This window comes from Leptidea sinapis, chromosome 5 (genome assembly GCF_905404315.1).
Source record: "Leptidea sinapis chromosome 5, ilLepSina1.1, whole genome shotgun sequence".
Lineage (NCBI taxonomy): Eukaryota > Metazoa > Arthropoda > Insecta > Lepidoptera > Pieridae > Leptidea > Leptidea sinapis.
In genome coordinates this window covers 1214008-1286096 of record NC_066269.1, presented here as the reverse complement: position 1 = coordinate 1286096, position 72089 = coordinate 1214008, and the positions used below count along the sequence as shown (strand labels likewise).

Below are 72089 nucleotides of genomic sequence, written 5' to 3'. Positions count from 1 at the left end.
TTGAGGCGCAAAACATCAATCGGCTGATTACAATCTTCACAGAGCTGAAGATGACGCTGCGACAGCGTGATTTCGGTTTGCCTGAACACATTCGATGTCGCCTGTTAGAACATATTTATGCTCACGAAAACGAAGCAATATAGATATTAGGTCAGTTTACATAACTGGGCAGACCATAAGAATATCATTGATTGATTTCCCTGTAAGAGTTTTAGACGTAGTTTAACACCACCCTAAGTTTAGTGGTTTCAGATTTCTCACGGATTACAGCATGATGTGGCATAAAGTATCCAAACTTTGGTCGATTGATTTTAGTTAGATGCCCTAAATCAGCATATTCATTGATAAATTCTTTATACTTTGCCTTTAGACTTGGTTGTTTAATAAATTTTCTTTCTAGGCTTTCCAAGCATTTTTTAAAGGCATGTGAACCGAAAATCTGCCATTTGGCAGACGACAAACATTCTTTTTAAAATCATCTTCACTAAGCTGCTCTGCAACAGAATATGTTTTTGTTTGTGGTAAGTCATCAATGTTCCAAAACCTTTCTAAGGAATCCTTTATTTCCTGAGAAAAAATGCTCACTTGTTGCTAAGGGACCACCTACAAGCCATCCGAGCTTAGACTCTTGAAGCACCGGTTTATTCGAACCGAGTTTAATTATATTCGAACCGACTATCTCCCAATATACATCCGCACCCAACAGTATGTCTATATCAGACGGTAAGAAATATTTAGGGTCAGCTAAGTGAATATTGTTAGGTATATTTACTAATTCAGAGTTAATCACTGAGTTCGGTAAAATACCAGTTATATGTGGCACTACCAAACATTTGAAATTTATCTCAAAAGACAAAACTCTTGATTTAACTTTGATTTCACATTTTTTATAAATCCTACAGCCCACATTATTAATTTCATAAACGTTAACCGAACTAGAATCATCAATAGACAACCCTAGCTTTTTTCTTTAAATTTTCTGACTGTCCATATCTAGAAGAGCGCGGGCTTGGTAAATATTGTCATTTACAATTAATTCTACTACAGCTGTACACAGTAACACTTGGCCGGCTGATGAAGACAACGTTAGAGACATGGGTAGTGAATACGAAGTCGTGGGTTGAAGTTCTGCATGCGATAGGGTTGGTTTATGAATTAGTGTATTATGTTTCTTTTTGCAAGTGAGACACAGTCCTTTGAGCTGGCATTAATATGCATTGTGACCACTGCGCAGACAATTTATACATAATTTTAATTTAGTAACTTCCTTGTAACGATCATCGATACTCATATTTTTAAACTTAGAGCATGCATGAAAAGGATCTTCATCGTTACACACAATACAACCTCTTTTTTTTCCTTTTTATCGTGTGAGCACGTCAGCACGACTACGCAGGAATTAATAAAATTCACTCAACGAAGGTAACTCGTTTAGGATACCCTTGTCCTCCTCCCATTTTCTACTCGTGTGTATGTCCAATTTTAATAGACGCACCCCATTGATCAATAGGCTGGCCAAACGATTCAAGAGCACGTAAATGCTTAGACACATGATCGATAAGAAACCGCAACGCTTGAAATGATTCCGTTCGCAATGGTTCAATACTGAACAGCGCCTTTAAATGATTGTTCATTAAAATATTTTTGTTTCCAAATCTTTCACATAAAAGATCCCATGCACTCTTATAATTTTTAGCACTAAATTCTATAAACTTTATCACAACAGATGCGCTCCCTTCTAAAGATGAACGCAAGTAATGAAATTTATTTATCGGGGGAATTCCTTTATTGCTATGTATAACCTATTCAAATGTGTCTCTAAATTCCATCCAAAACAAATAATTTCCATCAAAAGTCGGTAACTTTATGAAAGATAGCTTAAGCAATAGCTAACAATCTCAACCAAAAAAGTTAAAAGAAGGTGAGATTGTTAGCTATTGCTGGTTGAGATTGTTAGCTATTGCTGGGTGAGATTGTTAGCTATTGTTGGATGACATTGTTAGCTATTGCTGGTTGAGATTGTTAGCTATTGCTGGTTGAGATTATTAGATGTCGCTGGGTGAGATTTTTAGCTATTGCTGGTTGAGATTGTTAGCTATAGCTGGGTGAGATGGTTAGCTATTGCTGGTTGATATTGTTAGCAATTGCTGGGTGAGATTGTTAGCTATAGCTGGTTGAGATGTAAGCTATTTCTGGTTGACATTGTTAGCTATAGCTGGATGACATTGTTACCTATTCCTGGTTGAAATTTCTACCTATAGCTGGTTGAGATGCAAGCTATTTCTGGTTGACATTGATAGCTATTGCTGGGTGAGATTATTAGCTATTGCTGGATGAAATTGTTAGCTATTGCTGGGTGAGATTATTAGCTATTGCTGGATGAAATTGTTAGCTATTGCTGGTTGAGATTGTTAGGTATTGCTGGGTGAGATTGTTAGCTATTGCTGGTTGAGATTATTAGATGTCCCTGGGTGAGATTTTTAGCTATTGCTGGTTGAGATTGTTAGCTATAGCTGGGTGAGATTGTTAGCTATTGCTGGTTGAGATTATTAGATGTCCCTGGGTGAGATTTTTAGCTATTGCTGGTTGAGATTGTTAGCTATAGCTGGGTGAGATTGTTAGCTATTGCTGGTTGATATTGTTAGCAATTGCTGGGTGAGATTGTTAGCTATTGCTGGATGATTTTGTTAGCTATTGCTGGTTGAGATTGTTAGCTATTGCTGGTTGAGATAATAAGCTATTTCTGGTTGACATTGTTAGCTATTGCTGGGTGAGATTGTTAGCTATTGCTGAGTGAGATTGTTAGCTATTGCTGGTTGAGATTGTTAAATATTGCTGGATAAGATTGTTAGCTATTGCTGGATGATATTGTTAGCTATTGCTGGTTGAGATTGTTAGCTATTGCTGGTTGAAATTATTAGCTATTGCCAGGTGAGATTTTTAGCTATTGCTGAATGACATTGTAAACTATTTTTGGTTGAGATTGTTAGCTATTGCTGGTTGAGATAATTAGCTATTCTGGATGATATTTTTAGCTATGTTGAGATTATAAGCTATTTCTGGTTGACATTGTTAGCTATTTCTGGGTGAGATTGTTAGCTATTGCTGAATGAAATTGTTAGCTATTGCTGGTTGAGATTATTAGGTATTGCTGGGTGAGATTGTTAGCTATTGCTGGATGACGTTGTTAGCTATTGCTGCGTGAGATTGAAAGCGATTGCTGGATGACAGTGTTAGCTATTGCTGGGTGAGATTGTTAGCTATAGCTGGTTGAGATGTAAGCTGTTTCTGGTTGACATTGTTAGCTATTGCTGGATGACATTGTTAGGTATTGCTGGTTGAGGTTTTTACCTATAGCTGGATGAGATGTAAGGTATTTCTAGTTGACATTGTTAGATATTGCTGGGTGAGATTGTTAGCTATAGCTGGATGAAATTGTTAGCTATTGATGGTTGAGATTGTTAGCTATAGCTGGTAAACAACTAGATGAAAAAGAATGGCAATTACTAAAATCAGACCCTGGTTCCCTACCCTTTGATTTTACTTGGGCGATTATCTAAAAGATCTTCACAAGTAGATATTAAACTTAAACATTGATTCTCAATCATATCTCTTTGTTTTATTTGTTCCACTGAATCAGTATGTAATAAATCAATTTAATCTTGTTTAACTTCATAATCATTAAGTAATGTCTGACATTTGTTTAATTTGATTTCTATTTCTTTATATTTTAGCTACTGGAGATATTTCTTTTAAACTTTGTAAGCTAAATAGGTAAGTCGAAAAATTTGTTAATCTTCCTTTAATTATTCCTCTTTGTTTTATTATTTTAGATAAATCAAGCTTTCCTTGACTATCGGCTTTAGATTCAGTCATTTTGTTATACAAATTATCATAAATATTTCAAATATAAATAGACAATGTACGAATTTATTAAAGATTTGTAAGGCCAAACTATGTAAATAAAGTAGAACGATTAATGCAGCGTACTCAAGCCTGAAGAGTACAAGGTGATAAACAGATCACTTCAAATCCTGTCGCCGGTACGCCGCTCCGACGGTTAGATGCTCCGTGATGTTTTGTTATGCCGGAGTCTAAAGTTCAACGGCAACGGGTATTCGCACACAGCGCCTTGCAGCACAGCGGATTATACAGGAACACCAAACAACTCGATCTTTCGAACGCTGGAATAAGATGAAAAAATGTTTTAAATAGTGTTGAACAAAATTATTTTAAAAAAGGGTCAATTATGACCTTGTTATGCAAGAAACTAGATATAAATATAAGCTATAATTATTAAGCAAAGACTAAATTAGGCAAAAATTAAATGATTTGCTAAATAAAAGGGAAATATAGAAATAGTGTGATGTATAAGAAGCGTATCAAATAAACCGCTAACTGGCAGCGACACAGTAAATTAATTTATACGAAAACTGGCAGAATTATTATAAAATCAAATACAATATAGGCAATAGGTAGATAGCTGATATTATGCTTATCGCTTGCATGCAATTTAAAGCTTTAACAATTATAGCCTCAATATAAGCTTGATTAGATATGTAAATTATTTAATATCTAACGCTTGAGTATTATTTAAAATCGCTAAATTAAATGAGTAACATAACGGCTACTGCACACAAACTAAATGCGATATATGAGTGGAACAAAGGAATGCTTTGGAACAGCTTTAGGTATGGAACAGGCTTACTTTCCTAGGATTAGACCTCTGGATCTCCTCAGTGTCCATCAGGCTCCAATAGCAGCAATCTCAAATTATCCAACATCAAAACGTAGATCTAATTCACATTAAAGGTTCCAACGTTATGTTCGTAGTTTTAATCACGTGGCACTTTTTATGTCGCCGGCAGCGTAATTCTTATCAATATCTTTTAGAGCACTCTGTCCTGTCACGGTCACCACTTTTGTTTATAATTAAAACAAAACTTAAACTTAAACTTCAAGATTTATATAAATAAGATTATTAGGTACAGATTTAAATATATAATGTTAGATAAGGACGTCTCTCATTAGGGCCGGGCGATGGCAGTCTCTCTCGTGTGTCGGCGCAGCCTAAAAACTGGTCGCTCCCCCTCTCCCGCTCCGTCTCCTCCACTCAGCTGTTACAGGCGTTAACAGAGACAGAGCCAAATAACTATTTACCAAATAAAACATGTAAATGAAGGATTGAAAGTGGAAGTGAACAATATTAACATTTACTTTGGAGGATCCAATATTTACATTTGAGTGAAAAAGACCCAATCATAACCTAAAAGTGATTCATCAAAAATCTCAAATCGTTAATCGCTTGGCGAAACATACGTTAGGCCACGTTCAGATGACAAGCGCTCAGCGAGCGTTGAACGCGCGTTGAATTTTTGTAAAGTGCTCACGTATACTACGTTAAACGCGTACTACGTTTGTCAGGCGTTAAATGCGTGCCGCCCTGTTTCAGTTTGAGTTCTACATTTGTCGGACATGGACGTATAAACAATTTTTCTTTCCTTCATTGTCATGCCCTTTACAGAATATAAGGACGAGTTCTTTCCCAGCCCGTCTTCTTCAATTCTTATCTGAATAATCGCTTCTTGTCATGTCCCAAATCACAGGACGTTTCTCTATTTCATCAATTAATAATTCCTATAAAAGCTTTGGTTTCCATTTCGGACGAACTAGATGAACCTTAAAATATGTATATCCACGTCGAAAGCGGGCGCCACTTTTACTCTAACGAGGCGCGCGCTCAACTGAACGGAAACATAGAAAACCAATGATTTCAAAGCGCGCGTTACAACAATGGAGCGCTAGCGCAGCGTTCATCGCGCGTTTAGCATGTGTACGGCCTGAATAAAATGTATGTAGTTGTAAGCGCGCGTTATCAAAACGCGCGTTGAGCGCTTGTCATCTGAACATGGCCTAAGTATCCATCCCTACCCTGAGACAATACCAGCCGTGTTCTGTATATCAATGCCATCTACCTGGGAGCATGTGTACTACATCACATAGTTCATACATCTTATCAAACCCAACATGAAGTTACGGAAAGTGAATATAGAAAGCGCAAAAAATTAAAATTAAGTAACATTCTATTCCATCATCACGAGAGGACGCTAATAGTACAATAAAAATATCCTAACAACCATGGAAGAAGTTTTAAATGCGCTATGTAAAATCCAGAGTGAACTGGACTTACAAAAAATTACAATCATAAAAACCGGAGAAAAAATAACAGAAAAAATATAAACAACAATCTTTGGCAAGGCAAAATATGAAAACTTTGTTGTTTTCATATTTTGCCTTGCCAAAGTTGAAACACCAACAAAAACTAGTTTATTTCCTGGAAAAAGAGACACGGAAAAATAATATCCGCATCGATGTCACTGAAACCTCATACCAAAAATCGGCAAATATCATAATCAAGTTTGTAAAAAATATTTCTTTTTAAACCTAGACCATATTCAAGAAGTCAAGAGAATCGGCAGAAACAGAAATAAGTCTAGACCTATAATCGCTTCATTCACCACAATAATACACTTGGCACCAAAATAAAAATATTTAAACAGAGAAGAGAGGCACTAAGAGAAACCAAATATTACATAACGGAAGATTATCCAAAGCAAATTTTAGAGAAAAGAGCTACAAGCACAGGCTAATCTCGAGAGAAACAAGGGCAATTTATAGTGACAATTGAAAATAACAAGCTTGTCATACAAAATAAAAACAAAGACACGGGCAGCAAAAAGAGAATGCTTACATCTTCTCCTGGAACACCTCCAGACGACGAGAAAAAATACAGGCCAATAAGAAAAATAAACACTAGACACAAATAAGAAGAACTTATAGTAACTCTGACGGAATTGTGAAACCAAGCATGCTTAACTTCGTACTAAATAAAAATCAAAACAAAATGCCGAGCTCTCAGTGAATCAATGCCAGCAACTTGTAGCAACTACCGCCCCCTTCCAGCACAGTGAATATTAAAATAACAGCACAAAAACTAAACCATATGACCACCCGGCTGGTCACCGCGGAAAATCAAGACGAAAACCCTGTAAAGAACACATTCTAGACTAATTTTTTATCCTAAGAACAAAATGAAAGATAAGCTCTCATTATTAAACCTTAAACTTCAAGGACTGGCCATATTCAAATATACGCACCGACTGAAGCAGCTAATGCGGAGGTACCAACAATTTCTATTGGATTATCAACAAGGCCATTTTGATCAAGCTTATAAAACTGTCTCATAATGGGGGATTAAAATGCTAAAACCAGACAACCAAGAAAAGATGAAGTTCTTATAATGAAAGAAAACGTTTATGGCAAGTGAAACCAGAGAGGCTCTGGCCTAATCCTCTGCCTCGGCCTCTGGGCTAATTGATTTTGAACTGGAACACAAATTAGCTTTTTCAAATAATTTCTTTCACAAATAAACCAAGCAAAATTAAAAAAGAAATTGATTATAATATATTGTCAAATCATCCTAACCTCGTCCAAAATATAGAAGTCTGAGGAATTCGAACAAAAGAGTACATAGATATAATTAGAAATATACATAAAAGTAGCATAGCAAAACTAAAATTAGGGTCTGCTGGCACCATGTTTCCAATTGAAAGAGGAGTTAAACAAGGAGAGCCTTTGTCGCCAAAATAATATAAATCGAGTTAGTAATAAATAGGCTAAATTGGGAAATAACAGGGCTCAACATTAATGGTAAATATTTAAGCCACCTCCGCTTCGCAGATGTCTTGGTGCTTCTCTCAGAATCTAGTATACAACTACAAACAATGCGCGATTCGCTTAATGCAGCCAGAAAACAGGTAGGACTGGAAATTTATCTTTCTAAAACAATGGTTGTGACAAACAATATAAACAGAAGAACAGTGAAACTTTGAAATATTCAGAAAAATATATCCATCTTGGAAAACAAATTGGATTCGATAGAAAGGAAAACAAGGCTGAAGAAGAAAAAAGAGCACAAATTACATGGAATGAGTACTGGTCTTTCATAGAAATATTTAAAGGACATCTGTCAATAAAATTAAAACAAAAGTCATGACATCATACCTGCTACCATGCCTGACCTACGCATTACAAACTTGGAAGTACACATCAAAATTAAAAACAAAGTTACTACATGCCAACGCGGTATGGAACGAAGTATGCTGAATATTGCGTCATGCTCGTGAACGGGCGTTACTTGCGGTGGCAGGATGATCCTGTAGCCGGAAACTCTGCTTCATGGTTTTAAAATTAAAATTATATTTTTTATAATTGCTAATAAAAGAGTCGCTTCATAACTTTATTTATTTACGGTGTGTGTGGATTGATGCATCTACTGTACCATGGCCTACTAATATTGTTGATACAGTAGTAGTCGGCCGTGACTGTACTCAATAACTCTTGTTTTACGTGTTAATTTACTTTTTTTTGAGTATTTGTAGTTTGAGTATTATTGCTGCATCACTTAACATATATTGTGAATGAAATGATTTGTGAGTGATTGTCACAATGAGTTTCTTGCCACTTCTTCTTATTAAAGCTCAACCCTCAAAGGCGGTGGATAAAAAAAGAACAGTAATTTCCTTGACCTGCATGAATAAAGTGATTTTGATTTGATTACCCTTAACGATTGAATTTTGATTACTGTTAGTAAAAATATTATCTAATATATAAAATTCTCGTGTCATGGTGTTAAACATTGAACTCCTCCGAAACGGCTTGACCGATTCTCATGAAATTTCGAGTGCATATTGGGTAGGTCTGAGAATCGGACAACATCTATTTTTCATCCCCCTTTATATTAAGTTATTATATATATCCTCTCCTTTATAATAACTTAATATATAAATATATATATTAACACGCCGATATTTATGAATGGTGTAGGTAATTTGGCTTAGCGATGAATTCATCTTTCGTCACGTTTTATTCTCATAACAAAAGACAAATGAACAACAAATTGATCCTATAATGGTTCTATTTGTCCACAAGAAATACGGAATACCAGAATAAGTTGTGTCAACTTAAATATAAAACAATGCTTTTCACTATGTTTACAATAATATGATTTTATTACATTATAACTATCATTTCGGGGAAGTGTACCAAGAATACTGGCAGCATTACCGCGTTGGATAGCTAGGCTGATCCGATAGCCGAAATAGCTGCCAGCCCTTGAGTTTCCAGTAGCCAGCCCTATAGAGGCGCGTAGATAGTCCTTTGTACATTCTCCAACATCACGGGCCAAGTGCCTCGACATCAAACGGCACAAAGATGTAAGTAAGTCTCCGACCGATATATCATTGCGACGTTTATATACTAACGACTACTGTAATACAGGAGTTAGATTTAAATGATAACACATATTGTATAATTTATGATTTTAATTATATCATTGTAGATATGCCATTAAAACGCCTACTTATTACTATTTATTATTACAAGATAGTAAACAATATATAAATGTCAGATATTTTTTTTAGTACCAATCAGACAAAATGATTCGTGCCACTGTTTTGCTTTGTGTCTTGGGATTCGTAGTAGCTTCCCCACCATTGGTGAAGAGCCGTGAAGAAATACAGGCTTTTAGAAGTTATTTAGAAAGCACTAAATCTAGTAAGTTTATAGTTATTATCTTAATTATGGCTTATATTATCTAAAATAATTTATTCGATTTCACAAAAACTTTCAATAAAATTTGGAATAGTTGATTGTTGATACCTTAACAACACTCCTTTATAAATCTGTAGGCTCTCTGTATGTCCTTTTATAATCAAAATGGCTTAACTGATCTTGAGGTAATTTTGCGTGTTGTAAGAATATATAATATTATGTTGGAATCAATTGAGTGTACGTTGAATTCTCGGTAAGTTAGTTGCGATAGACTTTCCGTTTCTGAATATGATAATTGCTTAAGGTGGTTTTCTTCTTTACCTCATAGTTGCTTAGGGTGTTTGTTGTGTAAAAGTCTTGTCATGGATCTTATAGTAAAGCTTAGAGGAAAGAGCACTATATTCACGTTTTGCGACGGTGGTTTTACATTTTATTAGCACATACTTGGGTGCGACGTCGTGCAATAAGTCGCAAAGAAGGATAGGGCGGTGTGCTTTCTTAAAATGCTCCGGAGAATGAAGAATTAATTATTGATCGTTAGAACTTGACACAATTGTAATAGTGCATACACACCGTAATATGTTTTAACATAACTATAAAATAATAAATGGTTATGTGTGTTATTTGTTAGGTTGATACGCTTCACGTTGACAATCAAATCAAGATTGATTGTATATGCCCTAGCTATGCAATCAATCATAAAACTTCATGCAAAATTTTGCATACACGTTGTCAGTGGTACTTGATGTCAGTGGTACGGTAAAGGAAATAGAGCATATTTTGTCCCGAAAGAGCAGTTCCTGAGGAAAAGTAATGCACCTTTGATGGCGATGAAGTCAAAGAGCGTTAGTCCTCACCAATATCGAAGATGATTAAGGTAATATTACCTATGAAAACCATTTCCTTCCTATTGCTCAGACATTGTAAGGAGTCATTTTTGTTCTAAATAAAAGGTAGTAAATGTATTTTTTATAAAGTGTATTAGCAATATATTTCCCAATAAATTGAAGAGGAGAGAAATTGAGGAGTTGTTTGACCGGTTCGGCTACGGAATTCCACCTTCGGACGACACGCCACAAATTAGAATATCATTCCCACCATCTGGTTATGTGGCGTTCATCCACATTGCGTTTTCTAATTTCCTGTTAATTTTTTGAATATGTGTATGACATAATACGTTGGACGCTTGTTGTACTTTTTATTATTGGAAATCACATGTTGTAACAAAAAAATCATTAATTGACGTCGGAATATTTAGTTTAAACCTTCGGATAATGTTACTACTCCAAATAACATATCTTATATTTCCAAAAATTTAGAAACGAAATTTTCGGGTGGTTGTCTTCATTTTTTAATCATCAATTATTATTAATTAGTAATTATTATAACCTTTAAATATAACTCGTAAGCCCTGGTCACCTGCCCTCGCTTTATGTTATGAGCAAGGTCACTGGCATGTATTAACGCCTTAACATCAGGTAAAACAAGTAGGGGATATAAAACGCAAGGGGATTCCTTTGGATGTTGTTAATTATGATCTTCTTCTTCTTTGTCCTCGCCTTAACCTGTTACGCGAGATCGGCTTTTGTTAACATGCGGCGCCATGTAGATCGCGTTTTTGCGTGTTCGTCACTGAGTTTCATGTCCCTTTGGACATTCATCATCCAGGTAGTTTGGGATCTTCCTCTACCCCTCTTTCTTGCAGCCATGGAAAGGCACTTTTTACTACATAATCATTATAATATATACAAATAATATTATAGTATTTTACGGTACTTTTAACTGATAATGATACAAATAAGGTATACTAAGAACTACATAATATAATTGTCTATGTTTTAGGTGGCAATGTCGCCAAATTCTTGGTACGCAATAATGTATCTCCGCGCGCCAATATCGAGGAAAACAGCGGCAAGTTCCAAGGTGACATAGTCCTAGATGATACCCTGATCGAAGAGATGGTCCTGAACTACGCAACTGGACGTAACGCTTACATCTGGCCTGACACTAAATGGCCCGAAAATACTGTGGTCTATCAATTCGGAGAGGGAGAATTTGGTAAGCTTTGTGGTTTTGGTGCTAAATCAATTTTAGCTGGTAGACTTTTGCCATATTTTTTATTAAAAATAAAGAGAGATATCGTTAAATATAAAAGATCAAAAATATTCAATTAACTTGCTCTTTTAACGAACCTATTAAGAGCTGACTTGTCGAAAGTCGAAAGTTTCGAAGAGTTTTAACTCAAATCTTAGTATTGCGTCGAAAATAGAGCATCTTTTAAACTAATTGCATCTTTATAGCCTATCGAATTTAGCAATAAGCTTTTACCACGCATTAATATTACATAAGTGACACTTCTTAATCGCGAACGGATTAATATCACGTTTCTATTTAAGATTTATTTGGCTTTGTATAATCGATAAACGTAATACTACAGCTTAGTGTTAATATTCTGACAAAACTCAATGACGCTTGATAAATATTAAGACACAAACGCACCAAAATTATCTTTTATTGTTTCTCGTTAAAAGATATTCTGATCTGCCTTATTAATAAACGCAATGTTAAGTTACTCCAAGTATAAAATTACTTCTGTCATGTAATTCTGTAGTGCCTGTATGGAGCAAGTCATTGATGGCATATTATGCAATACCTTACCATTTTGATAAATAGTAAAAATAGAAGGGATTGAATTGAATTTTTATTTTCAACATTATATCAAACTATTATAATACAAATATCAAAAAAAGTATTTAACGTCAAACAATCTTCCTATGCAAGGATCTTACCCGCGAGATCGAATTAGAAATGAAGGGATCCGATGGAGAATCAAAGTCACCGGCATAGCCTGGATGATTGCAAAACTGAAGTGGCAGTGGGCATGGCACGAGCTAGAAAGACAGATAGCCGTTGCACAAGTAAAATCCTCGAATGGCGGCCGAGTACTGAAAGACGCAGTGTTGACGCAGGCCCCTCACAAGATGGACCGATGATCTGGTCAAGATCACTGGAATATACTGGACGAGGGCAGCGCAAAACCGATCGTCGTGGACATTTTTGGGTGAGAACTTTACCTGGAGTAAGCGTCATTCCACTGAAAACATACCGAGGAAAACCTTACTCACACCTCCGAAGATATATAAAATAAACTCCGGCAACAAAATGGTAAGAAAAAAGAAACCTGGGATATTATAAAAGAAATATGCCAATTAAGCCCGCAAAAAACCTCGGCTAATGAATTATTAAGCTTGGCTTCCAATCCACTGGAATCCCTAGAAGGAGTTAACGATTTCTTCACTATTGTAGGAAGTTCATTGGCTAAAGAAATATTAAATTCCACCAATAAAACCGAAGAACAGTTAATATCCCAACAGGGAACACCCACATAAAGGGAATTCGATAATGTTAAACCCCACAGATCCAATAGAAATTAAAGGTATTCTGGGGAACCTAAAAATTCGCTGCGCACTCGCATGGCAAGAGTATGGCGATGATGGCTTACCTAAGGTATTGGAAAAGGTGGTTAATTCAAGACTAATACGCTACCTTGAACAACATAACCTGATAGCAAGTAACCAATATGGTTTTAGGGCTAAAAAATCTACGGAAGATGCTGTGATCTCCTTTTCCAATACTGTCACCAAGCACATGGACCAAAGAAACAAATGCCTGGGAGTATTTCTTGACCTCAAGAAAGCGTTTGATACCGTGTCCACACCTCTCCTACTCCGAAAAATGGAAGGAATACGAGGTAAGGTATACGAGGAATCGCACTTGACTGGTTTAATAATTACCTATTAGGAAGGACGCAAAAAGTAAAAATAGCAGAATATTTTAGCAAGAACCTAAATGTGACACACGGCATTCCACAAGGTAGCACGTTGGGACCGACGCTTTTTTTAGCATACGCTAATGAAATTTGCAACATAAGACTAGATAATGCCCAACTTTTTGCCTTTGCCGATGACACTGCCATAATATTTCATGGGAGAACGTGGAATGAGATCCGCACAACAGCTGAAATTGGACTTAGTAGGATCACAAAATAATTGGAATAGAATCTACTCACCATAAATGCTCAAAAAACCAAGTACATTTGCTTTAGCATAACGCGAGTCACCCAGCCCCCTTCTAATTTCAAACTTAAGTTACACACGTTTCCCTGTAACAAATTAGAAGTCACTCCTAATGACTGCTCCTGTGAAGTACTCGGTAAAGAAGTAACCATGAAGTACTTGGGAGTTGTCATCGACGAAAACCTAAAGTGGCACCCCCACATCACAGCACTTGCTAATAGAGTCAGGAGGCTAATCCCCGTATTTAGAAACCTCCGTGACGTTGCTGACACCAAATTGATAATACAGGTTTATAAAGCACTATGTCAATCCCTACTGATCTTTTGCATATCTGCGTGGGGTGGAGCAGCCTCCTCACACCTTATTGAGGTAGAAAGAGCGCAAAGAGCTATCATAAAGGTGATGCTCGGTAAACCTCGTAGATTCTCTACTGAGGAACTATACAAAATCACTGAACTTCGTACGGTACGTCAGCTGTATATAGACATCACGTTACACGTTATCATCGGATGCACCGATTTCCACCACTGGACAGTACTCCCCGACGTCGACCTGTAATACACATTCCCCGAACAAAAAGTTCATTTGCACAACGCCAATATAACTATTTGGGACGATATCTTTTCAAAAATATTAATACAAAACTTAAAATTATGCATTGTAATATATATGAACTTAGACATAAACTCAAGAACATGTTAAGAAACCTAAATTACGAAGCTACTGAAAATCTTATTCGATAACCACTACTTAAACCAGGTATAGCATTTGATAAATAAAAAGCTAAACACATACTCACACACACACATACACACACACATACACACACAAACACACAACACACGCCCTAAATTATATATAAAATAGTTTCTGTGTTCATAATTTGTTGCATAACTTCCATTGTTAGACCTTAAAATATGTTGATGTCTATTATTTGACATTTTACATTGCACAACAGGGAAGAGACTGACCCCATGTCACGGGCTGTCCTAGTTTGGGGATCGAGGGTAATTTTAAGCAAAATTGTATTTTTTTTTGCAACAAATAAAGATATATTATTATTATTATTATTATTATTATTATTATTATTATTATTATTATTATTATTATTATTATTATTATTATTATTATTATTATTATTATTATTATTATTATTATTATTGTTATTATTGTTATTATTATTATTATTATTATTATTATTATTATTATTATTATTATTATTATTATTATTATTATTATTATTATTATTATTATTATTATTATTATTATTATTATTATTATTATTATTATTATTATTATTATTATTATTATTATTATTATTATTATTATTATTATTATTATTATTATTATTATTATTATTATTATTATTATTATTATTATTATTATTATTATTATTATTATTATTATTATTATTATTATTATTATTATTATTATTATTATTATTATTATTATTATTATTATTATTATTATTATTATTATTATTATTATTATTATTATTATTATTATTATTATTATTATTATTATTATTATTATTATTATTATTATTATTATTATTATTATTATTATTATTATTATTATTATTATTATTATTATTATTATTATTATTATTATTATTATTATTATTATTATTATTATTATTATTATTATTATTATTATTATTATTATTATTATTATTATTATTATTATTATTATTATTATTATTATTATTATTATTATTATTATTATTATTATTATTATTATTATTATTATTATTATTATTATTATTATTATTATTATTATTATTATTATTATTATTATTATTATTATTATTATTATTATTATTATTATTATTGTTATTGTTATTGTTATTGTTATTGTTATTATTATTATTATTATTATTATTATTATTATTATTATTATTATTATTATTATTATTATTATTATTATTATTATTATTATTATTATTATTATTATTATTATTATTATTATTATTATTATTATTATTATTATTATTATTCAAAGGCTGTGTGTAAAGTAATTATAAGCGTAATCTAAAACCTAAATTCAATTTTTAAATTCAAAGTTCAAATCAAATATGTGAAAAATGGTTTTCCACTAGACATTTTCAGAAAAAAGAGTAAAGACAAAAACAAATACCTTTCAAAAAATTTAAAAGATCACCGGATTGGTATTATTGCTTCTCTTACCTCTTGATATTACATTTATATAACTAATTGATCACTGCTTTAATGCAATAATTCCGTGATTATTTAAATAGATTATTGCAATTTTAGGTCCATTACAGCAAGCAGCGATTCTGGAAGGTATAGAGGCCATAGAGAACAATACTTGTGTTAAATTTCGATACAGGAATCCAGAAGACACCGTCTTTGTAAACCTAACGGTAATTCTACAATGGCTTTTGGATTTATTTTTTATTAGGCTTTGTTGATATATAAACAATTGAATGTAATGTAAAGCGATTATTCAGAGTCCTGCATTTAAAAATGATGCATTTGGAGATTTTATTTAAGAATTTCAAAAAACATGGCATCTAACATGGTCATAGTCCTATCCCGAACCTTTTAAGAAGTTTTGCGTATTTTCTCTCAGAAAATGGACTAAGTAACCACGGTTATGGTTATAATTATTCCTACCTAAGGAGTAAAGTCCTCAATAAGTGATCGATGATAAGGTATATTGTTGTCTTTTTTTATGAAAATAAGGGATGAGACGAGCATGACGCTCAGCTGAAGATAATTGATACGCCTTGCCCATTACAATGCACTACCGGTCAGGATTCTTAAAAAAACAAAAATTCTGACGGCGACTACAATTGCGCTCGTCGCCTTGAAACATAAGATGTTAAGTCTCATTTGCCTAGTAATTTCACTAGCTACGGCGCCCTTCAGACCGAAATACAATAATGCTTACACATTACTGCTTCACGGCAGAAATAGGCGCCGTTGTGGTACCAATAATCTAGCCGGCATCCTGTGCAAAGGAGCCTCCCACTTGTCTGTTTTATGAACATTTAGAAGATTCTTCTACGCTAGACGTCTTTTGGGTACGTTTTGACCAGACATTACGCTAAGCAAATAATCAAACTACTTAATCAAATTTGAAAAATTAATTAATGCTCTATTTTATATCAGGGATCCCCCGATGGATGCTACGCTCACGTCGGCTACTGGGAACCTCGCGGCGTCCATACCATGAACTTGGCTAGAAACTACCCAGGAGTTGGCTGCTTCCGTCACCCCACCATTGTTCACGAATTTATGCACATTCTCGGCTTCTTGCACATGCACGCCACCTACAACCGGGATGAATACGTTCAAATTGTTGAAGAAAACATCATATCTGGTAAGATATCTTGACTATTGCCTCTCAATATATTCTTGATAATGTTTTGTATGTTCATAGGCACAAAAGTGAATTTACTAAAAACTGTCATAAGCATAATTTTAACACCAGGAACAGACAATTATTATAACGCCTACTACTATGCTAAGTCGAGTTAGCAAGTCTTTTGTGGGGCTATGTTTATGCTTTTACAACAAGATCCCAGAAAATTTTAAAAACAAATGTATCACGAAATTCAAAAGATTTTTTAAAAAACGTTTGTGTGGTAAAACTATAACATAAATGACTAGCTTAATGATACGATATTTTCCTTAAAAAAATCTGAGTTTCTTGCGCCAATTCTTCTCAGGTCCGAGGCATACATGTTCGAATGGGTGAAACATGAGATATTATAGACGGCTGGTAATTGATGCACCCTGCCCATTACAATGCAGTGCCATTAACGTAACAAATTAGAAGTCACTCCTAATGACTGCTCCTGTGAAGACTCGGTAAAGAAGTAACCATGAAGTACTTGGGAGTTGTCATCGACGAAAACCTAAAGTGGCACCCCCACATCACAGCACTTGCTAATAGAGTCAGGAGGCTAATCCCCGTATTTAGAAACCTCCGTGACGTTGCTGACACCAAATTGATAATACAGGTTTATAAAGCACTATGTCAATCCCTACTGATCTATTGCATATTTGCGTGGGGTGGAGCAGCCTCCTCACACCTTATTGAGGTAGAAAGAGCGCAAAGAGCTATCATAAAGGTGATGCTCGGTAAACCTCGTAGATTCTCTTAATGATACGATATTTTCCTTAAAAAAATCTGAGTTTCTTGCGCCAATTCTTCTCAGGTCCGAGGCATACTTGTTCGAATGGGTCAAATATGAGATATTATAGACGGCTGGTAATTGATGCACCCTGCCCATTACAATGCAGTGCCGCTCAAGATTATTGAAAAACCCAAAAATTCTGAGCGGTACTACAACTGAACTCATCACCTTGAGACATAAGATGTCAAGTCTCATTCGCACAGTAATTTCACTAGCTACGGCGCCCTTTAGACTGAAACACAGTAATGCTTACACATTACTGCTTCACGGCAGAAATAGGCACCGTTGTGGTTCCCATAATATAGCTGGTATACTATGCAAAGGAACCTCCACCTGATCGGAATACTCCCAAGTCTAGATTAACGTTGACAGATTTTATTATCAATATATATATCAATTATATTTTTTATCAAATTATAAATGACGAAATAGGATTATACAATTGAATTTATCATGCATATAGAACGAGCATGATAATATTAAGTTTTTAATCCATATATTTATGAACAATCTTGAAGTAACTAATCAGGTTAATCCTCGGCCGCTTTTAATTGTTCGCGTGAAAGTCACGAGTAGATACAACTTGAAACAAATATCTGAGCTTAAGGCTGGGGACCGAGCCAACGGCCTTGAAGAATCGTAAAAAAACATGTTAAAGCTAGATAGTTTTAATTAAAATTAATTAGAAATTCTTTATTTGGCTACTATGGCCCACTTAAATATCATAATAATACTGTCAGATATAATTATAATTAAAACATAAATAACATAAAATGTACATAAATTATTAAAATTATTGAATTTTAAATTATAATTAATAACAAATGCCCATATTCCTCAGTCCCTGTGTGCAACGTGCAGTTTACAAATCCGGTTTATATAAACACAGTCGAGCCGATCCGCCAGTGCAGCCAACGTGCTGTTGTTGCTCCCTCGGACTCGGCACACCAGTCACGTGCCTCTCTTTCGCATTATTGTATAGAAACAGTCAACACGGGCTTCGGCAAATATCGCTGTATAGAAACAGTCAACACGGGCTTCGGCAAATATCGCTGAGGCGCTGCAATAGCGAGGGAGCCTCAACAGCATCCTGAAAGCATTGTTGTACTGGACCCGAAGGGTGCTGTACGATTTTTGCGTATAGTCAGTCGACAGGCTGCAGGTATAGAATGAGGTGCAATAGGCCTTAAAAAGAGTAATCTTAACATCTGAAGAGCACCTTGCAAAACTACGAATCACCATATTAGCTCTTACCAACATCGCCCTTCGTTCGCGCTCAACATCTGCGTGATCCTCTCAGGGAAGGTGTTACTAAATGGCCCAGATATTTAAACAGATAACCGTTTCTAACGGTATTCCATTAAGCTTTATTGGTGGCATTTCTGTTACTTTTCTAGGCCCTCCTGAAAGACCATGCACTTGCTCTTTTTAACATTATAAATCAGCCCGTATTCAGCTGCATAGCCCTCACATGTGCTTTTCAACTTTCTGAGTCCACAGACCAAAGCGCTCAGCAGAACCATGTCGTCCGCTTTAGTGTTAATAATTAATACATTTTTAATAGTTATTAATACATTTTCGTAAAATTTTTATCTAGATTGAAAGATTAGCATGGCTCCACCTGTAAATGTTAGGGGTATTTCGGTGAAATTTTTCGCACTGTCTATAAAAAATAGAAATTTAATGAAAAAATTAAAACTCTTTACTAATACTGTAACGCGTTTTTTGTGCTAACAGCTTGTAGAGTAAATCACTTAAAATAAAATACCTATTAGATAATATGAAAGAGCGACATCTCAATTCGATTCACGAACTTGCAGCTGAGTAGCCTTGACAATATTAGGATATCATCCCCACACAGTGCTGTTTTTAAGGAACTTTCTTCCACGTACAACCAAGCTGCGGAATGACCTTCATTGTGCAGTGTTTCCAGGATGATACGACTTCGACGACGACGATGGGTACTTTAAAAATGACGTGTATTATACCGAAAGGTATTTTACAAATAAAAGACCGACAGTGGAATTACATGAGTAATTCCTCTGGTGTTGCAAGATAATGTGGGCGGCGGTAATCACTTAACATACCACTCATACACTACCTGTACGCTCATTTGTCCTTTTCTTCCATAAAAATATTGATATGCTACCATTTCTAATGCCTCTAAATTTCTCTTTTTACTTTCCAGCATGTGTTTTCGAAATATGTGAGATATAGCATTAGTGTTTCTACCTTTCAGGTACAGAACACAACTTCTACATCTATGACCAAGAGCTAGTCAGTAACTTGGGAATTGAGTACGACTACATCAGCTGCTTGCACTACAGCGCATATGCTTTCTCCGCGAATGGAGAGAAAACCATCGTCGCCCTTAAGGTAAAATAATTACAAGAGATTTTTGGGGATGGTTTTGCCATAATCACCACGATTGGCAGGCGGGTTGGCGATAGAAGGATGCTGCTGCCCATCCTCCGTTGTTTGTATCCCTTACCCCCTGGGAGGAGATGGGGTGGTGCTATTCTGGTGCGACACCACACACAAACCAATCGTCATAGCGATCTTTGTGGAAGCCTTTGTCCAGCAGTGGACGTCTTCTGGCTGAATTGGAAATGGAAAGACCTGTATTGACTATGAATACCGAAAAAGCACTCTAGTTATAACGGTTTTGCTCTAAATTAATATAACTAGTAGTTATAAAAAATATTAATTTGTATGATATAATACATTGGATCTGTATGTTTTATTTTTTCAAAACACATTTTGTAACAAAAAAAATCATAAATTGATATCGGAATATTTAGCTTAAACCTAAACGTTCGGTTAATATTATTCCAAATAACATAATTTTTCCTTAAATACAGAAAAAAATACATCGAATGGTTGTCTAAATTTTTTTAAGTCATGAATTATTGAATTATTTATTCATATATTACAACTCGTACGCCCTATGTGCAAATTGTAGAGTTTGTATCTTAGCCTGTTATTCAAATTAGCAAAATTGCTTTGTTGCTTAGTATGAAAATTTACATTTTTTGATGTTTATTGATTGTTGGGCATCTTATAAATTTAAGCCGATTATGACTGATGACTGAAATCAAATGCTGATCTCTCTATAATTCACAATAACACTTCTCTTTATATCTATAGGTCGAATTTCCAGGAATGTGAAAATTACTACAATAAAAAGTAATGTACGTAGGTCACACTTAAACTTTTGCGTACCTTAAAAAAACAAAATGTTATAACCAAAATATTATGTTTATTGCTTTTTAAAATACTCTCCTTTACATTTAAAACATTTTTACATGCAACTTTGTTTCAAAAAATATAACATTCGAAAGTCAAATAGTTTCGATTAGCTAGAAGTGCAATACTTTTGGTTTGCCTCATGTATAATACGAAAATCATCTTACACTCATATAGACGCTCACTGAATAGTATTGCTTGTGGCCACGTCGTGTGCTGGGTGGTCAACACTACTCATATATTAGATGCAGCGCCTTACAAACTAATTTGTTATGTATTTTACAGCCATTGTAAAATACTCTATTTGGTTGAAAATAGTACCCGTTGAGTTTCTTATATGTTTCTCTTACGAGCTCAACTTTTTAACATATTATGATAAATTCTGTAATTTATAAGAAAAATTTGTAGTGACGATTCAAAAGCGCCTAGTTTAAGCTTAAATAATGTTTGTTTTGACTTTGATTATAACTATGTTGGTGCCCTTGTATTGTGGTGTTTCATTTGATTAAATTGTTTATAATTGTTTGGAATACACCACAGATCATACCACTTAATATCAAATTAAAAACAATTGAATATTTTTTCTCAGGAACACGAAGGTGTAATGGGGCAGCGTGAGTTTGTTACTGACAAGGATTGGCTCAGAATCAACAGACATTACAATTGCCCTGGCGCTTGGGATTAACACCATATCAATAAAGAACTAATTAATAACAATGAGGCCATTTAATTCCAACAACCTTTAAAACATGTTTCTTAAAACCAGGTATATATTACGTAGCAGTATGATGTTCCAAACACTATAGGCCTCCTAGCTAGCTTACTCTGTTTCCTCTCTCTGCATTCATTGTCATCGATACATATTCAGGTATCTAGAACCAGCTGAAGTCTAACTCTGTTTATTTCTCCAGTAGCATTAAGTTTAATCCGGCAGTTGTCCGTCCGTAACGTCAGATCCCGACTTGGATTCATTGATATACCACTTGTTGTTTAACCTTTGGGCTTAAGACACCATTTTTGGGCAACAAGACGACCACTAAGGAAAATTTTACCTTTTGCATAATACCATCCACTTCGCTATTCCAAGTTTCTGGTCTAATGTGAGCCCCAAATATTTTATCTGATCGGAATATTTATAAGCTTGAAAATGTATAAAATTTAATTTATAGATTTTTATTTAGTCGCGGGGATATAAGGCCATCCAATATTCAATCATCAACTTTCCAAAACGGCACCAGGGCCGTGTGGGCATCCTTTAGTGGCCATAATATCTAGAGAGACTCCATGTAGCGTCAATCTTACTATCCTTCTCCAGAATATCTCGACTGTAGAAGAGTCGGCTACCTTAACGGCTAAAGCCTTAACTAAAGTCCTTTTGGGTATTTTAACAAATGCTCCTTCAATGTTGAGGTAGGCAAAATGCACAGTTTGTTTGTCCTCAAGTGCTCTTTCAATCCTGTCCACAAGCTGTATGTAATAGGAGGTTTTAGTAGATTTACGTCTACAACAGGCATGTTGAGTACGAGAATTAGGCAGGACCTAATGTCTAATAAACCTCTCTATCACCTACATAGCTTTCAATAAGGATGAAATAAGGTTGATTGGTCGGAAGGGCTTTGGATTTGAGTAGTCCTATCTGCGAGCCTTTGGAATAAACAGCACCTCAACCCTAGTCTACTGTTCTGGGATATGCCGACATACGAAGCGCGCCCTACACATCCAAAGTATATGGGATAGGTGAATGTCAATTCCTTGCCAATGCCATCCTCACTAGGTGCTTTATTGGGTTGGATATTCCGGCTCATTTGATTCAGTCTCGTGCCAGATTTTGGCGAGACAACACGTCCTGAGTATGCCTCGTGTAGAGGCGAAACACGTGTCGAATTGTTTAAAGACAAATATTGGCTGAATTAACACTAAAGAAAACTATAATCATTTGTATAATTATGGATTTCCGCAAACTAACGCCTACTTCAATAAATTTTCGTAATTAGCTTTCGTAGCACCCCGACGAAGTCACTTGGTTCATGTGTCTTTTACAATAACACAATTTTTTTTATCTGTATTGCATTAATTCACTAGCACTACACTAATTCAACGGTTTTGTTCGTTTTAGTCATCTGACTATACCAGTGTTGAGCTGGATTGCCTCGACATTCACGTGATTATGAAGTCTAAGTTGATGAGCATCAGCATATTTTTGTATTTATACAAAACAAGTCTATGCTGCAGAACTTCTGTTCAAAATCTTGCTTATGTCACCCCATTGAAGTATCTGCAATGTCGTAATTTCCTGTATAACGTGTGATGTTTGATGCAATCAAACATTAAGATTTTTTTTTAATACGGCTTATTAATAATTTGATCCCTTGTCAAATCAATGAAATAATCAGTATGATATTATGCTATAATAGATATCTAATACCTAAATATAATTGTAAATAAACAAACAAACGTTCAAGCATTCTTTATATTCAATAATGTTATAAGCCTTATAAGGAATAATAAGCTGATAACTAACGCATTATACATTATAATCATTATATTAAATTGATTGCTTATCGGAACGTAATCTGTCGTACCATTCATGTTGTAATAAACAAAGTATTATTTTATTATTGTGATTGTGATAATGTAATGTCCACCAGTGGGAGGCTCCTTTGCACAGGAAGCCGGCTAGATTATGGGAACCACAACGGCGCCTATTTCTGCCATGAAGCCGTAATGTGTAAACATTACTGTGTTTCAGCCCGAAGGGCGCCGTAGCTAGTGAAATTACTGGGCAAATGAGACTTAACATCTTATGTCTCAAGGTGACAAGCGCAATTGTAGTGCCGCTCAGAATTTTTGGGTTTTTCAAGAATCCTGAGCGCTTGGGCCTACTCACGTTCTAAGCGTTATTATTCTAAGGTTACGTTGCCCAATGCAAGGCAAGTACATACAAAAGTAAATATTAATGACACAGAATTGACAATTAATGATAATGCAGTATTCTTAGGTATAACATTAGATTCCAAACTTCAGTGGGGGCCTCACTTACACAATTTATCTAGTAAATTGAGTTCAGCAGCTTTTGCTGTAAAAAGGATACGGGAACTTACTGATATTGATATAGAAAGAATTGTCTATTTTAGTTATTTTCATAGCGTTATGTCGTATGGAATTATACTATGGGGTAGTGCAGCGGAAGTAAATAATATCTTCATACTTCAAAAAAGAGCAAGGAGACCACGAGAATCTCTAAGGGAAAAATTTTATGTTTAAGGGAAGATTTTATGTCAATAAAATATTTTGACTTTGACTTTGTTATTTGGCTGTGGCTAATTTATGGGCGACGATTCCTGTAGACAAAGAAATACCATACACAACCGACGCATTGTCATCTGTGACGTTAACATAATGACAGTTGTCTATTTCACCGCTAAATAGCAAAAAATTGTCACTGAACATATATAATCTTAATATACACTGGCCTTCAAAAGTAAGTATCACACTTTTTAAATTGGGATAACGTTTTAAGTTCACAAGATATACTTTCGAAATAAAAAGGACTCCAAAGAGAATTTAATTTTGTACATAAAACTTTATAGTCGGTAGTAGTAACCTTCTTTTAAGAATTGGCTGAAAAAAAAACTTCAAAAACAAATCATTCCTTTTTCAAAGTGGACGTTTCCGAATCACAATTTTACCATTCACATTTTTCTTTCTGTTTTAAATTTCTGTGAAGATCGATGGGTCTTGTTTTAAAAATTTGTGCTAAAAAGCACATAACATTTATTTATCATGCCTCTTTCAGTTGAAGAATGTGCTAGGATCATGGCTTTTCTGGAACTAGGCACGAAGGTACGAAGAGACTGGACACCATCTGAGGAGACCTTGTAATGGCAGACCCAGGTGTACCAGTGCCCGAAAAGATCGTTATATTATTTCCACTGTGTTAAGAAATCGCCACCAAAATGCAGTTGAAGTCCAGCAACAGCTACTTCAGACCCGGAGGGACTGCATTAGTGACAGTACAGTGAGAAGAAGACTTGCTGAAGCAAATTTGAAACCCCGAAGACCAGCGAGTGGCCCAAAACTCGAGAGACAGCATCGAGTAGCGAGACTGCGATACGCCCGTGAACACATGCAGTGGGATGAAAAAGAATGGTCAAGAATTTTGTTTGCAGATGAGTCTCGATTCTCCCTTTACACTTCTGATGGAAGGCGAAGTGTTTACAGGCGACCTGGTGAGCGATACCTTCAAGCCTGCATCTCAGAAAGAGTCCAATACGGTGGAGGCAGTATACATGTATGGGCTGGCATATCTTCAGAAGGTCGCACAGAGCTAGTAGCCATAGAAAATGGCACCCTCACTGGGCAAAGATATGCTCAAGAGATTCTCAATGAGTATGCAGGGCCGTATTTAGCAAATATGGGTGATGGATCGATGCTGATGCATGATAAAGCCCGGCCACACACGGCTCATATCGTACAAGAGTATATTCAGGAGGTCGGTATCAGCGTGATGGCTTGGCCATCAAGAAGTCCTGATCTCAACCCGATTGAACACGCCTGGGATGAGCTTGGGAGGCTAGTCAGAAATCACAGACCACCACCTGCCACCCTCAGGGCACTAAAGCAGGCCCTGGTAGAAGAATGGGAGAACATTCCCCAACATCGGCTCCGAAACCTAGTGTTCAGTATGCCAAATCGGCTCGAAGCTGTAATCAGAGCTCGAGGAGGCAATACCAGTTTTTAAAAATTAAATAACATGTAAATACATTTTAGTTGAATTTTTTTACACTAAACTAAAAATGTTTATTTTCATTGTTTTGTCTTTTTTAGTTAAAATGTTACTAATGTATAATTTTAGTTTCTAAGAATTAAAGCCTATAAAATTTGCAACAAAACGTTTTTAATCTTAAATCTCTACCTTCTATAGTTAAGAAAAAAATTTAATTTGAAAAGTGTGATACTTACTTTTGCAGGCCAGTGTAGTTAATCAATTCCTTCGGAAGACTTAATAACTGGTCAAAATATATAATCACGAAGTTCTCGGTGTAACGCATCGCAATAACCCTTTTTCTACCAACCTCCAAGGAAGTGGGACGCAAATTACTACCAGGAGTTCCTAAAGCCTGTAGCTGTAGTGAGACCGGATTAATCTACAACTAAGACGCGTGTAGTGCTTGACGCGAGTGCTGTTACAGACACCAATGTGAATGAATGAATGAAAACTTTACTAATAACAAACACAAACCACACAGAATAATGCAAGTAAAAAAGAATTACAGAGGTAAACAAAAATACAAAAAATAATTAAGTATAATATGTAAAAAAAGTTTGTGTGTCAGCTCCGACGCACGACTGGAGTTTACTGCTCAAGAACGATTGTCTTTGAACAGGTACTAAACAAAATCAAGTCCAACGGAGTCGGTTCCAAACATACATACAGCAGAAGCTAATAAAAGAGTATTAATTAAAAAATATAGATATTAAAAAAATATTTAATAGGTTAGGTTAAAAATTGTCTATTTGGCGTGAAATGCGCTTTATATACTCTCATACATCTACATATAAATTTGTATCAACTATATTGATAATTCAATATTAAATAATTACAAAGCACACATGTTTATATATACAATACATGTCCTATTAATGTATGAATATTTATAGAATTTTCAGATTACCAGATTTTACTATCCATATTTTTCTCATACCAGGCGCCTTATATGAAAATCGATTCTTAAGAAGTAAACTCCAACAAACTCCAATAAAGGTCCTAGGATTGAGCCTTGATTCACTCCAGAGCGGGTTCGATTCATAAATTCCATGTCTAATAAACTGCTGCCGATCACGGAGATAGTCTGACAAGAGATTACGAAGCTTTGGACAGAAGCCAAGGACAAAGTTTAGCAAGTAGGATGTCATTATTAACCCTGTCGAAGGCTTTACGAAAATCAAAGTAAATCACATCTACTTGTAATCGTATATCTAATTGTGTTGATATAAATTCTGTTAATGTTAACAAATTTGAATTTACTGACCTTCTGCATCTAAAACCATGCTGAGCATTATTAAGAAGTTTAACTACCTGTAAATAAATTAGTCTGTGGGGAAACTTTTCAAATATTTCAGCTGGTGAAGATAGAATTGCTATGGGTCGATAACTTTCAACATCGGATTTATCAGAACTCTTCGGTATAGGCGTTACACTCGTTGTTTTCCATTGGAGGGGATAGCAACTTGTTTGCAAAGATAAATTAAATATATGAAATAAAGGCGACGCATGTCTTTAAATCCTTGAAGAGAAAAGATGGTAATCTGTCAGGTCCTACTGAACTGGAAGATTTTAATTTATTAACACCATATAGAATATCCTGAGATGTGAATTTAAGTATATTTACATAGTTGCTATTATGAGAAGTGTCATTATTATTGGCTTGTGCTGTATTTAGTTGGGGAATACACACTTGCGAAGAACCTGGCAAATGCATCAGCAGCTGCAGCTCCCGTAAAACTGTCACCCTGTAACTTTACCGTTGGCTCAAAACCTCCTTTGGAACGAAGACTTGCTATGTGCTTCCAGAATACAAGCGGATAAGATTTGATTTTATTTTCTACACGTATTAGATATGCTTTGTAAGCCTCAGCAGCTCGACGTTTTAATGAACTTCTCATATCCGAAAAGGCCCGGAAGTCATCTAGCCGCTGGGTTGTCCTCCAATTTCTATGTAATTTAAGTTTAAGTTTAGTGTCTTTTATAATATCAACCAATATAAATATAATAAAAAGTTATGTTGTCGAATTACTCAAAAGATTCAGCGTTCGATTTGGAAATACGAAATAGTTTATGAAAGTGACACTAGATGACGTTTAATCTAGTATTATTTGTTTTTAATTTGAACTAAGATGGGGTGTTTGTGGTTCAAAACCATCTAATAGGAAACTAGGAAATTAGGAAACTAACTTTCATTAGCCACAACACTTAATAATGCAAAATAAAATAATTTTCAAAAGTAACGATAGGTGGCCGACAGGAAAATACAATGCTAATCGTTACCTTATTTGTAAGCCAACAAAGCCTGTTCTTATTTAAATGAGAAAAACGTTACTATCAAATTTTGATGAGCAGATTTTACTGTCCATATTTTTCTCATACCGGGCGCCTTATATGAAAATCGATTCTAAAGGAGTAAACTCCAAAAATACAAATAATATAATTGTGTATAATAATAAAGTGATTATCATAATTTAAAAGTACCTATTGTGTGGCAGTTATTGCTATCAAAAGGAGCTGACTCAGCGTCATCCTGCGTTGGTATAATACCAACACAGCGCTGATTTTCAGCAGCCCCCTGGTGGTAATGTATCATTAAATGATGTTTGACATACCGGTCCTAATTTCAAAAATTCATTAATGAAACCGACCGCAGACATCAAAAAAATATTTATAGGTTTCAGGCATCTGAGCCAATTCGTATGTTTCAATTTAATTCGGTTGCTTTTGGTCTTCATTCAAGCCCATTTTTGGCTATGCGACCCCTGCGAGAACTGGCTGCAGAAAATAATGATTAGCTGCCTCTAGCTGCTAGGGTTGTGAACTCTGACGTATTTATGGATGACGTAACGACCTCCGTTCTATCCATAGAAGACAGGATAACTTTATCAAAGCAACTTATTGAGTTATTCAGTAGTGGCGGTTTTCAGTCTCGTTTTCAGAACCCGAATCTCAGCGCGCTGCTATAGAAATTTCGGATGATAACAATACTAAAATCCTCGGGCTGCAATATCTTCCCGTAAGTGACACCTTCACTTTTAAAACTGACTGCGCGGAACAAGGTAAACTAAACGCCTAATATTGTCAGTTATTGCCCGCTTATTCGACATCCTTTGTTTAGTCGCTCCGGTAATATTATATGCGAAATTACTTATTCAGGAATTGTGGCTAGCCCAAATAGGTTGGGATAAAGATGTTCCTGAGGATATAGCAATCCGTTATAACCAGTTCAAACTTGAACTACCGCTGTTATCACATTTTAAATTTCCTCGCCACTTAGGTGTAGCTAGGTTTCATAATGCATATTGTTGGATTCGGTGATGCGAGTTTAAAAGCGTATGGGTGTTGCATATACAGTATGTAAATAGCTTATATGACATAAATGTAGGTACATACTTGTTAGCATATAAGCTGACGATATACCAAAAATTAACGAAATTCGTGCATTGGTTTTGTCAAAAAGTAGGCTTTTCATTTTAAACAAATTTAAACGTCCTGTAAGATTTGGGTTACTGGGTCAATGATTCAATGAACTTGAATATTTCAATATCATAAGGCGGCGTTGCCGCTTTGCCTAGCTGCCTTTGCAATTGCAATTGCGCCGCCCGCGGCCGCCAACTAGATAACGCCGGCACGTGTATCTTATAGCCTAAACACAATATGGTTGGATTTGGCCCGGCTGAACCATCGGACGCGGTCTGGTACCGGAACATTCTTTTTTATTTATGGAAAAGGAGGACAAACGAGCGTACGGGTCACCTGATGTTAAGTGATCACCACCGTCCACATTCTCTTGCAACCCCACTGGAATCAAAGGAACGTTGCCGGCCTTTAAGGAAGGTGTACACCGTCGGCGTCCACCTTCGCGTACGCGAAGGTGGACGCACACATCCAGATGGTGGGGATGATATCCTAACCTGTGGCGTGTCGTGGTGGAAGGTGGAATTCGGCGGCAGGAATCAGGCGAAACAGCTCTTCGGAACAATCCCCGTGATAAATGCGGTAGAAGACACACAATGTAGCGACGTCTCTACGCAACGCCAAGTGATCCAGCCGTTCACAGAGCACTGGGTCCCTGACAATTCATACTGCTCTGCATTGCTCGATCGAGCTGATACTGGGGTGCGCCAGATCTGAGATGACAGCAATACTTGATGGCCGGAGCTGCGCTTTGTAGAGCGCTAGAATTTGGGTCGGCTTGAATTATTTCCTTGTTCAATTAATGACGGCGAGCTTCTTCGACGCCAATTTGGCTTTGCCCTCCAGATGGCCACCGGTCTGGCAATCACTCGAGATTTCGAGACCCAGTATTACGATACTAGGCGAGGCTTTAAGGGAAGTGTTGTCGAAGAGTGGTGATACGACAAATGGGGTTTTTTAGTGGTAAATGCGCAAACTTGAGACTTCTGGGAATTAAATTGGACAAGGTTCAATTTACCCCATTCCACGATCTTTTCAAGGGAGGACTCGATAGAAGACACAAGTTTCTCCCAGGACTGATCGTTGATTTCCCGAGAGATCTGCATGGCCTGAGTATACGGCATTACCAATGCTGTCGTCTGCATAGCAACGTATGTTGGAGATGTCCAACATATCATTGACATTTAGTAGAAACAGCGTGGGAGATAGCAAATAGCCTTGGGGCACTCCAGCGTTCACGGGCTTCGGGTTCGACCATATTCGATAGTATGTCGCTTTGCCGATCGCAAAAAAATATTATTATTACCGTTCGGACCGTACTGAGTACGGCGGTGACGAATTCGTCCACCCACGCCCGGACGCACACCCCACACCGGACCGTCCTATGGTCGGGCCGTACTTAACAAATCCGACCATGTGTTTAGGCTATAAAATACACGTCTCCAACCTACCACACAATCCTTTCCTCCTTCACCTCACCTCGCGTGATCGAGTGGTCGAGGGCTCACTAACATCAATGAGTAAGGAACTTGCGATCACCCACGTGTTTGTGCCGTGCGTGGATACCCGTAAGGAGGGAGTAAGGAATCCTGGTGGTTGAGCGGATAGCGGTCGGTCAGTTACCTGCTTGGTGCAACACGCCTCTTTGGCCCTGATCTTCCTCTTAAACGGGCGGTCGGGGACTAGCCATTCTCGATCAATCGGCTGTGGCTTCCCGTCAGAGGGCTGCCGGCAAGTGACCCAAATCCATGTGGGTGCCTATGGCCCGGTCGCGGATGTTGAGGAGAGCGCGGGAGGCTCTCTTCCTCACGTATGCGGCTTCTACATTACTCGGCCGTCAGTCATCAGGTATTCACGGTGAGGGTTACTATATCCTCGCAGTAGTCCTGGCGGACATGTACATCAAGGTGCATGACGTCCCCTACTGAGGCTCCAAGGCGGGTGGGGCACTGACGAGGATGAATCTTAATAATCTCTACCCATGGACCAAAAGAGAAACTTCGACCAAAACAAACGAGCTGCTCCCTCGGGAGCGCTTAGCCAATCCGTCCAGACTACGGCTGCTCCCACAGCGCCGAAAGAGTCTTCCTCGCTGGATCTTTCCACCCTAAAGGAAGCCATACCGGCAACTACCTTCATGGACGATGCCTGGACGCTACCCATCAGGAAGGGAGATGCCAAGCCTACATACAAGGCACCTAGCAGGACCGCACGAAACCGCGCGCGAGCCGAGGCTAGGAAAGCGAGAATAAAAGCCGCTAAAAGCAACCCCCCCAAACCCAAAGAGGTTCAGGTAGACAGCGCTACTGGAGATAAAGGCAAGCCCGCAGGACAGCCGACTATCGAACCAGTAGCAGGCGGTAGTAAGCCCCAAAAAAGGCCACGAGGGAAACGCGCTGGCCGAAACGTTCAGGAGAGGGCGGAAGCTCGTGCTTCTTCCGGGCAAGGTCCACACCTACCCAAGGGCAGCAAAAGAGCTCGCCCGGATGACACTCTGTCACCCCGCGAGGACGTTAAGCGTACGCGAACGAACCCGCGGCCCACTCCCAAAAAGGGCACCGTAAATTACGCCGACATGTGTAAATCTAACGATTTACTAGTCGCGATCATGCATGAGCCCTTCAGGGACATAAAAGCCGAGCAAGCCCAGGCGATACAGTCGGCAATAGAGGGTGCGATAGACGCAGAAGTCTGCGCCGCCACTGATCCCTTCAGGCTGCCCAGCTTCAGAGGCAGAGCCAACCATGGTGAGGGTACTCTCAAGCTTTGGTGCGAGGACACTTACACCGTGGAATGGCTTAAGAAGACTGTCTCCAAGATCACTTCGCCACTTCCACACACCAGACTCGTGGTCAAACGCCAAGCCGACATCCCTAGGAAAGTCAAGGCGAATCCGTGGTACAACGACCGCACTTGGAGCTTGTACCACATCCCAGAACCGGACGAAAGTGGCAGGGTGCGCATAGTCCTTGGGATACCTGAGGCAGATGTAGCTGAGCTCAAGAAGCGAGATCGCAGGGTCTCGTACAAATGTGGCTCAGTGTACGTAAATTTCCCCGAAGAGGAGGGTAAAGGCAGCGAAGCACCGAAACCAAACCCGGACGTGGCAGCGCAGCCGAAAATACCAACCTCGACCGCTCCTGAGGCGGCGCCCGACAACCGCATGGATGTCGTGCCGGAAGGAGGGCAGCAGCCCTCAGGTGGAGCCCCTGATGCTACACATCAGAAGAGGACCGACGGTGTCTCTATGACCGCCACTTGTAAAGAGGTTCGGACTCCCATAGAGACCAAATCGCGCTCCATAGACTGGTGGCAGCAAGGGGCCGGGGAAGAGGATCAGACAAAGGAGTTGGACGACAGTCTACTGCACAGCGATGGCAGCCCAGACCGATCCACCTCCACTCCTTAAAGTCATACAAATCAACCTCCAGCACAGCTACACCGCGACGGCTAACCTGCGACGTTTCCTGGAGGGAAACACCGAGACCATAGCCCTAATCCAGGAGCCGTGGATTAGGAAAGGCAATATATGTGGTCTCAACAACATCGGAGGCAAACTTTTAACTGCTACCGAAGGTAAACCACGTTCATGTATTTATACTCCACGACATGTAACGACCACCATTATAAATGAGCTATGTTCCAGAGATCTAACCGCTGTGAAGCTCCAGGCAGATGACCGCCTAGGCCTATCAGACGTGGTCATAGCGTCGGTCTATTTGCCGGGGGAAGAGGAGGTACCAACACCGGAGCTCACCGCGCTAGTCAGCTACTGCGAGACACAGAGGCTGGAACTAATCATCTCCGCTGACTCCAACGCACATCACACCATCTGGGGCAGCCAAAATACCAATAAAAGAGGTGAGCACTTACTTACATACCTTTTCTCAACTAACCTTAATATACTTAACAGGGGCTCCGAGCCTACCTACGTTACGGCGCGAGCCCAAACTATAATCGACCTAACACTGGCAACCGACCATGTCTCTTCTCTCGTCAATGACTGGCACGTGTCAGACGAACCTTCATGCTCGGATCACAGATGGATTAGGTTCAACCTTCGCTTAAACATCAAACCTGCCCTGCCAAGGCGGAACCCGCGCAAAACGGACCGCACCAAATACGACAGATTGGTGAGAAATGAGCTTATGGCCATTTCCCTACCAGACGATCATAACGGTACCGCAGGTATAGAAACTCATGTAACTAACATAACTCAAACACTTATCAACACTATGAACAGACGTGTCCTCTTACTTCGACAAAGCCCAACTCAATCGACAAAAGTGTGTGGTGGGGTCCAGAGTTAGATAGGCTGCGCTGCAAAGTAAGGAAGCTGTTCAACAGAGCCAAAAATACTCGGGCACCAGACGACTGGGATGCATATAAACAGGCCCAATATCGTTTCAAGAGGCGCATCCGCGAAAGGAAGAGAGAAAGCTGGAGACGCTTCTGTACTAACATTGAATCCACAAACCAAGCGGCTAAAGTAAAAAACATCCTTTCACGTGACCCAGAGCGTAATCTAGGTTGCTTGAAAAAATCTGACGGCACATACACCAAATCCGACCCCGAGACCTGCGAACTACTCCTGCAAACTCACTTCCCTGGATGCCACATCACCAACAACCAGACGTGGGAGGAAGTGGCGTCGCAGAGCAACACACCGGATCAAACGGATTGGACCACAGCTCACAGGGTGGTAGACAAAGACAAGGTAATGTGGGCAATTAACAGCTTTCTTCCATTTAAATCAGGAGGCCTGGACGGGATCTTCCCAGGACTGCTACAATGGAGCGGTATGGGGCCGCTAGTAGCGCATTTAACTGCAATCTATAGGGCATGCCTGGCCTACAAATACATACCGCTCCAGTGGAGGGAGGTAAAAGTGGTATTTATCCCTAAGCCCGGCAAAAGTGATTACACAAATCCCAAATCGTACAGGCCAATCAGTCTCACATCATTTTTGTTGAAGACTCTAGAGAGACTCTGCGATATTAGGGAAAATGCCCTCATACAAAAACCGCTACACGACAACCAACACGCCTATACTCAGGGCAGATCAACCGAATCCGCACTCTATTGCGTAACATCTCTCGCAATGAAAGGATTATCACGTAAACAATCAACCTTAGGTGCTTTTATTGATATCGAAGGCGCCTTCGACAAAACCCCTTTCACTAGCATAGGCCGAGCGCTAGCCGCTCATGATGTAGATCCTACAATTGCCGGGTGGATAGACAGCATGTTGAGGCATAGGGCGATACGATTTACTGTGAACACCAGTACTAGATGTGTGGTGGCAACGGGCTGCCCACAAGGAGGGGTACTCTCGCCGCTGCTCTGGAACCTTGTGGTAGATGAGCTCATCACAAGGCTAAACAAAAAGAAACTGTACACGGTGGGCTATGCTGACGACCTCGCCATTCTAATAACAGGACCAGTCGAGAACGTCTTATGTAGCCTCATGAGATCTGCTTTTAAGATTTTGGAAGAATGGTGCGCGCAACACAAACTCACAGCTAATCCGTCAAAGACGGAACTAATACTATTCACTAACAAACGCAGCCTTGGTAATCTAACATTACCAAAGCTGTTCAACACCGAACTAAGCCTTACTAAAGAAGTTAAATACCTGGGGGTTATACTGGATAGTAAGATGCTTTGGAACAAACACCTTGAAAACAAGCTGGAAAAAGCATGCATCATCTTTTGGCAGTGCAGAAGACTCATAGGCAGAACCTGGGGTCTTGCTCCAAAGATAAGCAGATGGCTCTATACAGCAGTCATCAGACCAATTATCTCCTACGGAGCAATAGCGTGGTGGCCCAGGACAGAGCTTGTGACAGTACAAACCAAGCTGCAGCGTTTCCAGCGGCTGGCATGCACAGCCATAACAGGATGCATGCGCACCACGCCTTCCTCGGCCCTTGAAACTATTCTAGGGCTAACACCACTCGACATACACTTTCAACAAGAAGCGACAATGGCGACTCTACGTCTAAAGCTGTTGGGTGTATGGAAGAATGAAGACGGCCTAACAGATAAGCTCTGGAATAGGGTAACAAAGGATTATCCACTCTGTGAGGCACCATGTGATAAGATAACTAAAACAAATACCTTCCATAAAAACTATCACATACAGCTATATGAGAAAGATGCTGACCAGTCAGGTGTAAACGAATTAAGAATTTACACAGACGGCTCGAAAATGGCTACTGGAACTGGTGCCGGCATATTCTCACAAGAACTAAACATACACATTTCCATACCCTTGGGCACACACAGCTCCATCTTCCAATGTGAGTGCGTAGCCATCAAGGAAGCCGCCAGCGCTATATTAAGAAGAAAAGTACATGGCCACAACATCAGATTTCTTTCTGACAGTATGGCGGTACTAACAGCGCTGAAGGGTACCACACACAACTCAGCACTAATACACGAATGTCACCAAACCCTGGAGCAAGTTGCCTCTTATAACCAGGTTACTCTGCAATGGATCAAGGGACATAGTGGTTCATTGGGTAATGATGCAGCGGATGAGCTTGCGAGGCGGGCATCGGCAAATACAGTGTCTGGTCCATTGCCACTTCTGCCACTGCCCTTTAGCCAAATGCGCTCATGGATACGCTCTCTCACCAACGACCTACACAACACCCGATGGATGAATGTCTCAAGCTGTAGACAGTCGAAGGTGGCGATACCTGCACTATCGCCCAAACTGACACGTAGACTTATGAGCCTCAACAGACATGACATCCGTATAATGGTGGGCACCCTAACGGGTCACACATCACTAAACAAACACCCTGTCACAATCGGCGTAACGGACAGCCCTAAGTGCAGAGGTTGTCTGACCGAAGACGAAACGGTCGCTCACGTAATCCTGGAATGTGTGGGGGTGGCCAACCAACGGGCAAAAACCTTAACCAATACAAGGTCGCTCCAAGAAGTCTGGAAGGAGCTGGGCTGGTTGGAGTAACCGGCCAATACTGCACGCAAAATGGACCCATGCTAGTGGTTTAATTGCGGAAACAGGAGCCCCTATACCATATAAAATACACGTGTTGGCAGCTCAAAGGCAAGGTCAACGTCGTCCGGCGTAAAAAAGGACATCTCCTATCGATATTCATATTCGCGATTTATTCGCGTTTAGCTTTCTTCAAAGGGAGTTGTAATCGATAAGCTGTTTAAGTCTATTTTGAAATTGTTCTGTAATGATTATTGTAAAAATACTACACCTACCTAGGTATTTAAAACCAAACAGCTTCAGAATTATTATTTTTATAAATTACTAGCTGACCCGGCAAACGTTGTTTTGCCATATAAAGTATAATTCACGCGATAGTTTTATAAGTAATAAAATATTGCCTATATTATAGCCTGTACATCATTTTGTTCTATTGTCAATAGTTTTTGCAGCGCACGCAAAAATAGGTTTTCGATTTTACACCTTGTGTTACAAAATAGCAATTTTATTACAGATCCCTAATTTTGAAAAAAAAACATAACCTATAGCCTTCCTCGATAAATGGACTACCCAATACTGAAAGAATCATTCAAATCGGACCAGTAGTACCAGAGATTAGCGCGTTCAAACAAACAAACACTGCAGCCTTATAATATTTTTTTATAAATTATGTAAAAGTAGAGACAATGATTGTGAATAAGGGAGAACTAAGCACTAACAATTTATTACTTGTTTGTAATTTGAAAGCAACCTATCAAAATTCGTACCAACATACTTGTTCGCTGCTCAGCAGGCCTATTGCGTATCTTTGTCAATATCAGTGACCAACCGCCACTGGTTGTACACCGAACTTTGATGATAACTAATAATTTCATAACATTGGTATTACGTATCACATTCGGTGGACATCCTGTTACGGTGATTAACGGGAGACTGTTAGTGTTCTTCAATTAGGCACATCACATCTCTATTTTTATCGACTATTATACGGTCAAATAGTGTGACGCATTTTGAGTATTGGAATGCTACATTTTCGAGAACATTTTTTTTTCATGGGGTTTATTAAGGTTTTTTTTTTAATAATTTTTTAATGACCATGGATGCTTATTCTTCAGGCGAAATAATATAATGGTATAGTTTTAAATAGGCAATTTCAATGTTTACGTTGAATACCTTTATGTATTATATCTGGCTGTATGGGCTTTTGACCCCTTTGTCTGTCCAGATGGACGAACAGAAACAAAAAAAAAACCTTTATGTATTAATACATAATATTTTAAATGGTGTGTATATGTGCGTCCTTAAATTAAAGTTAAAATAAATCTAGTACAGGTTAGTAAAACACAAAATACATACCTCTCGAAATTATTATAGGTAATTATGTAAATTGACGAAAGTTTTTTCTACCTTTCTTTTACTTGAATAAATCACAATACGTCTTACTTGAGGTGTTGTGATTTTTCTTTTAAAGTTTATTTTTATATATAAATTTAACATATTTATTTATATTAGTGGGGCTGACAGCCTTATTACATATAACTGTTAATAAGTAAAGGCCATTTATGAGCCTCCACAAGTAAAAAAATTACAACAAACAACACTTAACTTTATGTATAACATTTGGGACATTTAAAACTTATAAAGTAGATTATTTACAATACAATCCTATTAAGGATCTAGCCCTAAGTTACAATTAGCCAAAATTATTTTAGCTGATTGCACGTCAGAGCAGAATAGGTCAATATTAACCAAGTGTTGTAATTTATTGAAAGTATTTGAAGTGCAGTGGACAAATGCATTAGCTCTCTCATTGGAACAGCTATGTGGGACACTGAGGTTTCTTTTCCGAAAGTGCTGTTATGGTACATATAAACTAACTTTGGAAAGAAGATGTAATAAATAACACTTAAAAACATTAAAAAGTTTATGATAGATAGGTATGTAAAGTAAATTGCGTATAAATGTAGAAAATGTATTTTTCAGATGCCTGCATGAAGAAAAGTATCCATGTCACAAAATGAATATACACTGGCTTTGAGTTAGCTTATATTAAGCACATAAATTTGTTTTGTTTGTTTGTTTTCTCACAGTTTTTGTCACAGTGCCCTTGATCCTTCATGGCCCTTAGACATTCCTTAACATCTCCAATAGATATTATATTGTAAGTATGGATTTCATTTTATTTGAAGCATTGGATGAAGTTTAAGGAGAAAATGAAAACAAATGCTGCAGCCTAGAAGAAATACAGCAGCAACTGGTGGAGGGCTGAATAAGCATGTTCTTTAAATGAGTGTTGGGAATCATAGGTTCAGCGGCAGTGTTATTTTAGTTATTTGTTATTTCCTATCATTATTATTCAATATATGAATTTGTATTGTTAAACCCTTATCTTTGGTGAAATTTTAAGGTTTACTAATTTTTATGTCATTGTAACCTAATAGTAATTTTTATGAAGAATTTACTTATTTGTACTATATCATTTATAAAATAATTATTTTTTACAGACAGCCTATTGATATTGGAAATTCAGCCCCCAATTCTATTTTTTCCCATTCCATAGATCCACAACTGTCCCTAAGTCCTCATTTCTTAATCCCATATCCTCAGGACATGTGATCTATGAAATTGAATGTGAAATGAAAAGAAATAAAATGCTTTATTTTTATATAATGTTTTTATTTTTAGAAAATATAGAATAATTGGTAAACAAAAGAATATTGATAAGAATTTAACACCACATACAATAAAAAAAAACATTTTCAATTTAATATAGAAAAATTAAATTATGATTCACAGTAAATGGTATATTATACAGTACATGTCAGTTTCATTTACTATCTTTCGGCCTTTGACAAAACAAACTAATGTAAATTATATGTTTATAGTTTTATTGTTACAATATTATGTTCTAAATAAAATTCTATAGTAACACTTTTTGGATTAATGTCATATAATTAACAATAATGATTCTTACATTATAAACATTATTTGTTAGCTCTAAGAACAACATTGCCCAACAAAAGACTTATTGACTCAACTTATTGGGTAGTAGGCATAAAAAGGTTGTTTCTTCCTGCTATTAACATTATGATTATTAGTTTATAGCAAGTTCCCTTATGTGCATAATATACATAACATTATCAAGAACATATTGAGATGCAACAGTAAGATGTTTATTTCCTAAATTTTTAAATAATATTACTCTATTATTACATAAATAAAATATATTCAAATTATCAAAATATTGCATATTGTTCACTATTTTCCCAGCTTTTACTGTGACATAGAAAATTACCCTGTGTAACAACAGGCCTTAGGAACTTCAATGCTCACACAGTATTTTTGACCATGGTATTGAAGTTGACTGTAATATTCTTCTGATGAACTCGGAGCAGCAATTAAAATAGGTGTCATCCAAGTGCATTATACATATCCAGAATCACCTAAAATATATAAAATAGCGTTTTTAAGATGAACCAGTTTTCAATAAAAATATACACCTTATAAACATTGAGTCCATTATATATAAATCTTTAACAGTTAATTTGTAATATTTAAACATACCTAATAACTAAGAGCATGTACGATTTCTTTCCCATAGCCATAAATGATGTACTAGTAAATCATTCAAGGAATGTTAATATAAGCCAAGAACTCATTGTCTTTCCATTTGCAAAAGCGTTTTTAGCCGGCTGTACACATGGGGCCAATTTGTTGGGCAAAAATGATGGAAACCAAGATTCCTGTTCACACATTGGCTTACTGATCATTCTGCATTGGCGCTTCAAAGATGGACGTAGAAGTTCTTGCAGCCGCGGCAATTTATTTATACAGTGCGTTTAATTATTACGTACATGTGCACCAAAGTAGAGTGACTAAAAATAAATGGCGCAAAAGAAGGTGGTGAATGGTGACTTCATTGGAATAGAACGAGGTACATATATGTGTTATTATTTATTATTGATATACAGGCTGATAATAATTATGCAAAAAGTTAGAAGGTCAGTGTCACATTTACAATAGGTAACTTTCTCTATGGAGTCCACATAGAAAAATTAAAAAAAAACCCGCGACGGTAAAAATGTCATCGAAACAGAATAAGTTAAGTCGGGGGTTTTGAGTTATTCTTTTTCGATGAGATTTTTACCGTCGTGGGTAAAAATAGACACGATCAGCTGATTGGATTTGTATGGAAAAACGTAATATTTTTTTGAGATTTCGACATTGATTCCATAAAGAAACTTGTTATGAATGAGACACCGACTGACTTCCTAAAATTTTGCTATGGGGTAATTATCACTGTATAATTATATACAACTAATTAATACTATGTCCATACTAACTTTGTTAATATTTCTTTGTTTTTAGAGAGACTATGAATCAACAGCTTGCCGAGCTTCTTGCAGAACCATCTGGGGAGTTCGATAATTTCGTTCGAATGTCATGCACTGATTTTGAATACCTGCTTCTCCGATGGTTTCTAAGCAAGATACTACTTGGAGGGAAGCTGGACCAACAAAAATACGACTTGCATTGACATTGAGATTTTTAGCTACTGGAGATGACTACAGAAGCTTACACTACCTATTTAAAATATCAAGTTCACTTATCTCACGCATAATAATCGAAGTCTGTTTGGCACTCAATGATGTTTTGCAAGATATGATTAAAGTAAGCAAAACTTCATGTTATTAATGTATTATTTATTAACGTTTATAAGAAAGAGTTACAAAATAGTTCTAGAGTTTCAAAATACAACAGTCTTTATTTTACCATGTAGAGATCAATTACTTGAATCATCATGAAACAATGTTTAGCATCACATGAACTTTTCATTTGTGTTTTATGCGTCTTCATATGCCTGATATATTATATTTTGAGTCTCTAAAGACTGAGACTGGTCGTACGTTCTATCACATAATTCTGGTAAATGAAGTTCAACAGGTAGTTCTGGAGATGCTGTTTGTAGCCTTTGAGCAGATGAAGACTGCATTAGTTGTGATTGTGAATATATTTTATCATTAGACAATATCCGAATACGTTGAGTTTGGGGTCCATTAAAAACATACTGCGGTGAATGGGATGGGTTATGCGGAGATTGATTGGGAATAGTAACGTAAGTTGGAAGGATGGACTGTGCTGAGTTGGGTCGGTAGTGTGGTGAAGGAGATGAGCGAGACCAGTTTGAGCGATAAGAACTTTGTGAGGAGGATGAACGATTCATATTAGTGGAATCAGTAATAGTATTTTGGCTACCTCGACGTCTTTTTATCAACATGCTATCAATCTCTAACATAATTTCTTCTCTTTCATATTCTCTTTTTTCTTTTTCAATTCATTAACAGGTATATTAATTTTATCCGCTATGCGAATCCACGCATCATTAACCTGATATATAAAATAGTTCATTATGAATAATAGACCTGTCAACTGAGATACGCAATAGTCCTGCTGGAAATCACTCTGAAAACAGAGGTTTCGTAAGTATTGAACTTACAAAAACAAACTATTTTTTTACAAAAGCTTATCCATTCATTAATTTATTAATTGTTAAAAATATTAAAACATTCGAATAACACAAAACTACTAGTTTTTAATGCCTTGTTTAGGTTGTTGGTTAGTAATTGTAAATAAAGTATTGATAAACTAGAATTGTGGGGTATGCGCCCTATTTACGCCTTTATTTACTTTCCCCATTTTATTTAAGTATTAATTGTAATTTGTTAAATTGAACGCGAGCTTTCGGAATGTGTGTCCGATGTCTGGAGTGTCCAAGCGAACCTTACGCAGCCCGCGATTGTTACAAGTGATGATTGTATTTATTAATTTAACTTTCTTAAAGTTTAAGTGAAATGTTTAAATCAATTTTCATTTCTTCGCTAATAATTATGTTATTGTTAAGAGTGTGTACTTTTGTTCGCGAAGAGAAGTAACAGCCAATTCGCCGCCGTGAGCTACGTTGTCGCTCCTCGGGGTCAAAGTACGTAGTCTAAACAGACTGTTTTCTTTTTTCTAATTCAATTTTGATAATTAGTTTCTTTGAAAATTTCACTTTTATAATTTAGGGATTTTAATTTAATTATTTAGTTTACCTTACTTCTGTGGACCAGTATGACTTGTATTTTCATTTATTTCATATATTTGCATACCATGTGCACATGACTTGCCCTAATGGAGATGTATCATTAACTTTGGCTTGCTCTGAGTCAAAGTTAGTATCACCTAAAGTCGCTTCGCTCGCGCGTTTGGAACTTTGTGCAGCACTGTTGCTTGCTAAAGCCCGCTTTCCTATTAACGATGTATTTGCCTTTTCGGATTCCACAATCGCCTTATCGTGGATCCATTCATTACCTCATAGCTGGCAAGTATATGTAGCAAATCGTGTAAGTAAAATTCAAGAAAATATTGCTCCAAACCGCTTTTTTCATATTGATGGTAGAGAAAATCCGAGTGATTCCGCTTTTCGAGGACTTCTACCTCCTCAATTACTTGACAATCAGCTGTGGTGGGATGGTCCTTCAGTCAGATCAGTAAAGGAATGGCCTATTAAACCATTTGAGCCTAATAATGTTGAAACACTTCCTGAAACTTGAAGGACCCATACCATTGCCCACGTCGTGGAAGTAGAGAACTCACTATTTTATGATTTAGCTCTTTGGGTATCAACTTGGCTAAAATTACGTTGCACGATTGTGTACATTCTAAGAATGCTAAAACGTCTTCCAAGCAACAATTTCATTAAATCATCGGATCTAGAAGCGGCTGAATTAGTTGTTTTCCGTACTTTGCAACAAAAATATTTTTCTCAAGAAATAAAAGCAATTAATAATAAAAATATCACTTCCGCCTCAATTCGTAAATTAGACCCCTTTATTGTCACCGAAGGCTTTTTACGTGTTGGTGGAAGATTAATCAACGCTAAGGTTTCCTATGAAATTCGCCACCCAATATTATTACCGCATCGAAATCATATTGTGAATCTATTAATAAATCAACACCACCGCATTAATTGCCGCACGAGCTCGCATTTACTTATTTCTTTGTTGCGTCAACGTTATTGGATACTTTCAGCTCGTAATGTCATTCGCCAGCGTGTACGATCATGTAATACATCTTTTAAATCTTATTTATTTTTGAAAACAAATGCGTTCGTATGTAACTGTCCGACATTATACTGCTTTACTGCTGGTAGCTTTTAACGTTTGTTGTGAGTTCGCGACGTTATTGTACGGAAAGTTCTACAACGTATGGATACATGTCACACTGTTTTATGGTATTTCATATAGAATTTGATGTCGTATATTAAAACTGGGTAAAGTGAAATAATATTATACTTATATAAATAAAATCTTTATTACGTAAGAATAAAGAAAACATATACAATTAGCAATCAGCCATAATATTTTAATTCTTTTCGTGGACATGTGTGTACATACAAGGAAATAATTTACAAGACTATTTTAAAACATGATAACTAATTCTATTACGTAAATAAACATTTAAGTTTCTTTCTTTCTCAAATTCTATTTCGATTTTGACTGGCACAATTGTCCGACCAAAATCTGATCTCATCCATTTCCTTTACAAAATCCAATGAGCAACTGCCGACCTCGTTAGCCCCCCTTTTTGAAATCGTTTCATCCCGCATATAATAGTTTCCTTGTTTCTGACCCATATCAAATATTGTAAAGTTAAAACACTATACCCTGATTTGACCCTGAGGACAAGAAAGCACCTTCTAAAAGTCAAAAATTGCTGTTCTCATGTGCTACGGTTAAAGGGGGTTTAAAGGAAACTACCCGTACCGGCCTTTAAATGATGTTTATTACGAAACAATAATTAAAACAAAATTTGATCAAGGGTCGTAGGGTGTATTGTTGGTTAATCTAGTTCGCCTTTGTAGTCCGGTACTCCCCTGACGTTGAAGACGCCGGTGCAGGCCCCTCAGCTGGAGGTTATGACTCGACGTGTCACAGGGATATCCGATGCTCGGTGTCCGGGTAACTAATCACCGGAACTTGGTGGAATTATATCCTTTAACGTCCAAAAATCTTATCCTGGAACCCCTATCGGGGTGACGATTATGCTTGAAACTTATTTTTATATTATGTTAAGACTACAGGTGATCAAAATAATATAACATAGATATATTACGGCAAACGTGATAAGTCACTGCACATACAATGGCGTGTTGCTGTTACCGAGCGCAGCCGTGGTATGGCGATAGCCGGGCGACGGGTGACGCGAGCGAGCCATGCATTTTTTATTGAATAGCAAAAAACACGCCTACGCTCGCGCACATAAGTGCTAACGAAAGAAATGCGTACTTTTTATTATTTCATGTTATTCGTTTTTTTTTTATTTGAATATTTTTTGTAAAATAAGGTGTATGTAGATACAACGTTACAATACCCCCCTCGCTACAAATAAATTTGATTGAGAAATATTCAAATCCTGTGTCGTGTATATAGAACCGGCTTTGTTCCACGGAAAAATAGAATTATAAATTTATTTTTTTAAATATCTTTTAATGCTGTTTTCTTGGTGTAATTTGTTTTTTTGTCGTCGTATATGTTAAGGTTACGTTTTTCTTTCGAATGTATTTATATCATACAAGTGGGTTGTACTCATACGACACTGTACTCTGAAGTTTTATTTAATTTTTTATGTAGCATATTGAGAACCGACTGTGTTCTTCGATATAATATTATATACGCTTTTGTTCAACGAGTTTATAGGCTAATAAAACCTAACTAAATCGTCAATTTCTTTCTTTGGTTTTATTATTTTAGTTAAATGTAGCTTTAAATACTTTGTAAGTTTGCAGTTTACAGCGATGATAAAATGGAATCTTCATCACCAATAGGAGCGGAAATCATAGCCAGTGAACTAAGAGACCTAGAGCAAGAAGTTATTCATAACGATGAGTGTCATCATTTTGGATGGAGATTTGACACCATTTGGTAAATAAGATGCCAGTATCAATTGTGAGGCTTCCCCACCTGTGTACATGTCGAAGAGTTTAAAGACGAAGTTGTTGGTACTTCAATCACCTTTAAAAATTTCCCACACTTATGCCTTTACAAACTAATAAGCACAGGAACAGGAACATATGACCACTGGATAGAGGAATTGCCATTTCATCCTGGTACTATGAGTGAAGTAAGTTTTCGGATGGACAAGGGCTGACTTCCATGAGTCACGCCTTTTGTATATGAGTGCTGGAATAAACGCGTTAGCACCGGCGTCAACTCAGGGGCACATGTTCTAAGCACGATTGGAGAAATGCCATCCGGCCCGCTTGACTTCCTGACATCCAACGAAAACAGAGCTCGCCTTAAAGTTTTCTGTCTGAATTGTACTTCAGGCATAGAGCTCTGATACCGCGGGATGGACGGCGGTGTTTTTCCGTTGTCGTCAAGAGTCGAGTTGGAGGCAAAAAGAGTGCACAGGAGATCGGCTTTCTCTTTTGCCGTATGGGCCAGGGTGTCATTGGTTGAAGTTACCAAGAGCAGCTTTCAACAACGACCAGTACTTTTAACTTCTCGTAACAACATGGAAAAGACAAAGAGTTAATTATAAAAGCAAAAGAATAAAAATAATGGGATATGTCAACTAAACAAAACCATATATGGTTAGAAACAAGCAGGAAGATAATCGTTGTTAAAGTTGCGCTAGTATTAAGTCATCCACATAAATGTTTGCAAATAGCTTTTCTCCTCCTTTCCCTAACAAGGATCTAATATACAAACAAGGATGCACTGAAGAATTCTGAAATCTGATATGTTTAGAAAATGAAAAACGGCTTAATGTAGAAATATGCCAATAATTTTATTGATTTTCGAAATAATCTCCGTTCCTCTCTACACGTCGTCGCATTCGATGGAACCACTGAGAAAAGCAGTGAGCCCATTCTTCCTTTTGCTTTCGCCGCATCTTCAGGGCTCGTAAAGCGAATACCTCGAATTTTATCTATAGTTCTTGGGTTTAAATACAAGTAGCAGAGCGCCAGGTCAGGACTGTATGGCGGATGACTCATTATCTCGACACCTGCCATAGTCAAATATTCAACAGTTCGTTTTGCGAGTGCGCTGAAGCATTGTCGTGGTGAAGGAGGATCCTGCTTCGAGGGCGCTGCTGCCGAATTTTTTCCCAGACAACAGGCAAACAGCGGTTGACATACCAGTCTGCAGTAACTGTCCTTCCATCTTCTAGCACAACTGTCTCGATATGACCTTTCCGACCAATGAATGAGGCAATCATCTTTTTTCCTTGACTTCTTTCTGTACCTTAGTTGGCCGATCCTCGAAGGGAAACACCCACTGAGCTGATTGTCTTTTGGTGTCGGGTTCGTAGCAATATATCCAGCTTTCATCACCTGTGACGATGTCGAATACAGCATTTGAGTCACCGCCGTTGAACTTATCTAACATTTGGCGACACCAGTCCATGCGAAGGTGTTTCTGGTCGTCGGTTAAAGTATGGGGATTCCATCAGGTACAAAGCTTCCTGATGCCTAAATGTTCGTGCAACATTTATCTTCAGTAGTCGCTGTTAAAAAACGTCCCTCAAGCGGATCATCATTGAGATTGCTACGTCCACGCTTAAACTTGTTAAAGTTATTGTAAATAGTGGCACGAGATGGGGTTTCTTTATGAAATGCTAATCGCAGCCTATCATAGCTTTGTTGTTGAGTAAGCCCACAACGAAAGTCATGATAAATCATTGGCCGAAAATTTTCTCGCGTTTGGTTCATTTTCACATGTAACAAGAGTTTTAGATTTTTAAAAGATTTAGAAAGGTCTGTCAGTGGACTTCCCTGATCTGAAGCCAAGTTGATTACAAGCTATAATATCATTTGAATTCAGAAAGGACAGTAGTCTTTTATTTATAATTTTTTATTTTAAACTTTGGATAATGATGATAGCACGCATATAGCTCTTTAGTTAGTGATACTATTTTTATCACCACTTTTATAGATAGGATGTACTAAACCTTTCTTAAACACTTTAGGAAAGACGCCAGCTTGTATACACAGATTATAGACGTATCGAAGGATAGGTATAAGCACAGTCTTTGAGGATTTCAGTAAAGCAGTAGGGATACCATCCCCACCTGTCACACGGTTTATTTTTAAACCATTAATGATTGTCTCAATTTCCTCAGTGTTGGTTACAAGCAAAACCATCGAGGATCACTGATTTAGTTTCGGGACAGGTTTTAGAGGTTCTAATGACATTGTACTAGGCTGTGAGGTTATATTAAATGCTAAATTCTTACCAACATTGGCAAAAAACTCATTCACAGCATTAACTGATTCCACAGGATTTTCATGTATGGTTAATAGTTCACTAGAGGATGAAGTGTTAGAATTTGTACTTGAGATAGTCTTGATGCATTTGCACGTTTATTTAGGGTTTATTTTATGCTTTTCGGATTCTCGTTTAACCTTCTTGAGGGGACTGTTGCAATAATTTCGATATATTTTATAGGTGATAGACAGAGTAGTATTATAAGGTTCAAGTTTCGCTTTAAGACAAAGCTTATCCCTATGACGAATACACCGCAGAAGGCCAGGTGTAATCCAAGGTTTTAACCTACGTTTTCAACTAGATACCTTAATAGTACGAGAATTAGAGGAAATAACAGATGTTAGAATTTCCACTAGATCACATGCAGACTTTTCAGCGTCCTCACTACATAATACTGCCGGTATCTTCAAGTGCTGTTACACAAGCAGGGATGTCAATGAACTTAGATAGTCGTGAAGAGTTTTTTTGAGTTTTCTGATGCCCAATACATACAATAACAGTAGCATGATCAGTTATAAGAGAATTTAGTACTAAAAGTTTTTCGGTGATTTATTTATGTTAAGGTCACCAATAATATATATAGTTTTAAAAGCATGTAATTAATAGAGTGCTTGATCAAGAGTTGCAATACAATTATCTACGTTTCTATAAGAAGGCGAACGATATAAATTAAAAATGGCAAGGTCGTTACCTCTCTTTATAACTAGGCAGTTACAATCAGAGATTGGGGGTTCTTCAATAATAAAATTTAGATTTTCATTAATAAATACGATACCATCATTTTGACCATTGTGTTTAGGTGAATAAGTACCCTTTAAGAGTAGGAATATAAGGACTTTAACTGAGCCAACATGCTGACAAAATCAATATGATCTATGTTTATTCTATTTAAAAGAAGTTCTAAGCTGCTAAAGTTCATATGAAAGATATTCAATGACTGTCGTAAGTTCGTAAGGTACCGCAGTCTTCCGGGACACATTCTGATGAACTTGAGACTGTAATGTCTTCAATTTCATTTATAATATCCATATTTTTGTCCATTATTTACCCACAATCAATTAAAATTAAAGATTTTGATTTTGATAAATAAAAAGGTTCAAAATATTGTTAAACCCTAAGAGGGTACAACATATTAAAGAAATACAGTCGATTTGTACAGCGATACGTGAATAAACGAGTATATGATAAGTAAAATATATGAATTTGAAAAAAACGGAAAAATTTTGTATGCTCGTTTGTCCTCCCAAAAAGAAGCGTCATCTAATTTTTCTATCAATTTATAGAACAAACCATTTATTCGGACAAAGTCCATTTAAAGAACACACATGATACTCACTGGCCAATCTCTATCCATTAAAACCAAAAAGTATTTTACAATAAAAAGAATCGTAGTATTCACTTCAGCCGATCACAAAGGCCGCCCCCAAAGATCGTCATGATGATCGGTCCTGCGCTGCCCTCATCCAACCTGTTCCGGCGATCTTGACCAGATCGTATGTCCTACTTGTGGGGGGCCTACCAACACTACGTCTTCCGGTAATAATAATTGTAGTATAATCGATAATAATTATAGTATAATTGTCGAAATCGATTCGGGAACCACTTGAGCCTTGTATGCACCTAGTTTCTCGCAGTGAACTTTTCTTAGAAGAACCCGATGAAGCCAAAAGCATATTGTGTTGATCGTAGGTGTCCGTGGTACATTATTAAGCGTTAAGAATTTATTCAAGACACAGAAGAATTATATACGTAAACAAATAGAATACTTTGCACATCCGGGGAAATTCATGCAGATAGAAAACAACTTTATAAATATGCTTGAATTATATTTAGAACATATATTTTGCTAAATCATTATTCCTGATTTTCAACAACTTCTGGAGTATCTGCGATTATTTCGTCATCAGCCTTGGGTGCCATCAGAGGGATATACTTCTCGACTTCAGCTTCCAGTAGTTTCGCTTCTTCAGCGCTCCAGGCTCCAGGGCAATTGTAATGGCGTCTCAACCTTAACCAATCATAGTAAGTAACGTAAACCTGTTGTCCCATCACGCCATTGTGAGGCTAAAATAAAAAATTAAAATTAAAACCAAACTGCTTGCTGCTTATGCTGTATGAATGAAAATTAAAAAGTAAAGTTAAATTTGTACATTGAATTATTGTAGCGAATCACCGATCTAAACCAAGTAATCTAAAGGTAAAACTAAAAATGAATTTGAAAAAAGGTGGTGAATATGGTGACGAACACAAAATTTGATTAGCCTCAAACCGAACCTTAAGCTTATGGGCATCACCTATTAAACAAACCTTCACTTTAAAGATTGGGGTTCTCCCCTTGGGGTTCTACTCTTCTGAGTATAGATGAGAAAGAATATATTTTATTCGGCGAAAGAGAATCGAGAACCACTTGAGCCTTGTCCGAAAGTCAGATACTAAACGATCATTTAATGTTTAACCATACCATGTGATCACAAAAGCTTTGGGATGAGCCACAGTGCAAAATCATTCACAAAAGGATATTATCATCAAATCACAATATTTCGGATCAGGCTCGTTTTATTGCTGTTAGCGAACGAGATTTAGGGTACTGGCTTCAGGCCACTCCTTCGAGTAACATAGGGACCCTTCTTGATAATTCCAGCTTCTTAATCGCAGTTGATTTACGCCTGGGTAAGCCTAGAACAGTTTCCCATATGCGGCTGCGGAGGCAATGTAGACAGCCTTGGTCACCATGCCTAATCTTGCCGCCGCAGTGCGGGCCGTCTCTCACGCCATGCCGCCTTAAACGACGTCTTGCGTCGGGCCTTTACTATCAACGTGCCGGCTATCCTAGAGCCGAATGGAATTTCACGTGACGATGGTAAGAGGCCTGATGGCATGACGTTGATTCCTTGGAGTCGTTGCAAGCCACTGGTGTGGGATGCGACTTGTGTGGACACGCTAGCCCCCTCTCATCATTCACCAAGAGCGGGAGGTGCAACGGCGGAATCTGCCGAAAACCTAAAGCGGAGGAAATATGCATCACTCGGTGATGGATACATATTTGATCCCTTTGGGGTGAAGACGATGGGGTTCTTCGGCACAAAAACTCGTAAAAGAGCTATCCAGGCGTCTAACCGATTTAACAGGTGACCCAAGATCTGGTACGTACCTCTGTCAAAGAATAAGTTTGGCTATACAAAGAGGTAACGTTGCCAGCTTCATGGGCACCTAACCTGCCGATAGCGATCTTAATGATATTTTCTATTTGTAATTAATTAATTTTGTTAGATTATTTATGTTTTATTTTATTATTATTTATATAAATAGCGTTATTAATTATTAAGTCATATGTAAATAATTTGAAATAAATGTAAACATAACATGCTTTTTATATATATGAAATTTGATCAGCTGCTCGTAAGTTACATTTAGATAATTAGTCTCTGCGTAGTCAGGATAAGAAAGAAGTAGGGATTAAGGCAGCAAAAGTTTGTTGGAAATACGAACAAAATTACGAAGCCCACGTAAGTTTCTACGTGCGTGTGCAAAACATTTTTACTGACATTCTCAATTTGTGTGTTTGATGATAGGATTATGACGCTATTTACGTAGACTGAAGGAAGATTCGATGATAGATATAATATGATATGACCACCGTGTATTCATTTATTTATTAAAGCCTACTACAATATTAAAACTATTACAAATTTATTTACAATATTTTATATCACTGCTGGCCAAAGGCCTCCCCCTTCTTCTTCTATCCGTCCTTATTGTGTGTTGTGCGGGACCACCATGTATACGTTGAGCTAAATATGTTTAGAGACAATGCAATTGTATCACTTGTAAGACAAGTCTAAAGTCATAAATTCTGGTAAACAAAAAGTACCTACCCCATGTGACAGCTGAAGGTCCACAGAAAAATTTAGAATAGTTTACGAGCATGAGAACTATACATATTTAGATGGTTCCATCTTTAGCGCTACCTTTCATTTTATTCAAACTTACCCTCAGAGGGACAATAGTCGGTCTTCCGTTTGTACTGAATGCGGTGGCGAAGTAGTGCATGCAGCTTGTGTATTCGTAAGGCAAGCCTAGATTGCTGACTATATTTGTTCCATACCGCTCAAAGTTGTGCTCCGAACCTTAGAAAGAAAATATTCAGTCATTCTATGTTTCTACGAACGAGTAGCATCGATCATGCGCAGGGTGCGGGGGAGCACCAACCTGTTGAGTGTTGTTGTTGATAAGCCTGACTGCCCAATAGTCCTCAGTATTCTCATGAGATACACACACATGTACACATAGCCAGTGCCTCAGTATGTCGTGGCAAGTATTTAAATTAAATTAATCAAATTTAACTAAATTAAATAAAAATTAAATTGCATTAAATGTTATTAATTAAATTAAATTATGCAATGTGAAATATTATGTACTAACATAGTTTCTAAAAAATACTAACACTTATGGGCCAACAGCCTGAAATAAACAGATTTTACTTTATTTTTATTTTAAATCATTTTGCCACTCGATCAAAGCGCTGAAAATCTGAAGATCCTTATAAGTACCGCACTCCACGGCGACCAAGCGAACCGATGGAGTTTTTGAATATGAGTCACAATCCTCAGCAGTGACAGAACGTCAAAGAAGAAGATAACAAAAATTTGACTCATGCTTTGCCGCTTGATTTTTTTGTGAGTGAAATTTTAAGATGCGCGCGGATCACTGTAACACAAAAGTAACAGATTCAAGATTGAAGTTGGTTCCTCGTAAGTAGTACTAGTAGTCAAACAAGTATAACTTCTTGCGTGCATAATAAGTACACACACATTTTTTTTTGAATAACTGTGTATTAAAATTTTGATAAACGTGGCCTTCTACTGTCGATAAAAAGATACTTACCTCGTTGGACATTTTCCCAAGCGATTCTGACATAGTCATATCTGTTGTATGTAGACTGCATGTGGAAGAATCCGAGGACATGCAACCACTCATGAATGATTATAGATATTGTGAAGCAGCCGCGGTCGGGTACGTTTGGTGTAAGGTTCATGGTGTGGATGCCACGATCATGCCAAAAGCCCACACTGGCGTAGCAGCCGTTGTTGTATCCCTAGATATTATAAATTTTATTAAATTTAATTATGAATACATTAGCGGCCTCACAAATAAACTTGGTATAAAGTTATAACTAAGCATAAACAAAGAATATGCAGAATGTTTACAATATCGTTGACAACACTGTCAATTAAATGATAATAATGAAGTTTTCCGAATGACAAGCTGCCTTGCAAATAAACGCGGGACGTTATGGTTAAAGAACTTTATTCTCATTAAGAACATAACATATTCACTTACATGAGAAAACAATATAAACAGTAGGTATCTTATTCGTAGTACTGCGAGTCTATACAAAACAAAGTGGGTAGAAATGAAAAAACCGCGTAAACATTATGATCAACACAAAAATTAAGAGCTACTAGATACGGCATGGCACGTCGGGGTAAGTATAGTTTTATGTATTTTTTTTTATTTTTATGTATTTTATGTCATGTAGAAGAGTAGGGATAGCATTTAAAGTAGATATTTAATTAATTATTTATTTATTTAATTTATTAGTTGCGTATGTTATTAGTATTAAATTATAATGTTGTTATTAGTATTATAGTATTGTACACATATTAATTAATTTTTCAAGTTCAAGATGTAATGTTTCAGGAGTTTTTTATAGGTTTGTTTTTTTTATGTCACTGGGGAGCTTATTATATAATTGTACGCCTTCGTACATAATATTTTTCTTACCGTAATTAGTTCTTGGTGCTCGACATATTAAATTATTAGCGTTTCTTAAAATATTTTTTTGAACTTGTACTTTTTTAGTGAAACTTATTTGTGTATGTATATTTTTCGCTAAAATTTTTCTTACTAATAAACAAGTATTATAAATATATGTTTGAGTAACATTTAGTTATTTTATTTTTTTGTAAAGTTTTTCAATTGGCTTTAAATAATTATAATTAAATAGTACCTTTATCAATTTATTTTGGGCTCTTTGCACTATATTTATATTGGTTTTAGCTGCCGAGCCCCAGAGTTCTACCATATAATCAATGTGGGGCTTAACGAGTGTGTTATAGATAAGGTAACGTACTTTTTGTGGAAGACATCGTCTTATACTCCGTAATAGTCCAGTGAGAGAGGCAAGCTTTTTTCTGTCTTTGTCAATATGTGGTTTCCAAGTAAGGTTACAATCAAGAATGAGTCCTAGATATTTTTCCTTATCACTCCTTTTTATTTCTACATTATTTATCTTAAGAGGTGGATAGTTAGGGATTTTTTTTATTTTTGGCTTTAAATATAATATATGTAGTTTATGTAGTATATATGTAGTTTGTGTTTAAGGTATTTATAGTAAGTATATTATATTGAAACCATTTATTGAGTAAAATCAAATCATTTTGTGCATCTGTAATAATTGTGTGTATTGAGCTACCATAGTAAAATAAACAAGTATCATCAGCGTATAAAGTTATGTTTCCTGTTAAACCTATTTCATTTACGCTATTAATATAGATCAGAAATAGCATTGGACCTAATATTGATCCTTGAGGACGTTATACGTCCGAATTAACCAATCATAAGCAAAATGTCTATTTGTAAACATTTTGCATTTTCTTGATTTATGATTAGTTATAACTATATGCCAATTTTATTTGTAAGGCCGTAGAAATTTATTTTTAAATGTAATTGTTTGCGATTGTTGTGTACGATTGCGGCTTTTTAATAGAAAGGTATTAAGATTCACAGAAGTACACGTGTCTAATGCTTAGTCTGGCCATAAAACTGTTACAAATTAAAAATAAGCAAAATATTACATTTCAATTTGGAATCTGCCATTTTTATATGATTGTTCATTGAGTTATTACAATGGAGTGGGGTGATAAAGAGAACCGAATCGCTGTGATTGCATTACACAAAGTAGGAATGGAGCCAAATGCAATTTTTAAATTTTCCAAACGCTTATTATTAGTAAAATGTTTGTGTAAAGGGCTATTAATAGATACAATGAGACCTTCACTGTTTGTGACTGAAAAAGATCTGGACGTCCACGTAGTGTTCGTACGAAAAAGGTAGTCAAAGCAGTAAAGGAAAGAAATAGAAGAAATTCTGTCCTAAAGCCAAATATTTATCTCGGGAGATGAAGATAGCACCTATAACCATTTCACGTTTCTTAAAAGGAGTGACTGAGCCATACTTTTGTGAAAAAGGTATCAAAACTTCGGCACAAGTGTATCAAGATACCATTCTTGAGAAGGTAGTAAAGCCCCATAACAACTCCATGTTCAACAACCAAGAATGGTCCTTCCAGCATGACTCGGCGCTGGGTCATAAAGCTCGGTCTACGCAGTCTTAGTTGGAATCGAACGTTTCGGACATCATCAGAGCTGAAGACTGGCCGTCAGTCCCGATTTTAATCCTCTGGATTATAATTTATGGTCAGCTTTAGAGAGTTCGGCTTGCTCTAAACGCCATGATAATTTGGAGTCCCTATTACAATGTGTAACATTGGCAGTGAATAATATTTCCATGGAACGAGTGCGTGCTACTATTGATAACTGGCCTCAACGTTAATCCTTTTTTTCCTTTTTGACACAAATTCTTCTATTATTTTAAACAATGTTGTATAAAATGTTTTAACAATATCGTCAATATTTACACCTGTAAGAACCAGATGCCAATTGATTTCGATTAAAGCATTGTTAATTTCGCCATATTTAGCATAAAAAAATGTGTTTTTCAGGATGTGTTATGGGAAAATTGCGTAGTATCAGTTCGGATGCGTTGATTTCTAAACATGGATGATATTTATCTACATTTACTAAAGATGTGTGAGATAATTTAGTAAGACTTACGAAAATGTTACTGAATATTAAATCCTATATATTATTACTATGATTGCAAGTAAGGTTATATTGTTTGAGTCCTGAAACATTTATTTGTTATATGAAGACCTCAGTAACCTTTTGTAGTTCTGTATTTCCTTTCCTTAATATAAGTAATGTAATATACATGTAAATTAGGTCTGGGTTGATAAAAAAAATGGTAGCCTGGTAACAATAGTAGGTATGTAATGTTAACTAATAACAAACAGCATATTGAAATTTTTAGGGTTTTCAAGAATCCTAAGCTGCACTGCATTGTAATGGGCAGGGCGTATCAATTACCTGCTCATCTCGTCCCTTTTTTCCTAAAAAAAATCTCTAAGAAAAAGCGATCAAATATGGGACAGCTGCTAGATTTGAGATAGCCCATGCTATTCTCACACTCATGATAAACACTTAAGTGTCCCTCTGAAATAGTTGAAGAATATATTAATATTGTCCATCTATTTCTATAAATCCTTTGTTTATTGCTTAGGTCGACCCTTCTTGTTTTATACTTACAGTAAGACGCACATAGTTCCTGTCATTGGCATTTCTCCGTCGGAATCTGGTGCAACTAAAATGTTCAATCAAGTGAATTGACCACATTATGTGGTTAATCTGAGCCTGATCTGTTGAGAAATAATAACAAAGATATTAGTGTAAGACAAATCTGAAATAATTTACACAACAAAAAAGATAAAGAAGTTAAGGTACTGCCTAAGTCAGGCTGTAATAAGAATAGTTAGTACTTTAAAAAAAAATCTAACATAATTCACTTCACAGCCTAATCTGCAGGTAATTTAAAATATGACAAAGGTAAGTACGGGTCGGTTTTTAATAGTAAAGTTTCTAACTATTTCGTGGCTATTGCCTGTGGCTTGTTAAATTAAAAGCCCGGTCATGTTTATTGCGGGCTCGTTGACTCAGGTACCACGGTGAGTCAGAACAAAGTTTATGAAAGTAATTTATACATAATTATAGAAATACATATTGAAAGTTTTATTCATAATAAATATCAATAGCAAACATGAAACAATTTCATATTAGTTCAAATGACACAAAAATTACTTTAAATTCTTAACTTACTGAAATGTCCTGCAGCGATTTCGTAGACAACTACGTTTCCGGGCCACCTAGTGTTGGGCCAGATGTACGCTGACCTGCCAGCCGCATAGTCGGTTACAAGAGCATCTATCTGCCAGTCATCCAAAATGATGTCACCTTCAAACTTTCCACTGTTCTCCCAGTAACCCGGAGCAATTGCACTTGACGATACCAGAAATGTATTATTTCCTGTTCATCAACATTGAGGTAAATTAGGATATTTATTCAAACAAAACAAACCTTATAACTAGAATAACAATACTACTATTACATTAAATTAAAACTTTCATTACGGGGTAGTGTATCAAGAATACTGGCAGCTTGTCCGCACGTGATAGCTAGGCTTTCCCGTTGACCAAAATAGCGCTCGCGCTTGTGTTTCTAGTAGCCTTATTAAAGTGCGTAGTACTTTGTACATTACCCTCGCCTCTTGGCCTCACTTTGTTCTTGAGGTAAATTATTATAATAAAAAAATACCGTCCCTAAATTCGCAATGATCAAAAATCAAAATGTATTTAATTTGTAAAGTAAATCGCGTATGTGAGGAACTTCAGACAAAATACAACCATCAATGTAATATATTGTTGCAAGAGATGTTTTCAATTTAGGAAATTTCTTAACATGATACTTAGCATTTTATTTCACGCCGTTGTTACGACACCATAATAAAAAAAATATTCTTCCTGTAGAAACTCTGCATCTCAATTTAAAGAGACAGGTCTAAAGATAAATAGTTTAGATGGTCAGCGAATAAGTAAAAATGTCGTTTACGAATATCTTAAACAACAAAGGCCCCAGCTGAGACCCTTGAAGTACACCAGAATAGGCAAAAAATGGCTCAGAGGCATAAACATTAATAACAACAGTTGATGACCAATTGGCAATATACGATTTAAAAGGAATAGGTCTGCTATACCTATGCCTTAGAGTTCCATAAGTAAAATACAGTGATCAACCTTGTCAAAGGCCTTAATGAAGTCTTTGTAGATTGCATCAACGGATTTGCCAGTATCAAGAGCCTCAGTAATGCCTTCCTCAAAGGAAACAAGATTGGTATGAACTATTGATCACCAACCCATGCTGCTCAGATGAAACAAAGTTATTAAAGTGCCATGAAACGACAGGGCGTAAAGTAACTCAAACACTTTTGCAAAGACACAAATGATGGAAATAGGTCTATAATTTTTTACCTCCTCTTTGTCTCCGGCTTTGAATAAAGGCAACACTAGGGCTAAGAGATTTGTTGATAATCAGTGCAAGTGGCTAACAGCTAATGCACTAGCGCTATTATTTACAAATATCGATGGAATACCGTCCGCTCCAGCTTCTTTCCTAATATCAAGTAATTTTTAAACATAAGCTTGGTCCACTAAATAAGATATACACTGGCCTTCAAAAGTAAGTATCACACTTTTAAAATTGGGATAACATTTTAAGTTCACAAGATATACTTTCGAAATAAAAAGGACTCCAAAGAGAATTTAATTTTGTACATAAAAATTTTATAGTCGGTAACCTTCTTTTAAGAATTGGCTTCAAAAACTGAATTGAATTGAAAAATTGAAACTTCAAAAACAAAACCATTCCTTTTTCAAAGTGGACGTTTCCGAATTACAATTTTCTCATTCATATTTTTCTTTCTGTTTAAAATTTTTTTCAAGATCGATGGGTCTTGTTTTAAATATTTACGCTAAAAAGCACATAACATTTATTTATCATGCCTCTTTCAGTTGAAGAATGTGCTAGGATCATGGCTTTTCTGGAACTAGGCATCAGTATGCGTCGCACTGCAAGAATGGTGGGTGTGACGGTACGAACGCTCCAGAAGGTAAAGCGAAGGTACGAAGAGACTGGACACCATCTGAGAAGACCTTGTAATGGCAGACCCAGGTGTGCCCGAGAAGATCGTTATATTATTTCCACTGTGTTAAGAAATCGCCACCAAAATGCAGTTGAAGTCCAGCAACAACTACTTCAGACCCGGAGGGACTACATTAGTGACAGTACAGTGAGAAGAAGACTTGTTGAAGCAAATTTGAAACCCCGAAGACCAGCGAGTGGCCCAAAACTCGAGAGACAGCATCGAGTAGCGAGACTGCGATACGCCCGTGAACACATGCAGTGAGATGAAGAAGAATGGTCAAGAATTTTGTTTGCAGATGAGTCTCGATTCTCCCTTTACACTTCTGATGGAAGGCGAAGTGTTTACAGGCGACCTGGTGATCGATACCTTCAAGCCTGCATCTCAGAAAGAGTCCAATACGGTGAAGGCAGTGTACATGTATGGGCTGGCATATCTTCAGAAGGTCGCACAGAGCTAGTAGCCATAGAAAATGGCACCCTCACTGGGCAAAGATATGCTCAAGAGATTCTCAATGAGTATGCAGGGCTGTATTTAGCAAATATGGGTGATGGATCGATGCTGATGCGTGATAATGCCCGGCCATACACGGCTCATATCGTACAAGAGTATATTCAGGAGGTCGGTATCAGTGTGATGGCTTGCCCATCAAGAAGTCCTGATCTCAACCCGATTGAACACGCCTGGGATGAGCTTGGGAGGCTAGTTAGAAATCGCACACCACCACCTACTACCCTCAGGGCACTAAAGCAGGCACTGGCAGAAGAATGGGAGAATATTCCCGAACATCGGCTCCGAAACCTAGTGTTCAGTATGCCAAACCGGCTCGAAGCTGTAATCAGAGCTCGAGGAGGCAATACCAGTTATTAAAAAATAATAACATGTAATACATTTTAGTTGAATTTTTTCACACTAAACTAAAAATGACTATTTTCATTGTTTTATCTTTTTTAAGTTAAAAATGTTACTAATGTATAATTTTAGTTTCTAAGAATTAAAGCCTATAAAATTTGCAACAAAACATTTTTTAATCTTAAATCTCTACTTTCTATACTTAAGAAAAATATTTAATTTGAAAAGTTAGTATCACACTTACTTGTGCATGCCAGTGTATAATCAAGGTAAACATTACAACAAGGGTTCATAAGATTTGAAATATTATTAAAATTTTGAATGCGATTGTTTGAACTGCATACTGACGAGAAATACTAAGCGAAAACATAACAAATGTTTGTTCCATTTGAAAGAGATTTAATATCGTTTGCGTCTCTTTTGTTTTTAACCATATCGTCGACACAAGCACATTCACTCAAAATTTTCCTCCAGTCAATTTTATTTAGATCTTTCCTTATGTTTTCATAATTAGCCTTATGAAAACAAAATTTTGTAACAGTGTTAACAGCACGGGACTAGTGTTTCCGGGTTTGTAAAATGAATTGAGAAAACCAATGGTAGATGAAGAGGATCACCACGTGTCAAAGGATCAAGACATGATGGAATATCAACAATGTTAATATTGGACAATACAAGATCGAGTACCTGATTTTTAGAGTTGAGATTTGATTTAATTGGTTCAAGTCATTGTACGCGAAGAATGTCAAAAGATTTTGTATATAGCTAATTTGAGTGACTTTGTGATGCCCATATGGCATTTTTTTTATTTTTATATATATGTATTATAATTATTAACCTACAGCACGAGTTGTCTCGTAATGGGGCATACGCTGAGCTCTTGATTGTACCTATTATATATTTTCATAAATACTACTTTACTTTAAGCGATATTGCTATGTTTTAATTTTGGTGTTAATGAAACTTTGTAAAAGTATACGCTTAAATTCCTTTGTTTAATTAAATTTTGATAAAAGGTTTACTTGTGTGATGTGACATAAAATATGTCTATGTCATGTCTAAATTATTAGAATGTGGATTAATTCGAGGTTTAAAAACACTTTACGAGTACTGTGTTGTAAACTGTCAAATCTCTGTTTAACTATAACTATCTTTCAATCTATAATGTTACCTTATTTTGTTATTCACATATCCTAAACTGAATTGAAAGTAGAATGGTCGTAGATTAAAAAGAGTTCTCAATTATTGTAAGAAACGATGATTTATGAAATTTTCGATTGGGTGAAAAGTACTTGATGTTCAATGATTTGATTATTTGAATTGTCATCATAAATAGTCTAATGTTTTCGTAATCAAATGTTCTTACTATCAATCTAAATCTCATCATCACCAAGATGTTGGATTTTATTTATTTCTTTGTATTTGAGCCTTTGGATTGTTTGAGCTAAGGGTGTTTTAGGCTCTTTCACGCCTTAACCACTATGGCTACCTAATTTTTATTGTGTTTGTAATAAGATGAATAAACTTTAATTAATTTCATTTAAAATTTGACCAGTGAAGCGGGCGAGAACGGCTAGTTTTTACATAAGTTGGTTTTGTATGCCTTTTTATGCCTTTTACTACACAACCTACCATGAAATTTCACTCATACCTTGGGTAGGAAAGCAGAAAGGTGAAATGATTTCATTATTAACTATGTGTTTCTTGCCACTTCTCTTCATTAAAGCTCAACTTTTCCGAAGTGCTGGTAAAATCATTGACATTCAAGTATAAGTGTCATTCTCAACTAAGTGAATAAACGATTTTTCATTCTTTTAGTTGAAAGTAAATTAAAGCATACCTTGTCTGGTCTGCTGCAAAAATTTCCTGTACTCCTCGACCTGCTCTGGAGACTTCAGTGGAGATGGGACGCACCAGATGGCTCCCACCAGGGCCAGTAACAAGATACACAGGCGGTACATTGTTTCATGCAACAAATCACAGAACACTCATTTTTATAGTCATCATGATCTGGTAAGACTATCGTTACAGATAATTAGTTGATAAAATGTTCATGATAATTCCAATTGATTGATTATGGCTTAATAATCGTGGAGTTGACTTTCGACTTTGTTTACTTTCATGATGTTCCCAACCTTCATTTATTTATTTATTTTAGATGTACCAACAATAACTCAACTTAACATTAACAATTGATTTGCACTTACATTTTGGTAAATTCAACATTTTAATTAAGAAAAAATTAAGTAACTTAATCTTCATGATAATATAGAGCGAAACGAATTGCGACCCATTAGTTTTTTTGCCACGTGCTTCCAAATTTTTGGAGAAGATTGTACATAGTCAACTTCTGACCTATTTAGAAAAAAAACAATATTCTACCTACATTACAGTCAGGTTTTAAGAAACAACACAGCACAACTACAGCCCTAATAAATATAATATACTTCCTTCGCAAGATGCAGAGGAAGATACTGTTTCTGTCTGATCCCATTAATTTCAAACTTCTCTTAGTTAAATTGCGATTCTACGACGTAGAAGAAAGAATTTCGCGGTGGTTTTCGAGCTACTTACATGACAGACATCAATTCGTTGAAATTACTAACCATAAGGGAAATGAGATCACTTCGCGGCCTCTTCCAATTAAAAAAGGGGTTCGTCAGTCAATAAATTACAAAAAAACAAAATATATGATTATAGGTACTCGGCATCAAGTTGAAAATGTTGCAACTGGTAAACCCAACATTAAAATTAATAAAGAGCAAATAGAATGGCCTTGAAGAGGCTTAGGGACTTGGTTACCACCAAGGCCCGAAATCTTGGCTTGCCGAGACGAAAAATTACGCTTTGAAAAATATATTCTTCAGATAGTTCGTAGTTGCTTTTATAGACTAAATTTAAAGTACTATACCGCATCAGAAACACAATAAAGAAAGAACTACGTGTACACCTCTGTGAATCCTTGATTCTAACCTAATTTAATTATATGGATAAAGCCATAGGTCTACGCTTTTTGGAGCGTACTAAATGTCTCATACAACGTGTTCAAAACGCTGGTACCGACACAGACACGCACACACCGCCTTCGCAGGCGTAGGCGCGGTCAACCACCGCAAACCACTGGCACTCGTCACTCTGACGATGGCTAGCGGCCCGCACCCTAGATACACCACACATTGTTTTGATACCCGACGAGACATTAGTCCTCGTCCTGTAATCGCTTCACTACACTCACTCACACACGGACTGACTGACGGACTGACATACATCACTTACACAATCACAAACACACTCCACAAACAGACACAAATACAAACATACATGCACACAAACATTTACACTACGTACATACATACAAACACACATACATACAATCATAAACACATACATACAATCATAAACACATACATACACACTTACATACATTACACAAAACATCACCACACTCGCCGGCGAGTGTGTTCTTATCACCTTTTCATCTTCATTTTCATTCTCTCTCCTTCCCACAAGCACACAGCCGGTCTGAGGTTCGAGTCTCCTTAGGAGACGCCCCGCGACTGTTGTTGCGTAGTCTTTGCGGCCTCCACGGCCCACGTCCTACTTCGCTGTGAAAGCCAGGGCTGCTAACAGCACAGAGGAGGTTTTAGTCGGTATGGGGTGTCCGCTTACGCGGACACTCGAGTCCGATATATTACGCCCCGTTCCGGGGCGTAAATACGTAACAGTATTTCCTCCTCTCAAAAAAAAAAAAACAAAACGCTTTTGCACCATATTGTTTCTCCATCCCGTGGCGACACCACGTCTCTCCTTATTTGAATAGAGAGTCATTATTGAAAATGGGGTGTCATATGACATTGCACTTTACTATTAGGTATTATAAAGAACGAAATACCTTCCTATTCAAAAAGTTAAAATGGAGAAGTGATAGTAACATTCCACACGCGCTTCGCACGACTCTTTAAGGCGAATATATAGTATTATAGTATATATATACTATAGTCCTAAAAATGAACATTTTTGAAAATCTACTTAAAATACTTCTACATATAGTACGGTTCAAATTTTTTGACATGTTTATCTTCATTTCTTTATTTAAATTATGGCAGTTTCGAAAACACGATTACGAAAAAAAATCTGGATAGATTTATTTTTTGAAAAATAGGCTTTTTTATTTGAATTGTTTTATACTATCATAAAACTATGTTAGCTATTGACACAAAACTTATTTTATTCGATAGTTAGTATTTATAAATTTTCTTCGTTGGTTTTATCAATACATTTTGTGAATTATTTTATATCATTTTTTTTTTCGCAATAAACCAAAAGCGATGCCTTGGTTGCATGCTCGCCCATACCAGCAGTACGCCATAGATAATAACACTATATACTAAGTACGCCCGTGACCACTGTCAAGGACGGTACTGTGTTCATATCTCTTCGGCTGAGGCCTTGCGTTAGATTTTAGCGAACAAGTACAAAATGGGGAATCATAGTAAACAAAATGATTGATGACGCGGCAGCGTTATTATGTTAAAATATAATAGGTAAATCGAAGTCGGAAAGTACTAAATTAAAATGTACATAATGTTATTTTGAATATTATGTAGTATTATTTTTTTATTTGAATATTATGTAGTTTTTCGACTTTCAATAAGTGAACATCCTATTTTGAATAAAACTATTTGAATTTGAATATGAATATGCCACGCGGTATTATTGTATGTATTTTCTTTAGGGAAGTTATAAATCCAAGATGGCCGCCACACAAATTAATGATTTCAACAATATGTATATCGTATCCAAGGTTCTCGAGGGTGCAGAGAACGAATTTATCCCAAATTTCATTCATTTCTGGAATAAAAGATGGCCGACGCGCAAAAATATGATTTCAAACATATGGGTATCGTAACCGAGGTTCTCGAGGCTGCAGAGAACGAATTTGGGATCATTTTTTAAATCCAAGATGGCCACCGCGCAAAATTATGATTTATCAATATGGGTATCGTATCCGAGGTTCTCGAGGGTACAGAGAACGAATTTCGTTTCAGTATTTTTCGCAGTATAACAGAAGAAAAACCGGCCCTCCATTAAATATACTTGTAATATATAATGATATACTTGTAATAAAATTTCTTTGGTTGTAATATTTGTATTTGGTTGATTTTCATGACATTAATGAGGTTACATTAAAAAAATGAAAGTAGTTGCGAACATGCTGTTTTCAGCTGTTTGATTTATTTTTCTTTTTGTCAAAATGAGTGAATATAATGTAATAATTCGATACATGTAAAAATGTTGTTCCAAAAAGGAAAATTGTATCGTAGCCAAGGCAAAAATTTGTTTATTGACAAAAGTTGGTTTTCGTGATTTAAATAAAGGAATATATGATCATCTATGACAGATGTACCTCGTTCTGGTGTTCGTGTTACGGATCAAATAACGCCTTTGATATTCATGGCAGCAATGTATAGATAATAATAGTAATTATTTTGATTAAATAAATATTTTTAATTAAAAAAAAAACAATTTTTTTTACAAATCCGCAATTTCATGCTTTAACCAATACTAATAATACTGCTTTTACTTTATTAGTAAACTTTTTGCGTATGTTTTGTTTATTGTTTATACTATTCTTATTTGTAAGGTCGAAAGGAATTATAATTATTGACAAATATCTAAACATGCAGTGAAAAATTATTGATTAATTACGTTAATAGAGATTAAATAAAAAATGTAATCAATCATAGATTATATTATTAGCGGACTCGGATAAGCGATTCACACCTCGGCCACTAAATGCCATGAGTTAAATAAATCATTGCAACGACATCTTATCGATAATATTGTTTGCAATCCGAAACATTATCTCTTTTCGTTTCAGCGTTTGTTTCTAGGCATGCATGAAAAATGGTTGCAGAGTATTCGTTGCGTAGCTGTATTATTTAGCCCTCCCTGTAAGCCCTCCGTATGTTAATTTCATTAGACTTCCCTGAAATATTTTCTCAGTTATTTCAGCGTGCTTATCCCACGACCCACAACGAGTATGTTACCTCCACAGTGCAGTTTTCAAGGAAATTTCTTCACCGGATCACCTGATATTAAGTGATCTCCGCCTTTAACTTACAGCATGACAGGAATTTCAAGAACGTCGCTGGCCTTTTAGAAAGATGTACGCGTTTTTTCGCTTGTTGGCTACTCTGTGGTAGAAGGCAGCTATAAAGCATTGTGACAAGGATCATTTGGCAGTGGAATGACTTTAATACTGTCGCGTAGCAACGCTTCGACGTACATGACAAGAGTTTTCAAAATTCATGTCGTGCAGCTACGTACATCATGAGAGTTATCAAACTTCAAGGCATTGATAATTTGGACATCTCCTTAAGCAATACTCGTAGCTCAGCGGAAAAGTGTTTACTTTAGACGCTGTAGACCCGGTTTCGATACACATAACCAGTGTATGGAATTTTTTGGGTGTTTTAAAGTTAAAGGAAATTTCTAGTAAGTTCAGGATGAAATCGAATAGACAAAAAGGATGGAAAATGTGCAAGCAGGATAAAATAGTTAAAAGAATTTTCTAGTGCAATTTAAATTAAAAGATGGAATGGGAGAATCATTTTGAAAACAGAACAGATCCGGGGATATATAAGCCGTACTAAGCATGGCCTACGCAGTTCTAGTTCTCACTGAAAAGTGTAAAGGAAGAAGAAGAAGTAGTGAAAAGTGGAAAATGATCCAGGTGAAGAAGAAGATAGAAGAGACTTCGTGTTCGATGCGGTGTGACGCGTTGAAGGTACCACCGCCCACAAGAGGAACAGCGGCAGATCGGCGAAGTGTATGTTCAAGAAAGTTATTTTACTGAAGTATACTATGTCAGAAATATTTCTACGCAATTTTAGTTTCTACGCATTTAGCGTCATAGTTTGAAGGATGTATGTTACTTTTATACTGTAGGTGTCTTAAAAATCTCTTTTGTATAGATTCAATTCTATCAATATATAAATTATAACTTGGGCTCCAATTTTCAGAGCAATATTCTAATATGCTACGGACATAAGAGCAATACAGGACTTTTATCGGTTTAAGTGTTTTAAACTTGCTACACGTTCTTATAACAAAATCAAGAGCTTTAGAGGCCTTGTTTATTATAAAATCTATATGTTCACTAAAGGTTAATTTTGGGTCCATGATAACACCTAAGTCTTTCATTCTATTAGTAAAGACAAGAACTTTATTTTTAAGATTGTAATTGAATTTATTCAGATTCGTTTTCCGAGATAAAGTCATTGCAAAGCACTTAGAGACGTTCAGATCTAACTTATTAATTTTACAATAATCATCGAATCCATCCAAGTCTGCCTGTAAAAGATGACAGTCATTGTGTGATTGGACGTGCCTGAATATTTTTGTATGATCGGCATAAAGTAACAATTGTGAATGCGAGAAACATGATGAAATATCATTAAGAAATATAGAAAATAAAAGGGGTCCTAGAAGTGAACCTTGAGGACCTTGATAAAATGAACATCCATCGAGAGGAGTATCCGTTTATAGTAACTGCTTGTGATCAGTTTGTGATGTAAGATGAAATCCATCGGAACAAGTTTCCATGTATTCCTGCACTGTAAAGCTTCTGGAGTAAGATATCATGGGCAATACGGTCAAACGCCTTGCTAAAGTATTTATCAATCACATCTACCTGTTCCCTAGAATCCATAGCAGAGGTCACATAGTCATTTGTTCAGTTCCGAGCGCGCTCGGTAACGTACATGCTCACTGAACTTACGAATATAATTTATATTCGCGATCTGCGCGGCAACCGCCGCTGCACGCTTTTATGACTATGAGTTCCGAAAAACTCATAGCCAATGAATTGCTGGCATTCCTTCAGCACGCAATTGATACTATGGACGAGATCAGCATCATCCAGATCTGTGCATCAAATTTCAAGAGTGAGGAGATCATCAACGCCAAGATGCGGCTGTACGAGGATTTGATGAAAACCGACCAGATGCCGTCCCGCAGGAGGGATGAAAAAGGAGAGAGAAGTCTTCATGGCATGATAAATCTCCTGAAGGTGACTGATCCTGACGACGTACCGTCTTTCGTGGCAAGGAACTTGAACAAGTTACCGCCCGTAACCTTCGACCATGTCGTCACCAGGTTGCTGAAGGACATCACAAACATCAAGGCAGGCCTGGCAGAAGTAGTGTTGAAATTAGAGGCATCTCAGAACACCGAGAGTTGTCAAATTTCAAGGCATTGATTATTTCGACATCTCCGTCAGTAAAACTCGTAGCTCAGCGGAAAACAGTGTTTACTTTGGATGCTGTGGACCCGGGTTAGATACACCTCCCAGTGTATGGAATTTTTTGGGTTTTGTAAAGTTAATGGAAATTTCTAGTAAGTTCAGGATCAAATCGATAGGAAAAATAGGATGGAAAATGTGTAAACAGGATAAAAATAGTTAAAAGAAATTTCTAGCACAATTTAAATTTAAAGATGGAATGGGAGAATAATTTTGAAAATAGAACTGAACCGGGGGCACATAAGCCGCACTAAGCGCGGCCTATGGCAGTTCTAGTTCAGACTCGATAGAAGTTGTGAAAAGGGGAAAGTGATCCAGGAGAAGAAGAAGATAGAAGAGAACTAGTGTTCAGTGAAGTTGAAGGTACCACCGCCGACAAGAGGAACAGCGGCAGACCGGCGAAGTGCAAGATCAGAAAAAGGGAACTCAAATAAAGACTCGTTCCTATAAGCGGAGTATTATTTCCATTCCCTGACCCACTCTCGTGTCACGTACGATTTATCCTCTCGATTCGGTCACTATGTACTGAATAGTATGGATGTCATATTGTGCTACCAAATTCGAGAATGCTCCGCACTAGTACATTACATTATTTTATTGTAGTGTGAAATGAATTTCAGTTTACAATCTAAAATTACACCCAAATCTCTAACCTCTTCTACTTTTCTTAAATTTACACTTGATGACGCTTTGAATCGATCATAAAGTCTAGCACAACTAATATTCATTAGATAAAGATCAAGACCCAAGTGTATCCTCATTAAAAATTAGTCAAAGTTTGAATACAAGTGCACCAAGTAAGTTTATATTACTTTCAGGTAAAATTGGCCAAGGGTTTGGACCTTTATTAAGTAATGCACTTGCAAAGAATTGTGAGGTGAAAAATATATGTAAACCCAATATAACAATTAATAACCTAGTAAATTCCATATATCCAAGAGATAAAACAATCATAGGTATAAAGATTGGTATTAACACTCATAATATTAGAAATAAGGATTTAATTAAAAATATAGAAAAACTAATTAATATTTGCAATAACACCAAATCCAAAGTATTGATGTGTACATTCCCATACTCCTCGGATTTGACACAGGAGCAAAATAGAAAAATATTTAAATTAAATACAACTTTGTATAATGCGACATTCGACAATAATGAAAATTTAACTTTATTTGACACAAATACATTAATTAATTATAAACTAAAAATAACCAATGGTAACCTATACCTACCATTCAGAGTTAAGCGACAGCTGGCTACTTTAGTAGCTTATAGTCTTAGTCAACAAACCTCTGTAGTGTTATTTGATAAACAAGCCTCTATTGGGCAAAATTGTAAAATAATCGACATACAAGCCTCTATTGGGGAATGTATTAGTACTTATGTACAAAAACATAACAATGAAGATTTTTCTTCAATTAATTTAAATAAGGTTATTTGACAAGGGAGGACAACTCTTGCAATATCATACAAAATAGGCAACATTCACCAAATATAAATGTTACTGCTAGGGATAATCATAATATAAAGCTCATAAATATTGTTCACCAGAATATTCAAGGTATCTCAAGTAAGGAATTAGAAATTGAACTTTTTTTGAGCTGCTGTAATATAGATATATTATGTATTACAGAACATTGGCGTAAGAGTCATCAGCTCCAGTTTAGTTTGAGAGAACATAAAGTAGTCAGTTCGTTTTGTAGAAGTAGGGCAGGGCAATACGTGTAGGTTCCCTAATTATTATTAATAATAGATTAAAATGTAAAAATAGAAGAGATATTGTTAATCTCTCTATAGAACAACTAATTGAGATAGCTTGTATAGAAATAGAGCAATTTATTATTGTGAGTGTATACCGCCCCCCACTACATCATATGAACAGTTCCAACATAGAATGGAGGAGGTACTATCAAAATTTAGCAAAACCAGCAAGTCAATTGTGTGTAGAGATTTTAATATAAACTTGCTAGCTAGTTCTAGCCTTAAATATTTATTTAAAAGTTTTAATTTGTTTAATGTGTTTTGGGAACCTACTAGAATCACTTCTACAACAGCAACATGTTTAGATAATATTTTTACAAATGTTACTATTACTAGTAAACTCATAATTAATAATCTTCAGTCCGATCATGGTGGGCAATTTGTAAAAGTAAATACAAGATTGGAAAATGTCAGACCAAAAAAGGTGACGATTATACCAGTTACGGGTAGCCATCTTGAGAGGTTTAGAAATAATTTGGTAAATACGATACCATTTTTACTCTGTGGTGAAACTGCTAATTTTCATTGTAACTTATTCTTCAATTTCTTCTGTGAGGAATTTGACAGGATTTTTACTCCAGTAACGGTGACAGTAAACAACAAACATTGTTTTAATGATTGGGCAACAATGGGTATCCACAAAAGTCGTAAACGCTTATATGACCTTTACTATGAGAACCATTACAATAATAGTGAAGAATTTAAAATATATGTAAAAAATACTCCAAGCTCTTTAAAGGAGTTTGTCATGAAGCGAAAACACGTTTGATTGCAGAAAAAATTAAAAACAGTAATAATAAAGTAAAAGCGACTTGGAGTGTAATTAACAATGAAACTGGTAGATCGAATTGCCGTAACACCTCTATCTATTTAAATATCAATAATCGCGTTATAAATTCGGAATAAGAAATTGCAAATAAATTTGATAAAAACTTCTCCGAATCTTCCACTGATTTGAAATTTAAGTACGTTACAGGTAGTGATATAATAAAAATCTTTAAACTAATTAACCTAAAAAATACAAAAAACCTAAGGGGCCGTTCGACTAATATTGTAAAATGCGTACTTGCCATTATAGCACCTGAATTAGCAATAATATTTAATGAATGCATAGTTGAGCGTGTGTTCCCTGACCTCATGAAATACAGCAAAGTTATACCTTTGTTTAATTCGGGCAGTTCTTTTGACCCTGCTAATATCAGACCTATTTCAGTGCTGCCTGTTTTTAGTAAAATTTTTGAAAAACTTTTGTTTCAACAGCTACAAGTGCCCAGCGCCGCAACCCAAGTTCGATACGCCTGTTTTTTGCAGTCAGATGCTGCTTTAACTGACGCATCGAACCAGGGCTGTGATCTGCCACCGATCGGAACTACAGAGCTTGGTATAAAAATATCCATGCCCTGTAGTATCACATCGGCTACTGCAACGGCGCAGGCACTAGGATCATCCGAAGGGAAACAAACCCTGCTCCAAGGGTAGGATGCAAAAAAGGAACGCATCCTATCCCAATCTGCTGACTTGTAGTGCCAAACGCGGCGGGTCGCTGGTGGTCTGCGACGTGGGCGTCGTATAGGCACTACACTCCTGACCAGGCAATGGTCGGACGTTCCGAGAGGGGCGTCGACAATGATCTGGTAACCATCGGGATGTGTAGTCAGCAGAAGATCTAATAAGGACGGCATGTGGCTATCCACATCCGGGAGCCGCGTTGGCGACTCAACCAATTGGGACAGATCGTACGCCAATGCAAAATTATGCACAGATCGCCCTGCGTAGTCTGTGGTACGTGATCCAAGCCATTCGGCATTGTGCCCGTTGAAATCACCCGAGACTATGATTTCAGCGGAGGGGATCTGTGCAAGCACGTCGTCAATTGCCGCTTGAACGCAGCCCATGAGATGATCGGTTTCTGCGTTACCACTATGGGACCTGTAGACACACGCATAGATGCGGACGCGGTCCTCTAAATCTACGCGGAGCCAGAGAGTGGACAGGTCCCTACCCTCAAAATTGCCGAGACGGCGACAGCAGATATCCTCCCTAACGTACACACATATCCCGGCATAAGGCAAAAATTGTGCTCAATTTTGTACCCGGGGTACGTTAAATATAACGTATCGCTAGGTCGAGATATCTGCGTCTCCGTAAGGAAACACAAGGCCGGCTTCGCCGTCTCAAGGTGGTGGTGGACTGCGTTTAAGTTGGAGTGAATTCCCCTGATATTGCAAAAGTCCACGTTGAGAGTGGAGCGGGGTGCCGTGGTGTTACTGCCTCGTTTGTCCTTGGTCATGCGCGGTACTGTGCCCTCCCCAGAATACGAAGGGCAGCCCGAGCTAGAGTGCTCGGGGAGGGATTCTCCGACTCTAGTAGAGCCGGAACCCTCCTGGGGTACTATCTCTTTAGGGACCGCTTTCATAATCTTTGTTGGGGATGGGGGGGGGAATGGCCAATGATATGTTACCAGAGACACAATCTGGTTTTAGGAAATGTCGGAGCACAATGACTGCCTTACTTGATGTCACTGACAATATACTTAGTTTGCAAGACAGTGGTCATTGTACTCTTCTTGTTCTATTGGATTTTTCTAGGGCTTTGAAACTATAAATATAGATATAATGCTATCAAAATTAAATTACTATGGATTTGACTTTGGTGCATTAAAATGGTTCAATAGCTACCTTCGTGAGCGTCACCAATTTGTACAGCTCTCCCACAACAGTTGTTGTATCT

General features: G+C 36.8%; 2 protein-coding genes and 1 long non-coding RNA gene across 3 annotated transcripts; 2 read left to right on the top strand and 1 right to left on the bottom strand.

Moving 5' to 3' along the window:
* Positions 1-9482: 9482 nt before the first annotated feature.
* On the top strand, positions 9483-21809 carry LOC126964678 (astacin-like metalloprotease toxin 5). The gene is made up of 6 exons (XM_050807941.1): positions 9483-9615; positions 11455-11670; positions 15962-16071; positions 16823-17033; positions 20093-20229; positions 21689-21809. The coding sequence occupies exons 1-6, from the start codon at positions 9498-9500 to the stop codon at positions 21782-21784; spliced, it is 888 nt and encodes a 295-aa protein (XP_050663898.1). The 5' UTR covers positions 9483-9497; the 3' UTR covers positions 21785-21809.
* A 15589-nt stretch (positions 21810-37398) lies between these two features.
* On the top strand, positions 37399-38924 carry LOC126964701 (uncharacterized). Its single transcript, XR_007729419.1, has 2 exons — positions 37399-37586; positions 38238-38924. It is a non-coding gene; the product is annotated as an uncharacterized LOC126964701 (long non-coding RNA).
* Positions 38925-49371: 10447 nt separating this feature from the next.
* LOC126964672 (seminal metalloprotease 1-like) lies at positions 49372-61266 on the bottom strand. Its single transcript, XM_050807931.1, has 6 exons — positions 61131-61266; positions 56560-56766; positions 55993-56102; positions 52451-52661; positions 51557-51693; positions 49372-49630 (listed from the first exon to the last, which is right to left on the bottom strand). The coding sequence occupies exons 1-6, from the start codon at positions 61249-61251 to the stop codon at positions 49421-49423; spliced, it is 996 nt and encodes a 331-aa protein (XP_050663888.1). The 5' UTR covers positions 61252-61266; the 3' UTR covers positions 49372-49420.
* Positions 61267-72089: the final 10823 nt, after the last annotated feature.

What these genes read in the sequence shown, in the direction of transcription:
- LOC126964672 (XM_050807931.1), bottom strand. Translation starts at nt 61,251, where the DNA reads ATGTACCGCCTGTGTATCTTGTTACTGGCCCTGGTGGGAGCCATCTGG. An exon ending in AATCGCTGCAGGACATTTCA is followed by an intron (nt 56,103 to 56,559) that starts GTAAGTTAAGAA and finishes ATTTCTCAACAG; the next exon opens with ATCAGGCTCAGATTAACCAC. An exon ending in TTGGGAAAATGTCCAACGAG is followed by an intron (nt 51,694 to 52,450) that starts GTAAGTATCTTT and finishes TTTCTTTCTAAG; the next exon opens with GTTCGGAGCACAACTTTGAG.
- LOC126964678 (XM_050807941.1), top strand. Translation starts at nt 9,498, where the DNA reads ATGATTCGTGCCACTGTTTTGCTTTGTGTCTTGGGATTCGTAGTAGCT. An exon ending in TTTAGAAAGCACTAAATCTA is followed by an intron (nt 9,616 to 11,454) that starts GTAAGTTTATAG and finishes TCTATGTTTTAG; the next exon opens with GTGGCAATGTCGCCAAATTC. An exon ending in ATTCGGAGAGGGAGAATTTG is followed by an intron (nt 11,671 to 15,961) that starts GTAAGCTTTGTG and finishes TTGCAATTTTAG; the next exon opens with GTCCATTACAGCAAGCAGCG.